The sequence below is a fragment of the Carcharodon carcharias genome, chromosome 14 (assembly GCF_017639515.1).
Source record: "Carcharodon carcharias isolate sCarCar2 chromosome 14, sCarCar2.pri, whole genome shotgun sequence".
Lineage (NCBI taxonomy): Eukaryota > Metazoa > Chordata > Chondrichthyes > Lamniformes > Lamnidae > Carcharodon > Carcharodon carcharias.
The window spans coordinates 138,890,493-138,962,581 of NC_054480.1; the positions used below are offsets into that span (position 1 = coordinate 138,890,493).

General features: G+C 41.4%; 1 protein-coding gene and 1 long non-coding RNA gene across 2 annotated transcripts in view; both read left to right on the plus strand.

The window, feature by feature from the left end:
- LOC121287092 overlaps positions 1-16,332 on the plus strand; it is a 26,993-nt gene extending 10,661 nt beyond the window's left edge. The window contains exon 2 of the long non-coding RNA XR_005945147.1: positions 15,851-16,332. This is a non-coding gene — a long non-coding RNA (uncharacterized LOC121287092). The remainder of the gene's footprint in view (positions 1-15,850) is intronic.
- Positions 16,333-27,363: 11,031 nt separating this feature from the next.
- fstl3 (follistatin-like 3 (secreted glycoprotein)) lies at positions 27,364-52,387 on the plus strand. The gene is made up of 5 exons (XM_041204614.1): positions 27,364-27,508; positions 35,479-35,664; positions 42,496-42,714; positions 45,452-45,679; positions 46,623-52,387. Exons 1-5 carry the CDS (start codon positions 27,424-27,426, stop codon positions 46,697-46,699), a joined length of 795 nt encoding a protein of 264 aa, XP_041060548.1. The 5' UTR covers positions 27,364-27,423; the 3' UTR covers positions 46,700-52,387.
- The last annotated feature ends 19,702 nt before the right edge of the window (positions 52,388-72,089 follow it).

Sequence of the window (72,089 nt, forward strand, 5' to 3'; positions counted from 1 at the left end):
GTGTCTTCAACTTACGTCTGCGGGTGCTGCATCTTGGTAACCCCCCCGCCCCTCGCTGACAGTGGCGTTGGAGGCAGCCTGCTGACTCTGCTGGCCTGGTGGTCTCGGTGCCCTTCTGAGGTCACTGTCTGTGTGAGGGCTTGCAGGTACAAGTGCAACCCCAGGGAACCTCTGAGTCTGCTCCTGAAGCTGCCTCTCCATGAGAGTCGCCACACTCTCAATGGAGGAGGTTGTGCCGCTCGGTGTTAATGGTCAACACACCGCTTGGACTCCTCCATGATGGAGACCATGGCATGCAGACCCTCATGGATCTGCATCAGTTCTCCCCGCATATCCCTTTGGACACCCAGCATCTGCCGCCTGATGTACAACTCCAGAGGCTCATCATCACCTCGGATGTAGCAGGGCCCTGGTCTCCAGCTCCCACTGTCGGCCCCCTAGGACCTCTCTGCTTCTGCCAGCTCCTCATGCGAGTGTGATGTGCCCTCACCGCTGTGCATTACCCATGGAGCTGAATACCTAATGCCCAGCAACATCTGAGTATCTGCGCTGGTGCCTGGTTCAGAGAGACAGTGTGACACTGGTGTAGGAGTGCTGCTTTCCTCGATGGTATGTCCTCAAGGTCACCAGTGGCTCCTATGGAGGAAGGCAAAAGATCAGTACATTCAATCATCAAGGTCACTATGCATGCTAGGTGGGCTAAGAAGACAGTGGAGAGCTGCTGCATTGTGCCATCTGCACTGGAGCTTCAATGGGATCTCTGGCTACGACAGTTCAGTTTCTGATGAAAGGAGCCCTTTATGTTTCCAGTACCCACCGCACATGCATCTGTCACCTGCACTCTTACCTTCATCCGAGACCCCCATCTTACTGCAACCGGAGGAGCAAACTGGCCGGTGAATTCCCAGCTCCAGTGCATTGCTCTCGTGCTTTGTGAGGAAACACAGATTTGGCACTCCTCCACCCGTTCTGCGGTGCTCCGCAGCATTATGTATCGTCTTCTCCTGACAGGGAAAGATAGCCTCATCATTGCTCCGTCTCCCTGAAGGTCCTTTCCTGGTTCCCACCTGCCCTCTCACCTGGGCATTTGGCAGGCCATGTCACTATGGCACATCTCACCCTGCAATGCACTGAGGCCAGTTGTGCTGACATCCCAGCCTTGGCAGAGGCTTCAGTGCCAGTTGGCATACACACTCTTAGACCCCTGAATGTTCTGAGCAATGGGCACCTGACTAAAGTTCTCTGCACAGGTCCATGCCATTTCTGCACTTATCCTTGTTGACCGCAGCACATCATTGAACCTTTTGCTGACCTCCTCGACCAGAACTCCCAGGCACTCATCTGAGAAACGGGGAGGGGGTGGGGGCAGAATGCCCACCCAACTTGCCCTCCTACCATCCATGATCACCAGGTGCTGAGACCATGTTTGCACACCAGGACACTTCTTGAAAAGCTTCCAGACAGCCCCTCAGCCTCTTCCAAATTCCTGGAGGCCTTCAGGGAGCTGCCTCTTCTGTTTTTCATCTTCATCCAGCTGTCGCGTTTCACGCTGGGGGGGGGGGGGCCTTAATTGGCTACCCAGTGTAAGATTGCGTTCACAGCATGAACTCAGCCGGAAGCGAGTTTTACATCTGCTTCCAGCTGCGCCAACTTAGGGCACACCCCGAGGGTAAAATTCAGGGCCATATCTTTTGGGGATCCTTCAGCTCTTCTGCTGTTAATCGTGATGTGTTCAGCCTGTGTAGACCTTCATTTCCAATTGATAGGCAAATCTTTATAGCTTGCTTGTCTGTTTCAGACACACCTGAATCAAGCAACCATAGCTCTGTACACTGTTCAAAAACTTTGAATTCAGATAGTAGGTCAGCTGCATCCCAATTCAAACTAGGGAATTTTGTGGACATTCTGACAATATCCCTTTGACCTTCCTCTGTAGTACCTGAGATGTATATCACTGTAGCTGCTTTTGTAAAGCTCCAACCAATATAATCATAATCTTCTCTGGCCTGATTTTTCAAAGGGTCTTTTTTTGCTGTTTTTTTTTTGTTGGACTCTCCCTCACTCACTATCAATCCAGCCCACACCCTGGTCACTTGTCTTTCCCAACTGAGCAATCCCCTTTTTGGTCCTCCCAATGTGCTGTTCCACTCACTGAACTTTTTTTCATTTATTCATAGGCATCACTGGCTGGGCCAGCATTTATTGCCCATCCCTAATTGCCCCTGAGAACTGACTTGGCTTGCTAGACCATTTTGAAAAGCCAACCACAGTGCTGTGGGTCTGGAGTCACATGCAGGCCAGATCAGGTAAGGACAGCAGATTTCCTTCCCTAAAGGGCATTAGTGAACCCCACAATCAACAATGGCTTCATGGTCATCATTAGACTTTTAATTCCAGATTTCCTTTTTAAATTGAATTCAAATTCACCATTTGCCGTGACAGGATTTGAACCCAGGTCCCCAGAGCATTACCCTGAGTATCTGGAGTAATAGTCTGGTGACAATACCACTACACCATCACCTCCCTATAAACACTGACAGACTATGTGCTGCAATCTCACCACAAAAGATCCACCTGCTTATCAGTTCTTTAGTTGAGCACTGTCTCTACACTGTGTCTTCAAATCTTTTCTGTGCAGTCACCATGCTGCGATTTCAACACTCTCTGACGCTGCAACTCCGTTGTAGTCTGACCAGAGCATTGAGGGTCGACTCATGCCATGTAGCATGAGCTAAGGCTGTTCACCATGTCGTTAGTATCTGTCTTAATCTTGCTGCCAGATTGTTTGACCACTGCTGAGCACCATGTTATGGTGTTATAATGATATAAGTACCAATCGATCATAAAGAAATGTGCAAACACATTGTGGGTTCATTTGTTTAGACTAGGCACATGGGAACATTCATACAAGGGTAGAAAGCTTGAAGACATCAGCAGCAGAGCTGTGTGTGTGTGCGTGTGTGTGTGTGTGTGTGTGTGCGTGTGTGTGCGTGTGTGTGTGTGCGCGTGTGCGTGTGCGCGTGTGCGTGTGTGTGTGTGTGCTCTGCTCAAAAGCAAAAGTGAATTTGCATGACACACTCCCCTTCTAGTGATGTCATGCTGCTATTCCTTAAAGGCATGTTACAACAGAGATTGTTTTAAATTGCTGTTAGCCTTAGATTAACAGGGATGTCGTTTTTCCATTAAATAATTTTATTTCAAATTTGAAATCTATTGTTAGAATAGCTGAATATTTAGAATATCGCAGACATTGAAATAAATTAGAGCATTGACAATTTACACAAGATAACAAGATAAAAGATAAATAATTCCCATAAATACAGCAAGTAAATTGTTGCTGAAATGTATTTTGGCTGTATTTATTTGGTGTACAAAGAAGTTTCTGTAATTGCATTTATTAACTTACCCATAGAGGGTGCTTTAAGCACATAGAATAACATCTCTGTGAGCGAGCTTATCAGTTGAATCAAAAATAATTCCACAAGCATGGCATCACAATGGCAAAGTGACTGCACAAAGCATTTGTATTAACTAAAAACCATAATATATACTCATTCAAATTAATCATCCAATCAAAAATATACAAATATTTTCAATATAGCAGGTCACGTGGTTCAGTTGGTAGAACTTTTCTCTCTGAGTCAGAAGGCTGTAGGTTCAAGTCTCTAGGGGTGGAATTTAATTACTGTCCCTCAAGGCGAGTTTGGAGGTAGGGTGCATTTTACCAGGCGGGAGAGTGGTGCATGGGGACCCTGCCACCTTCCCACCTCTGCACCGATTCCATGGCTGGAAGGCTCATGTACGGCCTTCGTGCCTGCTGCCAATTGAGGCCATCCTGCTACCATTGGTATTCAACCAGCGGCAGGCGGGGTCTTACCAAAAAACCAAACCCTGTCAGGTTTGCTTGCAGGCTCCCAGGGACTGTCACCCATCAGGCAGTCAGTACCTGATTGAGGAATCCGACATTGGAAGGGGGTTCCACTGAGAGCCACCCTGCCTTGATGCTGGCCCTCGGTCCCCCACAACCCCATGACCTCCATCCTTTTTTTTGCAAAAATATACTTTATTCATAAAATATCTTCAAGAACATTCCAAACCATTTCAAAATCACTATCACAAAAGTACAATCAGATTCAACTTTTACAACATGTATCACAAAATGCATCAATACAAACAATGAATATTGCAGTCATTTGCAGACATTCATTTTGAGCTGTACAGCCCGAGGGGCTCAGCAGTTCCCAGCCCCTCGGTGCACTGTGGCAGAAAGATCTTAGACAGCGATCTTTCCCCATTGCGCCTTTGCAGCGGCTGCCCCAAGCTTTAGTGCGTCCCTCAGCACGTAGTCCTGGATTTTGGAATGTGCCAGTCTGCAACACTCGGTCAGGACAACTCTTTGCGCTGGAAGACCAACAAGTTTCGGGCAGACCAAAGAGCTTCTTTCACCGAGTTGATGATCCTCCAGCTGCAGTTGATGTTTGTCTCGGTGTGTGTCCCTCGGAACAGCCCGTAGAGCACAGAGTCCTGTGTCCACGGAACTGCTCGGGATGAACCTCGACAGGAACCACTGCATCTCTCTCCAGACCTTCTTTGCAAAGGCACAATCTACCAGGAGGTGAATAACGGTCTCTTCCCCACCACAGCCACCTCGAGGGCAACGTGCAGAGGGGGTGAGACTCCTGGCGTGTAGGAAGGATCTGACGGGGAGGGCCTTTCTCACCACCAGCCAAGCTACATCTTGGTGCTTGTTGGAAAGTTCTGGCGATGAGGCATTCTACCAAATGACTTTGACAGTCTGCTCGGGGAACCATCCCACAGGATCCACCCTCTCCTTTTCCCTCAGGGCCTCTAAGATGTTACGTGCTGATCACTGCCTGATGGACTTGTGGTCAAAGGTGTTTCTCTGCATAATTTTTTCCACGAGGGACAGGTAGTATGGCACGGTCCAACTACTTGGAGCATTCCGTGGCAGTGTGACCAGACCCATCCTTCGCAACACCGGGGACAGGTAGAACCTCAGCACATAGTGACACTTGGTGTTTGCGTACTGAGGGTCTACACACCGCTTGATGCAGCCACACACAAAGGTGGCCATCAGTATGAGGGCGATGTTGGGCACGTTTTCTCCCCCTTTATCTAGAGGCTTGTACATCGCGTCCCTGCGGACACGATCCATTTTTGACCTCCAGATAAAGTGGAAGATGGCTCGGGTGATTGCCACCACGCAGGAGTGTGGAATGGGCCAGACCTGCGCCATGTACAGCAACAGCGAGAGTGCCTCACACCTGATGACCAGGTTCTTGCCCGCAATGGAGAGGGAGCGTCGCTCCCACATACCCAGTTTCCTTTTCACCATAGACACTCGCTCCTTCCAGTTTCTGATGCATGCCCTGGTTCCTCCGAACCATAACCCCAGCACCTTCAGGCCGTCAGCCCTGACAGTGAAGGGGACAAAGGATCGGTCAGCCCAGTTTGCATTGTTCTGTTTCGTGAGTGGCACTCTGAAGCCCACAATCTTTACTCACTTCAAGGCAGCCCTTTACAATAAATGTAAGCTTTCGGGTTTAGTATTATGCTTGCAATAAATGCTTGGGTGTGCCACATTGTAATACTGAACTGAATACTGAGAGCTGATAGTGACCATGTTGCATAGGAAACAAGTTATCTCTTTTGGTGTGCTATTGGGCACTTCAGATTATAAATTTTACTCCACGGGTAACATTTGGAGCAAACATCAAACCAACGTATATCCTGTTTTTGTCAACGATGTAAGCGCATCCCCCTTCACACACTTCTGCTTTATTTGGCTGCAAAAAAACTTGCATTTGAAGGCACTTTTCACTCAGTCAGAAACTGTATTTTTCAATGTTGATTCAATCTGAAACCTGGAAAATTCAAATAGACGTTCATATGCGGTTTACAATAAACAAGTTTGATACTTACTCACTTAATTAGAAAGGAATTTCTGTGAGAACACCTTTTGTTCAAATTGCTCCCTGTGTTATATATAGACAAATAATTTCAAGAAAAAGTTAACAATTTTTAAAATAATTAATTTGAAATAAAAGCAAAATACTGGAAACATTTAGCAAGTCAAGAGAGAAAAATACAGTTGTAACTGTCATATAAGGGTCTGACACATAAAGGGTTAACATGGGGCTGAGTACAGTACCGCCCACACAGTGATGTAAGAGAGCACATGACTCGCACTTGGAGGGTCAGTGTAGTGCTGGACAGAGTCATGTGTAGAAGCAAGGATGGAGTCAGCTCTTATCTTGAACCTTGACTGTACCTATGTATATAGTTTCTAGTAGTTAATAAATACTTACTGTTGAACTACCTTAGACTACAAATACATTAATAAGACCTACCAAACCACGAACAATACCTTACAACATGGTAGGAGCGAATGGAACAACTCAAAACCTCGCAGAGACGGCAGAAGAAAATTAAATTCCTGAGAAACTGAAGGAAAATCAAAGAAGCATTCTGACCAGAAGAAAAGCTCAAGAAGCGAAGGAGCAGAAGGAAATCACCATAGAAAAGCTCCAAAGAAAGGCAAAAATTAAATTACTCATTCGGCAGTGCCAGCTTCCATTTTCGTAAACCTCTTACAGCTGAACCTGCAATTTAAAAACTTTAGACATTGGTCAGAGATCCAGATCAATTTGGACTTATGTAAGGACCAGATCAATCGCAAAATTGGGCACTCCAGAGAAAGAGATTCCTTAGATTCAAGATAACACACTGCTTTATTTGGTAGGCCAATTTAATAAGCGTGTCCAGCAGCCAGAAGAACCTGTTGACTCCTTCATTAATGAGCTATACAGAATGTCTCAAGGCTGTGATTATGGTGGCCTGAAATCTGAACTAATCAGGGATGGAATAGTTGTCGGAGTGGCGGATGACACACTCCATACATGCTTCAAGCGAAGGAAAACTAACCCTTGAGAAAGCCATCCAGATTGTCAGGCAATCTGAAATCTGCAGCACAGATACGTATTAAGGGAAGTTGGAAAACCGTGATACAAAGTAAATCCCACTGTCCAGTTAGTCAAAAGCACAGAAAGAGGGACACTGCAGGCCAAGGGAAGTAATACCCTAATCAACCAGTAAAGCGAACATGCCAGCACTGTAGAGCAAAGCACCCCAAGAGGTGTGATCAATGTCTGGCAATTTCAGCCTGGTGCTTTCAATGTAACTGATTAGGACACTTCAGGTAGCTATGCAAATGCCAAAACGCACAGGAGATCCCAAGAAGATACACAACCTTGCTTCTTGGGTGAGGTCAAAGATCCTGGATTTTCGTTCTGGAATGTGGACACCTCTGTTAATGGCCATCTCACAAACTTTAAGTTGGACACAGGGGCCACTGTTACAATCCTATTGGGCAAAGACCTCTAGCTACGAATAACAGATACAATACTTTATGGGCACGGAGGAATCTGATTTCTAACCTAAGACATAGTTCTGCAACCATTAAGATTTGGTGGCAAACAAATCTTCAGGCTGATGTACATCATCTGTAACTAGTCTTTTTCTCTCTTGAGTAGAGATGCCTGTGTAGCCCTGAATCTCCTCAAAATGGTAAAAGATGTCAAGGCAACCACTGTCGTAAATTATAGAGAACTGCAAGTTCCAGCGAGCTCCAACAAGAAAGATTCTCTCGACTGGGACTTCAGCTCTGAATTTGCAGTGCAGGTTTGTCCACTTTCGTTATAGGTGCCAGAAGCCCCTCATTGGCCAGACCAGCCAGATGACTATCATGACACCTTGAGTAGATGAAAATCAGGAGAGGAAATAGCAACGAAAAGATCCTCAACCTCCTGCTCCAACGCCAGTTGGAGAGATAAATCCTAAGACCACAGAGCAGATGCTGTAATCACACAGCCAGCATGACAAAGCTGCAAACGATGCTGGAACTGAGTAACAGCTATCTGAGTAGCATACTGTACAGCTGAACACAAAGGTGAGTTTACTACCAGGTCACACCCCCACAATAGGAAGAGCCATCATGGCGAGCCGCACAAAGGAAGAAGAGAATAAAACACTACAGAGACGAGTCCAGAATGTGTCCACCCCGTAAAGAGTGGGATAAACTAACAACCATCTATCACTACAGTTGGGGAATCGACTAAGAGCAAATCAATGGAAGGAATGGAAAAAGAGGATGAAAAGACACGCTGATATCAGAACAACCTCCAATTCAACCAAATTTATCTGCAGCAACAGAGCCTATCACTCCTCTGACAGTAGTGAGAGCAAAACATGGAAGGCCTCCAGACTGCCTGAACCTATGAACTCATGGACCTGAGAAAGGAGATGGGTAATAGTAATGATGCAATGCACAGGGTAAACTGGGATAACTTGTAAATGCATTGGATAAAGACTTGGCCGGAAATGTAGTATAAGGGTCTGGCACGTAAAGGGTTAATGTAGGACTGAGTACAGTACTGCCCACACAATGATGTAAGAGAACACATGACCTGCACTGAGAGGTCAGTATAGTTTTGGACACAGCAAGCAAGTAGAAGTGAGCATGGAGGAAGCTCCTAGCTTGGATCTTTACTGTACCTATGTATATAATTTCTAGTCGTTAATAAACACTTTCTGTTGAACTACCAAAAACTATGAATACCTTAAAAAGACCTACCGAACTATGCCCAACACCTTTCAGCAGTAATGTTTCAGGTCAAAAAAATGTGTTTCTCCCAAGATTAAATAAGTTATGGAAAGCTGACGGCAGTCCGACCTGTGTGTAGTCAAAGAGTATTCCTACACCTTCACTTTGATCAAACTATATAGCATATTTATGACGATAAATGGTGGATGTTTGAATAAAATAGGGATAACCTTGAAAATTTTACAACAATCTAAAGAGAAAGAAATAAAAACAGAAAATGCTGGAAAACCTTAACAAGTCTGGCAGCATCTGTGGAGAGAGAAACAGAATTAACGTTTCGAGTTCATATGACTCTTCTTCGAAACTCTTCTGCTCTGAAGGAGAATCATACGGACTCGAAACATTAACTCCATTTCTCTCTCCATAGATGCTTTCAGACCTGCTATGTATTTCCAGCATTTTCTATTTTTATTTCAGATTTCTAGCATCCGAAGTATTTTACTTTTATAATGAGAAACAAACTTAGGGTGATGAAAGTTGTAGGTTACCAAGAGATATAACAGATTGATTTCCTTGAATTAACTTCTTTTTACTGACTTGATGATTGTAATTTAAACAAATTAATACAGGTCTTGGTGCTCATGATGCAGTTTCCTGTATATGGGGGAGGTTAAACACAGAATGGGTGTTCACCTCCACTCAGTCCTTAAGTGTGACCCTGCGCATCCGATCACTTGTCATTTTTGCTCCCCCCCCTATTCTGGCTTCTCTGTCCTTGGTCTACTGCACTGTTCCAATGAAGCCCAATGGAAGCTATTGGTCTCCTTATTTAAAGAAGAACTTAAATCAATCTGGAGGGAGGCGGTGACATAGTGGTATTGTTACTGGATTGGTATTCTAGAGACCCAAGGTAATGCTCTGGGGATCAGAGTTCAAATCCCACCATGGCAGATAGTGAAATCTGAATTCACTAAAAATCTAAAATTAAAAAGTCTGATGATGACCACGAAACTATTGCCGATTGTCATAAAAACCCATCTGATTCACTCATGTCCTGTAGGGAAGGAAATCTGCTGTCCCTACCTGGTCTGGCCTACATGTGACTCCAGACCCACAGCAATGCGGTCGATTCTTAAATGCAATTAGGGATGGGCAATAAATGCTGGCCTAGCCAGTGATGTCCACACCCCACGAACGAATAAATTTAAGAAAATACGTTGGAAGCTGTTCAAAGAAGGTATACAAAACTAAATACCTGGATTCAGCAGCAACAGTTGGCTTGAATCCACTGGAGTTTAGAAGAGTAAGAGGCGATTTGATTGAAACATATAAGACCCTGAGGGATCTTGACCAGATCTATGTGGATAAGATGTTTTCTCTTGTGGGAAAATCTAGTACCAGGGATTACTGTTTAAAAATAAGGGGTTGCCCATTCAGAACAGAGATGAGGACAATTTTTTTCTCTCAGAGGATTGAGAGTCTTTGGAACTCTCTTCCTCAAAAGGCGGTAGAAGCAGAATCTTTGAATATTTCTAAGGCTGAGGTGGATAGATCTTTGATAAGCCAGGGAGTGAATGGTTATCAGGGATGGATAGGAACCTGGAGTTGATTGAACAGCGGAGTAGGCTCAAGGGGACGAGTAGCCTACTCCTGCCCTTAATTTGTATGTTATGTCTGTAAGCTTAAGGAGCAGTGCCCCATTCTTAGCGTAAATACCTTACAGCCTTCCAGGCCTAACATTTAGTTCAGCAATTTCAGGTCATAACCACTGCTCCCACTTTTTTGAACAATAGCTGTCAGTAATGATTCTGCTATCTCCATTTACACTTCTTAATTGGTTCCTGCCCCCTTCTTATGGGCTAACACCCCATTTTGCTTTGCACCATCACCCTTCTTGTCATCTCTCCTGCATTCCACCCTATCACAGATCTTCCCTTTTGGTCTTTCAACCCATTCCTCCTTTCCCTGCCTCTGTGCTTGCTTAAAACCTCTAACTTTTTTTGCATTCTGATATAAGGTCATTAATCTGAAACATTAGCCATGTTTCTCTCTACACAGATGCTACCTACAATGTATTTCTGGCATTTTCTGTGTTTTATTTCAGGTTTCCCATTTTTGCAGTATTTTGCTTTTGTAATACAGGTTTTATTTGGTTGAAATATTTGGGGATCTGATTCCATTTTTGAATCAGTTAATTTACCTAGAATTGAATTTTTAACCACGTCATATTATCCAGTTGATTATCCATTTTTTTTTTCTCTCTGTTCATTAAAGCGTGTGATGTAAATGCTGGCAAATGGTGCACTTTTCCATTTTGATACCCAGTGTTCAAGGTGGTTTACAAATAATGATTTTGATATTGCAAAATGAATAGTAAAACTCCTTTTGCTGCTAGTGTCTTGACCTGGTGAAATAAAAAGAATTTTAAAAAATAATATAGGTATACAGTTCCCATAGGAAGGGGGCATGAATCTAACATATCTGGTGACAAACCAGATAAAGTGTTTAGGAGGAATTTCTCTACAAGGAGTCTGAAGAGAATGTGGACTCTACTACCACCCAGCGTAGTTAATTTGTTGACAGATTTAATGGGAGGTGGGATGCATATATGAGGGAGAAGGGCATAGAGGGAAATTGGGGCAGGGTGGGAAGAATTAATAGCGTGGGAGGAGGCTTATGTGGAGTATAATCATGGAACTGCTAAACCAAACAGCCTAACTCTCTCCTGCAAATTCCACGTAGTTTGAGGCAATGTGGGGATTTCATTTGAGGTGAAAGGAAGTAGTGAAACCAGTAAGCTAATATTTGAAGAGCTAATATATGAATCATCAAAACTTAAGAGTTGATATATTCTGGTTAGGCAGACAAAGCTGAAGTTTTGTAGAAATGGAAGAAACAAAAACCTTTTGTTGTCTTAAGAGCAGTGGGGAGATTAAGATGCTTCGCAATGCAAGAAGGTTTGGTGCACTGGGGGTGTGCAAGCTGAAGGAAGTTGATTCACTGTTAGTAATTTGTTTTTGTTTTGTCTTGGAGTCTTTATAAAAGTAACATTATTTTTTTAAAGCTTGGCTGAACTTTACAATTTTAGTAATGAGGCCCTTTCATGTGTATCATTTAAACAATTTGAAACAAACATTAAACTATTGGAGTTTAATAGTTCAAATTCAAAGCTGAAAATTTAATAGCAAAATACTGCAGATGCTGGAAATCTGAACTATAAACAGAAACTGCTGGAAATACTCAGCAGGTCATGTCAAATATGACTTCTTCTGAACTGGAGAACTTCAGTTATAATTGACTTGAAACGTTAACTCTGTCTCTTTCTCTCTCTCTCCCTCTCTCTCTCTCCACAGATGCTGCCAGACCTGCTGAGTATATCCAGCACTGCCTGGTTTTAGTTCAAAATTTAATAACATTGTACGTATGTTTATGTGTTAAATGGTAAAATATATGAAAACATTGCTTGTTATTTACTTCATAGAAGTTGGCTTTATTTTAGAAAGTGTATGCTTAAGGCAAAATTGCTTAATTCAAATTACCTGACCTTTCAGTTTGTTCCGCAGCTAAATTCCAAAGGCCATGTGTCATTGACATTGCTTAATTTGAATTACTGGATCATTCTGAAATGGTTGAACTTTCAATAGTAGGCTGTAGTTTTTAACTTTTTAGAAAGAGATGATTCATATAACGTAAAGTAGTGTTTATTATTTTCCAATCTATTTAATTTAAAGTAATTTTATTGGTTATAAATCTAGAAAATTATTCACTATTTATCATGTAACATTTTCTTAGCTTTATCTGTTTTTCTCTGCGGGTCAAGCAGTGTTATACAAAAATGGTTCTTATTGTAGCTGGGTGGTCCAGTAGATTCAAATATCTCAAACTTTGTATACACCGAGCACTTTTTACCTCTCTTCAGCTTTTCAAGAGCTATTTAATTGTAGGTTTCTCCTTGTAAAAGCAGTTAGTGTATTATTGAATATCCAATTACTGTGGCTTCTGAGAATTTGTAATCCTTTTTCCTGAATTGTTCTTCGGTTTTCCTCTTTTCAAATTTTCTAATCCTGATAGAACTTAGTGTTTCTGAAATTCAAATGTCAGATAACTTGAATTGAGCAACGTTGCATTAAGAGTACAGTACACTCTTTAAAATAAAAATAACTCCTGTGATGTAAATAACAGGGAACTTTTACATATGATGTGAGAAACACATGTTCTGGCCAAAGTATTATGGCCAGCTCATGCATGCACTTCCCGCTTTGTTGCTGACTCATAGGGAGATTGGCAAAATAGTTTAGAATTCAGGAGAAGAGCACCCTCAGTCTGCCCTCCCAAGTTTCGGCTTTTAATGGAAAAATTGCTCTAAGGACACGTGGGGCTGTAACCTCCGAGCTCCAGGGCTGTGTAAGTGGGGTACCCCAAAGATGGGCTGAGGAACCCCCTGCTTCCCCCCTTGGCCCTTCCAGAAGTTCCCAGATAAAGTTGGCACAACAATTGCCTGGGAAGCCCAAATTTCCCATGGGAATTGCCCTGCACTGGGAACCATCCGAAAATGTAATTTAAATCGCAAACTTTGGATGGTTCTGACTGTTTGACATCAATAGTTATCCAGAAAAAGTTAGAAGAATTAAAACCACTTCTAACTTCTGGCTAACTACTGTAGAGACCCACACCAAACCCCCACGGGACTCCTTTGAACCCTCAGGGGATACCCCCAACCTTCCAACTACCATCTCATGGGGACTCCCAAACCCCAAGGGATTCCCCCCCCCCATGGAACTCCCCGCTCCCTCTGACTACTCTCCCCTCATGGGACTCTTCCTCTTCACCAGCACAATGGAGACTCCCCCCCAACCCGACTCCCGAATCTCACCTCTAACCCCCACCCCTAAGGCCTGACTCCCGACTCTCATCCCCAACCGCGACCCCTCCCCCAAGGCCCAACTCTCACCCCCAACCCCCGCCAAGGTTCGGCCCAACCGCGCCCCTTTCTCCCACCCCCACCCCAAAGTCTGACCTAACCCCCCCCCACCCAAATCCTACCCACTTACCTTCTCCCTGGCTTCTCAAAGACCTTTAAACCTGGCTGCACCTTTAAACTCACCTGATATACCTCAGCTAGTGCCTTAAAAAAGGGGGCGTGGCCTCCTTCCCTCCAATGCAGCAGCGTTCGACTGAAGGCTTCAGGAACGAGCTGCCGTATACAGTTCTCACCTAGACAGTGTCAAAAGGTCAGGCAAGACAGGATCAAAAAAGTTAAAGGTAACAAATTAGGAGCGGAGTGGTAATATGACTCTGATTGCCACTCCACCAAAGTTCAGAGGATCTTCACCTTCTCCTACCCATTTTCTGTTTTATTTCAGATCTCCAGCTTTCACAATTTGTTGTACTTTTATCTCTGGTGTTTGTGTTTGAATAAAGCCCAGAAAGACAGAATAGAGGTCTCCCCTCTCTAATTTCCTTGTTGGTGATAAAGCTGTTAAATTTGTTAGATAAGGTTATCTTTACAGAATTGGTAATTCCTTGACACTAAAAGAATATTTTGCTCATGTGATATGAAGAATCTACAGACACAATAGTGGCTCCCTCTGAGCTGCCCTCTGAAACCCGCTATTCATGAAATCTAGCAAAGCAGTCATTGTTCAGCTATGATAATCATGTTTCAACAGTTTCACAGTCAATGAATGAGCTTTATGACCCACATGTGTTAACCACTAACTTCATAGCTTTGACCTACAAATCTCAGATGAGAAGAGCCATTCGATCCACCTTACTTCATCCACCCAGAAGAACCCTACAGGCTCCTTATACATCATTTAGTTGTTTCTATAATGAGTTCACGTTTTTTTCCTCCATTAGCCTATCTTAAAGTTCATTTCCTATGTAAAGAACTTATTAAGTCCTAAACTTTCCTCTGGCTAATTTGAATCCGTGTCTCCTTGCTGTACACCCGCAATTTAATTTACCTTTTTGATACCATTTACAATCTTGCATATGTCTTTAACAGCACCTATTAAATGCTTCTTTTCCGGGCTTAATGGTCCAAATTTCTGCAGTCTTCCTAACTCCTTTACACTAAGGATCAGCAGTATAGCTCTTTTCTGTACTACTTCCAAGACCTGAATGTCTCCCTTGTTTCTTGGCAACCAGAACTGACACAGTATTCAAGATATGCAACTTCCTCTGATTTCTGTTTTACTGTTTTAGCTCAGAGGTTCAACATCCTATTGGATTTATTGATTGTTCTTTACATTGGTTGGACATATTGCGTGTTGATCTACATAGGTTCATCAATCTCTTTCAACTTCATCCTTAGATATTTCAGCACAATTTACAGAGTACATAGCTCATCCATTGTTTTCACTTATTTCATCTGCCTTGTACTTCCAACCTTGACCATACTTTTTCCAACTTATTCTGTAATCATCCTCCAATTTCACTACCACTCATAGCACAGTAGCACTGGTAAATTCAACCAATTTGTTTCTGAATCCTTGTCATTGATGTAAATCTGAAACTGTAATCATTCCAACAATGAGTGCTGGGTCACCCCAATCGATACATTCCCCAAATCTGACAAAGCTACATTGGGAAGTACCTACTGTTTTCTACCCTTCAGCTAATTTCTTAGTCATTCCCAGATTTAACCTGAATCCCTACAACTTTTAGTTAACTAAAAACAGAAAATAGTGGAAATACTCAACAGGTCTGGTAGCATCTTTGAAAACTAATAGTTTATCACGCAAAACTTTATTGAAAGTCTTTGGAAGTCCAGATATACTATGTCATAGGGTTCTTACAGTCCAGTTAAATTGTCAATTCCTTAAGAATTTGGGAAGGTTAGTCAGCAAGCATCTTCCCTTTCTGAATTTGTCTTGACTGTTTCCTCCAAACCCTCTGCTGCCCCTAGTTTGGTGGCATTATATTTGTAATGTTATGAGGATGTGCTTTCTAAAGATACAATTAAAAAAAAACTGGAACCCTCTAAGAGGCAATGACAAAACTGCTCAAACTGCCACAATGCACACAATTTCACATTCCACCAAGTGGGATGAAAGAAGCAGAAACTCAACCCCCTAAGGAGCACGAAAGACTCCATCCTCTGTTGGCATCACACCATCCTGAGACTTTTCAAATGTTTCTGAGATGAGACATCAAAATGCAATTACCTGTTCTGAAACAATAACTATAGCAGATGTGAACTAAAAGAATTTTTCTGGAATTTAGAGTCAGAAATGTACTTTTAAGGACTCCTTACCAAGTAGGAGAGAGAGAACAAAAGACAATGCTGTACTGAACACATGGTGTATGAGGCTGTGTGCCCTGTCTACCTAACACTGTTGGAAGTGGTGCCCGGATTTTCAAAGTAACCATCCTGAGAAGAAAAATCTACTGTGAACTGAGACCTTTTGGGAATAAAACATGGAAATCTGCTCCATACAACTTCAGCTGGGAAGACAACTGAACAAAACAGCCGCAACGTGGAATCACCGCACTGAGACCAGCTAACCGTGTACTCCTCTGTTTTAGTTTTCATGAACTGCAAAAATCTGAGAAGCCAATCCTCTTATTCTGCCATTGGTACTGGTGTGTGTGTGAGCCCAGACGAATGCGTGCGGTGTATGAATGGTGGTTGCGATTTGCCTAGAATTTTTTTTTAGTTTGGTAGGTAGTTTCAATAAACTTATCTTGTTCTTTGTTTAACCTAAGGAAAGCTGTCTGAATAATTCTTTAGAACCTAAATGCGTAAATAGTGGGACTCTTATGGAATTGGAAAAGCACATCCTCTCTGAATTCACAAACTCCCTGTTACCGTCACACTTGAAGTGGGTGAATAGGGGAGTCATTTCACCCCTCCTCACATGGTTGGAACAATGTAACATTATTATTGTAGAGCTAATCCTAAAGTTTATTCCTGATAATTAATTCTATTATTCTACATCGCCCAGATAAATTACACTTTCAAATGTAATACAAATGAACTGTGGCTGACCCATCAGATTCTTTTATTGTTTATGTAATATGCAAGCTTACAAGAATTTATGACAACTGCAGCCAAACTTTCGAGGAGTGGCAACCGCAGTCAGGGGAAGTCGGCGGGGGCATTCCCATGGAGGATAGTGGGGGACAGGGGTAGTCGGGAGGTCAGTACAGTAGTAACCCAAGAGTTAGGAGTGATTTTAATTCGTCTAATTTTTCCTGGGTAACTTCTACTAAGTCGTCAGAACCATCTGAACACCCCAATTTAAATCGGAGTACCGGATGGTTCCTAGTGCAGGGTAATTGCCAATCAGAAGTTTAAACTTCCCAGGCAATTGCCATGCAGTCCTTGCATGGGGACCTCCGTGGGGGTTCTCCAGCACATCTTTTGAGGTACCTCCTGTTACAATCCTCTGAAGATCAAAACTCATGGGCCACAATGTCTGCTTGCTCATCTTTGTCTAGAAATACTTCTATGCTCCTATAAAGTTTGTCTTGTAGTAGTTTTGTTCCTTCCCCTTAGATTCCTCCAAGCAATACCCAATTTCCCAGCCAAACATTCTTAATCAGCTGAGAATGTATGAGGGTGTCTCAAGTGAACATAGAAAATAGGAGCCGGAGTGGGCCATTCAGCCCCTCGAGCCTGCTTTGCCCTTCAACTAGATCATGGCTGATCTTCTGTCCTAACGCCATTTTCCCACACTATCCCCAGATCCCTTTAATATCTAGAAATATGTTGATCTCTGTCTTGAACATACTCAATGACTGAGCATCCACAGCCCTTTGGGTTAGAGAATTCCAAAGATTCACCACCCTCTGAATGAAGAAATTCCTCCTCAACAGCCTACCTCTTATACTAAGACTGTGTCCCCTGGTTCTAGACCACCCCACTTACCCCGCTGCCAGGGGAAACATACTTTTTGTGTCTACCCTGTTAAGGTCGGTAAGAGTTTTGTATGTTTCAATGAAATCATTTCTCATTCTTCTAAGCTCTACAGAATACTGGCCCATTCTCCTCAATCACTTCTCATAGGACAACCCTGCCATCCCATGGCAAATATATCTTTTCTTAGGTAAGATGACCAAAACCGTACACAATTTTGCAGGTGCATTCTCACCAAGGCTCTATTCAATTGCAGCAAAACTTCTTTATTCCTGTACTTAAATCCTCTTGCAATAAAGGCCAACGTACCATTTGCCTTCCTAATTGTTTGCTGCACCTGCACTTTAGCTTTCAGTAGCTTATCAACAATCTAACCCACTACTGTTTGGTGACCTGTAAACTACTACCAATGTTCGCTGCCTCTTGCTACTTCTTAGCTCCACCCAAACTGATTCTACATTTTGATCTTTTGATCTAAGATCCTCTCTCACTAATGTACTGATCTTATCCTTCATTAACAGTGCTTCTCCACCTCCTTTTTCTTTTTTCCTATGCTATCTAAATGTTGAATACCCTTGAACATTCAATTCCCATCTTTGGTTACCCAGCAGCCACATTGCTGTAATGGCAATTAGATCATACTTGTTTACTTCTGTTTGTGCTGTCAATTCATCTACCTTGTTGTGAATGCTGTGCGCATTCAGATAGAGTGCCTCTAATTCTTTCTTTTTATTTTTTTTCACAACCTCTAGCCTTATCTTCTGGTGTACTCTTATATTGTACACTCTTTCCCTTCCTGCTACACTCTGATTATCCTTGTTGCTATCTTGCTCTCTTGCCTTATCCTGTTTCTTTTGCTTCCCTCACTTGACTTGCCACCCCCACTATTTAGTTTAAAACCTTCTCTATCACCCTAGTTATATGACTAGGTCCCAGCACAGTTCAGGTGAAGACCATTCCGATGGTAGAGCTCTCACTTTCCCTAGTACTGATGCCAGTGCTCCATTAATCAAAACCCATTTCTCCCACATCAATCTTTGAGCCATGTGTTTAACTCTCTAATCTTATTTACCCTATGCCAATTTGCTCATGGCTCATGTGATCCAGAGATTATTACCTTTGAGGTTCTGCTTTTTAATTTAGCCCCTAGCTGTTCATACTCCTTAAGCAGAACATCTTTCCTAGTCTTACCTGTGTCACTGGTGCCTACATGGACCATGAAAACTGGATCTTCCACTGCAAGCTCCTCTCCAGCCCAGAGCAGCTATCTGGACTCAGACTCTTGAATGCATAGAACTGTGTCAACCCCCCCAACTATACTGTGCCCAACTACAACTACATTCCTATAAATTCCCCCTCACCCTGCTTGAATGGTGTCATGACCACGGATCATAGCCCCCGAAATACTTACGGACATATTGAACTTTTAAGTAAGACGTGTTTTTTTTTAAAGGACATACAAGCAAAGATTGTAAAGTGACCACTTACTGGAAAATTTCACTTAACCAACGAGTTCAGAAAATGCAGTGTCACACCTAAAAAAATGTCAAGGCCTACTTCAAAGGAAAAGAGGCAATGCAAAAACTGAACTGTAATCTCCTGTGGTTGTAGAGATAATGAAGGCTGATTACCATTTTAGCAGAAACCATCTCCTGTGAGTTATATTCCAGACTGTGGATATGATGTGAATTGAAAAGAAAGCAGATCAGGACGAAAGACATGGTTCTTTATTCCCTTGTAGGAATGTACAAGAAAAGGATTAAAAGCCTATTGCAACCCTGGTCTCTCTGTGTGCTAATTTTGGTGTTCCACGCCTGGTATGTCAGTGTGTGCTGTGAAGGTCACAGCTGAAGAACATCAACTAGGCATCCCTGCACTTGCAGGTAAAAAGTCTATCTCTGATTGCTGGAGGCAAGTCACAAGTCATCAAAACCACAATTGAATAGGAAACAGGACAACTCCTTTCAGCTAACCTGCAGAACCAAGAATCTCCAAACCAAATGCTTAACTGCCCAAAGTCAGCTCTACTGGAACCACCCAACTTAAAGGTCGTAATGTTTCATCATTTACTCCTCATGGACCAGCCAAAGGCTGATTCGTATATCTTTTTAACTTTTACTTCTGAACTCACTTCTCATTTCTAATCTCTGTGTATGTGTGTTGCATTTGCATTTTAGTAACAAATAAGCTCACTCTTTCTTTAACTCAAGGAAACCTTGGTAAATTGGTTCCTTTTAAAACATAAATACATTTGGACTGGGAAAAGATATCCACAAGGGAAGGGATCCTTTTTAAATTAACCCTGTTGTGGCCAGCCAAGGGGATTGAATAAAGAAGGGGAGCCAGTTCATTCCTCCTCACCTGGGAGCATAACAATTTGGGCTATCTCGTCTGGGATCATAACAAATTGGGGAAACCTCCCCCGGGGACCGGTCGTAACAATGGTTTCCTGTACCACGGTGCCATGATCAGTTTGCTCATCCACCCTGCAGACCCTGCTTTCATCTGAACAAGCTAGAAAAACCTCAGACCTGTTGAAAAATTGCAAAGGCTGAGGGCCCTCCCTTCTCGATCCCCATACCTGCCTCAGTCACAGGCACAACCTCCTGTCCCTGACCATGGACCAAATCATATGACCCTATCCTAAGGAACAAACTGTCCAGGTAACTTTCCTTTTCCCTGATGTGTCGCAGTGTCTGCAACTCAGCTCCAGCTCATTAGCTCTGAGCCAAAGTTCCTTCAGCCACAGGCACTTACTGCAGATATGTTTGCCTTGGATCACACAGGTGCCCACAAGCTCCCGCGTTCTGCACACATCATCTGCCCTGCCATCTTTATAGCGTTTAATTAATTAATTATTTTATTGGTTAAATTTTAATTAATATCTCTCGTCCTGCCTGTGATTGTTTTCTTATTATTTCAATAAATGTTCTACTTCCTCTGATTAAAATTCTCTACTTAAGATGAAAACAAAATACTCACCAGCCAATCTAATAAGCTTTGCTACTTTAGTAAGCCTCAGTACTACTAAAAAACCTTACAATTACTAAAATTACCCAAGTTTTGAAGATCAATGAGAAAAATACCCACCAACTAATCAACTACTTGTTTTCCTGTGATGTCATACTTTGATTTTTTTTTCTCTCTCTCAGAACTCGGCTGGTCTGCTCTGGAGCCACAGACTGGACTGGATGGCTCTTTTAGATGCTGCTGTCTGCCTCTGGGACTCTTTTAGGTGACACTACCTGTCTCCAGGTCTTCCACTCTCCCGCTGTTTTAGATGCTCTTGCCTGTCACCGGGTCCTCCTCTCTCCCACTCTTTTAGATGCTGCTGCCTGTCTCCGGGTCCTCTTCTCTCCCGCTCTTTTGGATGCTGCTGCATGTCTCCGGCCCTCCTCTCTCCTGCTCTTTTAGATGCTGCTGCATGTCTCCGGCCCTCCCCTCTCCTGCTCTTATAGATGCTGCTTCCTGTCTCCGGTCCTCCTCTCTCCCACTCTTTTAGATGCTGCTGCCTGTATCTGGGTCCGCCTCTCTCCCGCTCTTTTAGATGCTGCTGCCTGTATACAGTCCTCCTGTCTCTCACTCTTTCAGACGCTGCTGCCTGTATCCAGTCCTCCTGTCTGTCACGCTTTTAGATGCTGCTACCTGTCTCTGGGTCCTCCTCTCTCCTGCTCCTCCTGGTCGTGTTTTGTTTCTTTTCTTCCTCCCCTCATCAATATAATCAAGATAAGGAATTCACATCACGGTGAAATATACCCTGTGGTGTAGTGTAGATTCATCAGTGTGCTGCAATGTTATGCGCTTTTTTTAAAATGCTGATTTATGCATCAGGGCAAATTAATGTGCTGTAATAATTGCTAAAAGTTTTTTGCTGATACTGTTTCAATTACCAGCATTACTGAGGGCAGTTAAGAACGTTCTTAATCCCACAATGTGGTCAGCATAACATATTGCAATATGCTTAGTGGGAAAGGAGAAATCAGGCAGTTAAATTATCAAGGATTTTCCTACAACCAAAAGCTGTGGTACAGGTGGTTGTGAAGACTGAACAGTTCTTCAAATGATTCCTGTATTTTGCCGTCATATTGTTTCATTTGGGTGATTCTGTTTAGATAGAAAATAGGAACTTGTTCAGACTCAATAAAAAAAAAATCACTGTTTTGGAAATATTAAGGGTATAATAGCATACTGATTTTATTACAGTGCTAATAATCTAGAGACCCGGACTAACGAGTGGGTGCTTTGAGTTCATATCCCACCATGGCAGATGGGAATTTACATTCACTAATACTGACCATGAAACTACTGGATTATTGTAAAGCCCATTTGGTTCATCAAGATGGTTGGGCCTAGGAGATTACTGTGAGAAACCCCTCCAGCAACGTCCCCCTTGGGGCTGAGACGATTGGCCTCCAATGACCACAACCATCTTTACGCTTGGTATGACACCAACAAGTGAAGAGTATATAGCTCATCACCCCCTCCCCCACCCCAATTCCCAATGACCTCAATTTTGCTAGGGCTCCTTGATGCTGCATTCGGTCAAATGCTGCTTTTATGTGAAGAGCAGTCACTGTCAACTCGCCTTTTGTTTATGTTTGGACCAAGGTTGTAATGACCGGTTCTGGCGGAACCCAAACTAAGCATCAATGAGCAGGTCATTACTGAGTAACTGCATTGTTGGGTGGCTGCCAGAATTGTAGCTGCACTGGAACAGCTTGGTGGTTAGTTCTGGAGCACAAGTCTTCGGTACTGCAGCCAGGATATTGTCAGAGCCCATAGCATTCGCTGTATCCAGACCCTTCAGCTACTTCTTGATATCACATGGAGTGGACCAAACTATATTGCTGTTCCTTCGCTGCCATGGGTCAGACTTCTGGAACTCCCTTCCTAACAACACCGTGAGTGTACCTTCACCAAATGGACTCCTGTGCTTCAAGGAGGCTCATAACTACCTTTTCAAGGGCAATTAGGAATGGGTAACGAATGGTGGTCTTGCCAGCAATGCTTAGATCCCACGAATGAAGGAAAAAAAAGATTATTTCAAAAGGATCGGTTGAAAATAAATTTCTGTCAGGCAGTAAATAACCTGATATGATTTGCTACCATGAAACATTTTGATTAGAGGCGAACAATGGAGCAGACACTCAGATGATGGAGCGATGTTCAGATATTTCCTATGTTCCTGTGAATGTCAGGTAAGCAGTTGGATAACACATTCATCAAACAACACCAAAAACCCAATTCACTAGTTGGTTATTGCTTGTGCCACCCTACTGTGCACAATTTATCTGTGGTTTTTTTCCTACGTAACAACATGAATATCTATACACTTCAAAAGTAATTAGCTTTGAATTGCTTTGGGATATCCCGATGAAATGAAAAGCATTATATAAAAGCTGTCCCTTAGTTACAAGATTTTAAGTCTGTCTCAGATTCTGCTGCTGTCTTTCTGGATCCTTTTGTTTCAGCCTTTATGTTGAATCATAGAATGATTACACCACAGAAGGTGGCCATTTGGCTTGTCACATCCGTGTCAGTTCTCTGCAAGAGCAGCTCAGTTAGTCCTATGCCCGGTCCCCCTAGTCTTTCAAATTCTTTCTCCTCAGGAGCTTATCCAATTCTCTTTTGAAAGCCATGAATGAATGTGTCTCCACCACGTTGCAGTGCATTCCAGATCCTAACCACTCACTGTGTTTAAAAAAAGGGTTTTCTTATGCCGCCATTGGTTCTTTTGCCAGTCACCTTAAATCAATGTCCTCGGCTAACAGGAATAGTTTCTCTCTGTCTACTTTGTCAAGGCCCCTCATCATTTTGAGCACTTCTTTCAAATCTCTCAACCTTTTTTTATAAGGAGAAGAATTTCAGCTTCTCCAATCTATCCACGTAACTGAAGTCCCTCATCCTTGGAACCATTCTCATAAATATTTTCTGCATCCGTCTAAAGCCGTCACATGCTTTCTAAAGTGTGTTGCCCAGCATCAGACACAATCTCCACTTGAGGCTGAACCATTGTTTTGTGAAGGTACATCACAACTTCTTTGCTTTTGTATTGTATGCCAATATTTATAAAGTCCAGGATCCCATTTGCCTTTTTAACTAAATACGAAACCAAAATACTGCAGATGCTAGAAATCTGAAACAAGAGAAAATGCTGTAAACGCTTGACAGGTCAGGCTGCATCTGTGGAGAGAGAAACAAAATTAATGTTGCAGGTCAATGACTTTTCATCAGACAGATAAGAACAGTGTCTTTTTAACCACTTTCTCAACCTGCCCTGCCACCTTCAATAATGTGTGCACAAATAACCCCAGGTCTCTCTGTTTCTGCCCCACCATCCTCTGCCCGCCTGTAGAATTGTACCCTTGATTTTATATTGCCTCACCTTGTCCTTCCCCCCAAAATGTGTAACTTCACATTTCTTTGCATTAAAGTTTTTCTGCCATGTATCCATCCATTCCACCAGCCTATGACCTCTTGAAGCCTATCACTATCCTCCTCAATACAGTTCACAATACTTCCAAGTTTAATGTATTCCAAAAATTTTGAAATTGTGCCCTGTCCACCCTTATCTGAGTCATTAATATATATCAAGCGAAACAGAGAACCCTTGGGGATCCCCACTGCATACCTTCCTTCAGTCTGAAAAACCGTTCATCACTCCTCTCTTTCCTGACCGTCAGCCAACTTAGTATCCATGCTGCCACTTTCCCTTTTATTCCTTGGGCTTTAACTTTTCTGGCAAGTCCATTGTGTGACACTTTATGAAATACCCTTTGGAAATCTACATCACCAACTGCATTACCCTCATCAACCCTCTCTATTACCTCATCAAAAAATTTAATCAAGTTCCCCTTAACAAATCCATGATGGATTTGCTTAATTAACTCACTTTTTTTTCCCCAGGTTATCATTTCTAAAAGCTCTCTCACCACTGAAGTTAAAGTGAATGGCCTGTATTTGCTGGATTTAACCTTACAACCCTGTTTAAACAAGGGTGTAACGTTTGCAATTTTCTTTTTCACCTTTTTCAAAATTGTGATTCATCTTGTGAATTGTAAACAGCATTTTGCAGGAATTATGTTTTCTCCTTTATCAATTTATACTTTATTTCAAAAGACTCCTTGCGAGTCAACCCAGCATGATTTAAAGCGGCATCATACTGGAGAGGTAGACTGGTAAAGGTTTGTGACTATAGTCCGTTTGCTATTTTGTTTTATCCCACCCAGTGCTTTTCACCATAGTTTTGCAGACATCCGAAAGATGGTCTTAATTAAGATGGGCCAGCTTTAGAAACATAGGCCCCAGACTGAGTTGATGGCAGTTCTTTAGAAGTTTGGTATTAAAAACATAACACTACCATTGGAAACAGAATACTTGCCAATTCATTTTCCTTCTCCTGTAATTGCTTTCATATGTGGTAATTTGTTTCAGAACAAACTGCATAAACTTGACCTTAACCTAAAATAACAGGTTGAATAGCAGACCTTCCTCTGGTGTACACAGTTGCTTACAATGTAAAGCTGCGACTGATTCCGGGAGAATTTTGTGCCTCACTGACCAATCTAAGAATGAACTTGTTTTGTTCAATTTTCTTTCACAAACAGCATCTGTTCCAACACATTTACTTAACATCTTTATTGACACAAGTTACATAATGAGAAAAATGACTGTGTGCCAACATACACTGTCTGTTACACAGTAACCATGTCCATTTACTGACCCCACAAAGTTATAGCAATTGTGCATGAATTATATAAATGAAATAGGCAGAGGAAACCAAATGAGCTCCAACACAGAAATTTAATGGCAAGGTTCAGATGAAGTTGTGAACTGTTGAAGTCCACGCAGTTAGTGATCTGAATGCCCATATTGAATGATTATTTCTGATTCATTCACAATATTTTCTTTTTATAATATTACATGGATATTTTTATAACTCCTGGGGCTGTTTTTTCTTTTCTGATATTGCCACTGATCTGTGGAAAAAAAATTAGTACAAAATATCATGACGGAGTAGCGACTCACTGAAAATCCAATTTTACAGATGGTGTTCAGAGGATTCAACTGGGTGCAGGCAATTACCAGAATATCAGTTTAATGAGGAGGGTCCATAATACCAGGTTAATGAGGGAAGCTCATTCTATATGGTAAGGATAGGTAGGGGCTTGGTAGAGTATTCATTAGGTAAAGAGATGTTCATAAGATATCAGGTTGTGAAGTACGATGAATGTACATAACATATTCACTAACCGTGAATTTGCCTGTTAACACAACGCCGTGAAAGGCATGAATAATAAGGGCATTGCAGAGAAATAATTTTTGCTTTTTTTTGTATTGGGGTTGCTTAGAACTGTTCCAAATTGATACAGTTGAAGTGCCATTAAATTTAGGAAGAACTGGTAAAATATATGCATTTATGAGCATTGTTCTTAAATAAGTACACGGAGATACAATGGACTACGTTATAAAGATTCTAAAATTGAACACTTATGACTATAAACCTTTGCAGATGTGTGCGCGGCCGTGTTCTTCCTAGACTATTTTATGGTTAATCTTCGTCATTTACATTAACTACATATGTTTGAAAACACGTGTATTTGAAGTATCCATATATCGCCTGGACTGTTCCCGTGATGGTAGCTAAGGACGCTCAATTTCTGACTTATTTTAAAGCTTTTTACTGTGTAAATTCGGACATTCCTGGTCCAAGATGACTAGCAGTGCATTCAGCACGACAGTAATCATTTCGGAGGTCTGACCTCATTATCCAGATTCAGTAACTGCAACAAGTAAATTTAAGGCAGTTTGCTATTTTTACAATTTCCCTCGAGATTAATACAACGCAGATGATTTATATATTCCGTGGTTTTCAATGTTTTTTTTTTCATTGTTCCAGCAGATAGCTGTCATGTAATCTTTCCAATTTTGTTTAGAAGCTTTAAAAAAAAGTTAAGTTCTGATTTGTTTTTATCATGACCTTGGACAAATGTGGAATATAAGTTATCAGTTAGATTACTATAGATACTTTATCTGAAGCCAGTCAGCGGCCGAGAATCTCAATGACTTATTTGGGTGGGACTGCATCTGAAAATTGCCGGCAGGGGAGCAAAGATAGGAATCACGTTAAAGCAATTGTAATATTAAATTCTACAGAATCAAAGAATCTTTACAGGAGGCCATTCGGCCTATCGAGTCTGCACTGGCTCTCCGAAAGAGCATTCTACCTAGCCCCACTCCCCTGCCGCATCCCCGTAACCTACAGAATCCTTGTCACAATGAACCATGAAGCCAAAACAGTCGGAGCTTCCTGTCTGAGCGCAAGATCTGCAACTTATTATCGTGGCTCCTAACCTTGTCCGCTGCTTGAAATTGCAGTACGTAAATTTTAAAGATATCCTCTCACTATACAGAGCCACACGAAGAGCGAAATCTGCTTTTATAGATTCCTCAAATACAGCCAAAGAGAGAATCGGGAAATCATGTATGAGCATCGGAAAATAATAGGGGTAGGCATGAGTGAGTAGCAGTCAACGTTTGTCCCTCGGAGTTTGATTTATAGGAAATAATGACTAATAGTCAGAGCATAGTAAAAGTGGCCTCGTTACTTGGATGCTGGCAGGAGACTGGGCTTGTTTTGGTTGAAATCCAAGGCAGGATCAGTTGCTGGGCGCGGTTTGTGATAAGATGAAAGTTTACAGACAGGGAAAAAAAACATTGCTTTGCCTCTCACCTCACTGGCTGCTGTTAACCCGCCCACCCGAAGACGCGTCTGCTCTATCCGCCCACCAAGTCGAATTATTTAAGGATCAGTTGTGAAATCGCAGCCCACATTCATTGTGTGAAGTGAGATCCAATCGTGTACAAAAAAAGTTCCAGGCTTGCGATTTGATTTTTTTTGTTTGTTTTGCTTTTTCCGCTCTCTCTCTCTGTCACCATGCGTTTGTTAACTAAGAACGTGTTCACGACACCATTCATATTTGCAATCCTGTGTCATTTCATCGGCGGCAATCCCTCTTATGGTAAGAAGCGAAATTGTTTACTTAAATAAATCGTTTGCTTCAGAGCTCGTTCAACTGCAGGTTGATCATAAACGCGTCTTAATTCTTAAACGGTCGCGCAAAGTTAACTTATCGCTTTCTGAAATAAGCAAAGCTTGTTGGAAGTAGAGTTGGGATCGCGGTGGGCGGTAGGTGACATGGACAAATGATAATGTCAGATGCAACAGAAAGTGCAAAATTGTTAACAAAAGTTCGATCAAGTTGACGGGTTAAAATAAGTTCACGGTGTATTTCAAAGCGTTCAGTGACAACTTGTGCTGCGGAGTGATTAAATCTACATTAACCAGCAGCTGCACAAGTGTAAAAACATTTTTCAATGAAATGAATAGTAAATTGTTACATCGAACCAACAGAAGGCCAGCAGGATGTGCAGCATCTAAGGGAAAATTTTATGATGGGCTCTCTCCATGCTCATTAAGCAACTCCGCCTCGGTTAAACCTGCCCCATTTTCAGATGCTGTCTGATCTGCTGTGTATTTCTAGGGTGATTTTAAAAAATTCACTTACAGGATGTGGGCGTCGCTGGCTGGGCCAGCATTTATTGCCCATCCCTAATTGCCCTTGAGAAGATAGTGGTGAGCTACCTTCTTGAACCGCTGCAGCCCCTGTGCTGCAAACACACCCATAGTGTTGTTAGGAAGGGAGTTCCAGGACTTTGACCCAGTGACAGTGAAGGAATAGATAAAAAAATTTCCAAGTCAGGATGGTGAGTGACTTGGAGGGGAACTTCCAGGTGGTTGTGTTCCCATCTATCTGCTGCCCTTGTCCTTCTATATGATCGTGGGTTTGGAAGGTGCTGTCTAAGGAGCCTTGGTGAGTTTCTGTAGTACATCTTGTAGATGGTACACACTGCTGCTACTGTTCATCGGTGGTGGAGGAGGGAGTGAATGTTTGCGGATGGGATGCCAATCTTGCGGCTGCTATGTCCTGGATGGTGTCAAGTTTCATGAGTGTTGTGGGAGCTGCACTCATCCAGGCAATTGGAGAGTATTCCATCACACTCCTGGCTTGTGCCTTGTAGATTGCGGACAGGCTTTGGGGAGTCAGGAGGTGAGTCACTCGCCACAGGATTCATAGCCTCTGACCTGCTCTTGGTAGCCACAGTATTTATATGGCTAGTCCAGTTCAGTTTCTGGTCAATGGTGACCCACAGGATGTTGATAGTGGTGGATTCAACGTTGGTAATGCCATTGAATGTCAAGGGACGAGGGTTAGATTCTCTCTTGTTGGAGATGGTCATTGTCTGGCACTTGTGTGGTGCAAATGTTTCTTGCCACTTGTCAGCCCAAGCCAGGATATTGTCCAGGTCTTGCTGCATTTGGACATGGACTGCAAAATCATCTGAGTTTTAAAACTTATCATATTGGTAGTATTTTTTTTAATCCCCAATAATACTCATCAATCAAACGCTAAAGCAGGGTTATAGAACTATTAAAAAGAACAAAAAAAAACTTCGTACATTACCCAACTCATGGAGGAAAGTGCATGTTGATGGGCGTCTGAAGAAAGTCCAGACCGTTGTTATGTGTTTTTGGAGGGGGTGGTGACGGTGGGAGGTTGAAGGCTATTGATTAATGGTTTAGGAAGTGATGATTTAGTGGAACCAGGCTCGCTCGCTCGCTGGTTTTGTTTCCTCTGTTGAGGTTGGATGAAAGTGCAGATGAAGCCCAGGGTGTAAAAGTGATAGGAATCCTTGGAAGAACCGGGAGAGATTTTACAAGGATACGGAGATATATATTTTCTTTTGAAAAGCGAGTACCCCTGGGCGAAATAAAGCGCTGTGCTACTGAAGATAGTGAAAGCTGAGAGTTAGATGGCAAAAGTAACATTAAGTGACAGAACTGGGACAGATCTGCAGTTCTCTCTCACCTCTTCACATTCGTCTCTTTAAAACGCAACGACTCTTAAAAGGGAGCCAGTAATATTTGAGAAAATACAGGGGCTGGAACCGGAAGGGATGGTAAAGGCTTGTGGCTGGGGGTGGGTGACCGTCTATGTGAACCCCAGGCACCCTCCAAGCTTTGTTAACAATGTTGACGTGACATGAAAGGTGCTGTACAGACAGGGCGGGTCACAGCAAGCGTACAGCCTCCCACTGTTGACTCTTCAGGTCACGAGTCTCCGGGACCTCAATAAGCAGCCTTAGGCTAAGAAGGCAGGAAATAGGAATTAGACACTCAGGGGTATTCCTCTCCCAGAAAAGGAGAAACCGCTATCTATCACGAAAGCGGATTAACTGAAGTTTCCTAGTAATTTTAAAGGATACACATTTGTGTGTTTTTTTTTTATTAAGTAAACACACTGAGAGGAAAGGACATAAGTGGAGTCCGACACTCTCCGTAAACTGGGTGTCGAGGCAATGAGGTATAAAATAAGATGCGGTTGGTTTTGCAACACGTTTAGACTCCTTGGGGACTCGGTTTCACACTAAAGTTTCCGGCTGCGTCAATCCCGTCAGCAAGGATGCACATTTTTTAGCTGGTTTTTGGGGGGTGGGGGGTGTTGTCGCTGGGATTTGATAGAGTCAGGGGTTTTTTGGTGTGAATGAGGGGCGGCGTTGGTCCGAAGGTGGAAAAGCAAGTCAGTGACTCCAAGCGCAACGTGAATCCGCTTCTACAATTGTTTCACCAGAAAAGTCCTCAAAATGCAAGTTGGCAGCGCCGAATGCATAGCGAGCATTTCCCGCAAACGCACAAAAGCATTCTTTGATTGTACCACTACCCCCGATATAAAACATTTTGTGGATCATCCTCCCACAGATGGAACATACAATTTGATCTTTTGTGCTCTATAATTCCACTCCTACGGAGCTGTGCATTTAGAAGCACCAATTCTAAATGCCAATACTCTGGGCGATTTCAATAGCAGGGAGAATAAAAACATGGCTGTGCCAAGAGAAATGGTCACCTCACAAATGTATTTACAAGTGCACCTGAAAGAGTAAGGGCAGCAGACACATGGGGGACAGCATCACCTGCAAGCTTCCCTCCAAGCTCGCCATCCTAACTTGGAACTATATCGCAGTTCATCCACCATCCTTGGATCAAAATCTTGGAACTCCCCCTTCAACAGCAGTGTGGGTGCACCTACACCACATGGACTGCAGCGGTTCAAGGTGGTGGCTACCACCGCTCAGGGTGATTAGGGATGGTCAATAAATGCTGGCCTTGGCAGTGCTGCCCACATCCCCTGAAAGAATTTTTTTTTTTGGCGTTTGCTTTTTGGTACAGTCTAAAAAAGAGGAAGTTGAATATGTTTAAATTTGACACTGACTTTTGTTCATTCATGGGTGACCAACTCTTGTGCAGAAAATTAAGGGACAGCTTGCAATGTGCAGGTGGTGGTGGTGGTGGTGGAGCGTGTGCTGCCCGAGCTGTAAGAACGGGGTTGGAGGGGTGTCCTGCTTGGTATTTTACAGCACAAAAGGGGGTGGGTGGTGGGAAGCAGGTACTGCGCATGGGAGAAATTTAAAGGTCCAAATTACAGGACAAACAGCGTCCCGGCAGAATGCTGCAACCCAGGACAGTGGACTCAGAAGCAGGACGATCGCGTAAAAGAAGGGATGGTTGGTCACCCTATTCATTGGTTGTGGATGCTACTGGTAAGGTCTGCATTTATTGTCCTTGGGAAGGTGTTGGGTGACCACCATCTTGAATTGCTGCAGTCCATGTGGTGAAGGTACCCCTACAGTGCTGTTAGGCAGGGAGTTCCAGGATTTTAACCCAGCGACAATGAAGTAACATTTTTTTTTCCAGGTTATGATGTGTGACTTGGATGGGAACTTGCAGACGGTCATGTTCCCAAGCAGCTCCCCACTTTGTTCTTCTAAGGCAGTAGAGTTTGCAAAGTGCTGCCGAAGAAGCCTTGTCGAGTTACTGCAGTGTATTTTGTGGCTACGTTGCAGTCATAGTGCGCTGATTATGTCACAGTCAATGAACAGAATTTAGTGTATATGCTTAAATGCTCCTGCACAGAACCTGGCCAGGGAGCAGTATTATTGGGGCAGTATAACTGGGTTCAGGCTCTTCACACTGTTCTCAGTGTAGCTATTAGTATTACAAATTGAGCACAGGTCCTACCTTCAACATATTAAAGTAAAAAAACTGCATAATCTTAGAAGTTGGAAGCATTTGTTTCAGAATAACTGCTGACACTGAAAGGCTGAGAGAGTTTTATTTCTAATCACCTTTGTCACAGTGGCGTTCAGTGATGTTGAGCACCACTATGTTTAATTCAAATGCATTCACTTTTGAAGGGAATATTCTGTAGTTCAATGACTCAGTATCAGCTGGAAGTAATAATATATAGGCTGAAGCGACATCATCCTACACTGACCAGTGAGCAATGGGTAGGAGTATTTGACCAAAATTGGATGAGATGATCAAAAGGTAAAGTGTTTGGAATTGCAATCATGTTGAAGTTGTAACGTGCCATTTTTCTTAGTTTTTTTAATAGAAAAAAGAAATGAAAAATGAAATAAAGTTAAATCTCCTGTGTGTTTTTTCACATGATATTATTTTCTTCTAGGAAATAAAAATGTACTATTTAAATATTTGATATTTTTTGACACAGTAACTAGAAGAGCCACATCAAAAAATCTATGAACCAATTCAAAGAAAATGCAAATAATTTGTAACCAACTCTATGATCTTTAAAGTAACAGTTGGGACAGTTGCAGTACCAATTACTTTACAATGCCATCAGTGCAATCTTCTAAAGAATCTTCAAGTGTCAAAGCTTCACTTTGAAGCGCTGTGTCCTTTTGATTCATTCAGTGTCAAGTCACCAGCTACAAGAATAGGTTTTTTTTTAGTTAAGGACCAGGCGTGGGATCAGAACTCAGTCTTTTGCAACCCTTGCAAAGTTAGTAAAAATGACTATCAGGTCTTAGAATATTAGGAGGAAGTAGGAGACTGCGAGGAATTTGCTGTGCTTATAGTAGCTCCTAGCTGTTCAAAAAATGAATTAATGCAGCACCCAATGAATATTCTGTGTCAATGAAAGGCTATTTTCTGCAGTTGACCTCTCTTCCATCTCATGTTGTAGGATTCTAAGTTCATATTTGATTTAGAGATTGAATTGAAGGGGACAGGATAGCTTTCTGTACTCCATGGAAGTATTTGCCTAAACATAATGCTTTCATCAGTGCAGTTAGAAGATTATTTGCATTTATCACCTTCACTGATTTTCATCCTTGTGCAGCTGATGAAGGGGATTTCACTGGTTATTCTTTCTTCCAACACTTTTTTTATCTGTGTTCATGGCTGGTTAGCACTTTTCATAAGCAGCCCAATTCTCTTGTACACTAATAACCCCTGCTTTTTTAATCATAGTGCATATGGGCTGGCATGTCCAGTTTTAACATATAAGTCACAATCATTGTACGTTATTAAGGGATACACGGTATGCTTCCACATTCTCCATTTTTTCCAAAGGTGAAAAATAATCTATTTCCAGACAAGTGCATCTAGACTAAAACTACTTGGTAACATTCACTTAAAGTTGTAATAATACAGAGAAGCAGAAATGTACTGGAAAATACCATTACCAAACTTAGACAACACACTATAAACTGTTGCAAAGCAAAAGAAACATCTGAAATCCAGTTGTTCTTTCTAGTAATTTTTGAGCAACAGTCTCTGATAGTGGGTTATGTGGCAGGTGAATGCTCACAACACCCCATTAACTCATTTGCTATGGCAAAGTAGGACACTAATGGCTCAGAAAATGCCAATGGGTCTTAATACATCTTTTTTTAGTGAAAGAGTCCTATGCCAGCAAACCACTTGTTAATGGTCCCGAAGTTACTATCAATGGGGCAATCAAGCTTGCCTGGTATAATGATTCAGATAACAAGTGTCATCTCAGTGATAGTCACATCTTTCCAATATACTGGTTCAATAAAGTCATCCCTGCCGCTATCCATTAATCCACAAAAGTTAATTGTTCTGAGAATGCAGTCCCAGCCATTAGAGGTATTTTTATTTCATTCATTTCTGAATCCAGACATTTGCTACTATTCCATAGCCATATCATTTCTCACCTTCCATTTTCAATCTTGGTGAGAGAAAACACTTTCTGCATTTTAACTAAAATATATTTAAAAATTGAAGTAAAGGCACAGCACCTTACAAAACATATGTTTTGAAAAGTGTGACCTATTCAGTTATAGAATTTTATTTAAGGGAGATGAATAAAATACATTCTTTTTAGGAGTAAGTTAGTGACATATATAATAGGAATATTTTCAGAGAGAGATAATTTTCTATTTAGTTTGGGAGCAAGAGTGAATTTCATAGGTAAAGGAGTTAAAGATGCATTTAAATCTTAAGTTGGTATTTTTAAAAAAAACATATCAAACTGTAATGCTTTCCCTGTATTAGTCACCTTTTTTAATGAAATCCAGCTGAAAACCTTTATCAAAAGCTCTGTTACTACAGTCATGTACAATCTGCATTTTTCTTCAGAAGATTGTTGTGCATTCAGGAATTGTGCTAATAATGATTTCCGTGTCTCAGAAAATCACAAATTAAGAAGATTAGCAGTGCTGTGTCACTTATTTGCTGCAATTTTTACACATTAAGAGATGAGTTACATTTCAGCAGCAGCAGCAGATTTTGCCAGGGACGGTCAGCTCCAGACCTCATTGCAGCCTTGGTCCAAACATGGACAAACATGTTCAGTACCAGTCGCAACACCTCAGATATTGAAGCAGTCCATGCTCACATGCAGCAAGACTTGGACAATATTTGGACATGAGTTGATAGGTGGAAAGTAACACTCACACCACACAAATGCCATGCAACGACCATCTTCAACAAGAGCAAGAATCTAACCATCTCCTACTGACATTCAACAGCATCACCGAGTCCACCACCATCAACAACCTGGAAACTGAACTGGACCAGCCGTATAAATACTGTAGCTATAAAAGCAGTTCAGAGCCTGGGAACTCTGTGTCAAGTAGCTTATCTACTGACTCCCCAAAGCCTGTTCACGATCTACAAGGCACAAGTCAGGAGTGTGATGGAATACTCTCCATTTGCCTGAATAAGTCCAGCACCAACTACATTCACGAAGCTCAAAGCCATCTAGGACAAAGCAGCCCGCTTGATCGGCACCCCGTCCACCGCTTTAAATACTTACACCCTCCCTCATTAATGCACAGTGACTGGAGTGTGTACTATTTACAAGATGCACTGCAGCAACTCGCCAAGGCTCCTTCGACTTTCCAAACCTGCAACCACTACCACCTAGAAGCACAATGGCAGCAGGTGTACAGCAACACCGCCATCTGCAAGCTCCCCTCCAAGTCACAAACCATTCTGACTTGGAACCATTTTGTTGTGCCTTCAATGTCACTGGGTGAAAATCTTGGAACTCCCTTCCCAACAGCACTGTGGGTGTGCATACACTAGATGGACTGCCATGGTTCAAAAAGGCAGCTGCACCACCATCTTCTCAGGGGAATTAAGAATGAACAATAAATGCTGACCTTTTCAGCGATGCTGAGATCCCATGAATGAATAAATAAAAATTCAAAAACTTTGAAAAATGTAGAAGCTCAATTTTTCTACCATGATTAATGACATATTCATAATATGCTACTCAACTTGAAATATTTCAGAATGAAAAAGGACTTGTAATATTTTCTATCACTAAAATATTTCTTTAAACGGGCTACACAGCAGCACAGCACATTGGTGCTCTGGTATGCAATGTAAAGGAAGTGTTGTGGTGCAGCTTCATAACTGCTGTTGTTGATTTTTAGAATTGTTAATTAAGGAGGAGAGAGCTTCAATGTAATGGCAGAGGCAAGATGCAATATTACAAATTGTAAGAAATGTAATTATATGTAAAAAAAAACATCAGTGAAAGCAGATGTTTTTGATGTTTCTTATCCATGTCCTCTCCATTTATGATTCCTTCAGCTGGGGTGTGTTGGCTACAGCAAGGAAAAAGTGGCAAATGCCAGGCTTTATCCATGACCCGGATTGATCGAGAGGAGTGCTGCAGTAGCGGAAGTGCTCAAGCTGCATGGACAAGTCAGGATATACCAGAGAGTGACATTTTAAAACTTATAATTCTTGGCGGAATCAATTGCTACCCATGCCACAGTAAGTATAGAACAACAGCAACTTACGTTAAAGGTGATATATAGATACAATAAAACAGCCCAAGGTGCTGCACAGGAGCATTATAAAACAAAGTATGACACCAAGCCACATTAGGAGATATTGGGTCAGATGACCAAAAGCTTGATCAAAGATGTAGATTTTAAGGAGTGTCTTAAAGGAGGAATGGGAGGTAGCGAGGTGAAGTGGTGTAGGAAGGTTATTCCAGAGCCTGGGGCCAAGGCAACTGCAGGCAAAGCCACCAATTGAGGAGTAATTATAAACGGGGATGCACAAGAGGCCAGAATTGGACAACCCCAGATACCTTGAAGGGTTGCAGGGCCATAGGAAATGAGATGTAGGAAAGGTGATGTCATGGAGGGATTTGAAAACAAGGATGAGTAGTAGCACCTGTGATAGATCAGGGATAGCTGTAATAGCATGTTGGGGTACAATATTTAGAAATGGATTGATATTAAAATCTAATATGACTATCAATTTATAATGGCTCCTTAGCCCCACCCATGTTTATTGGGACGTACCTGACTACAATGGCCATTGCCATGGAGTCATATGACATTCCCTCTAATTTCCTTTTGTTGTGTGTGGCCTGTACACTTTTTTTTCACAGCCATGCATGCACGTTACCTTTTAAGTGGGTTAACTTGTGAGCAGCTTGTACAGTACCTTCCGAGTGACTGTGTATGCATGCACCTTAGAGGAAACCTTGGAGGTACATCTGGTTCTGGCCAACCTTGCTGACTTGAGGTCAGTTATAAGGGGTGACCCATGCCTGGGGCTGAAATTTAGATGCAGCAAGCCTCGGAGATCTGCCACAGCATGGTGTTGCGGGCAGCCTTTGGCTGGAAATGTCTTTTTGCTTAAATACTGCTGCCTTCTCAGGCTATTCAAGGATGTGATTGCTTACGTTGACACCAATTGCCAGATAAAAAATAGGGTCCTTACTCCCATAAGAGACTGCTGAATACTTGGCCTAACCAGTATTAAAAGTTACAAAAGGTGGAAAATACATTTGAGGACCTATTTTCTAAATTAGCATCACACTTTTATGTTCTCCTCCAAAAAAGGGCAGGTGTGCTCTCCATCAACCATCAAAAAATGCGAAGAACCACAAGGACGCACTTTAAAAAAATGTGGTGAAGAGCAGGCCACCAACTTGAGAGACAAACAGGCAGATAAATATTATTTTATAAAAATAATCAACTTATACTAGCAGCTAATTTGATTTTGAAAATGGTTTCCCTCTAATTGACAGTAAGTGTAGAAAATTGTCTCAGAAGGTATTGGAGTCTAGTTCCAAGTTCTTGCCTGGGTCTGAATCACCATTTAATGAAGAAATGTATACATAAGAATATATGTTTTTGAGTTAGTGGCATGAGATTTGGGAGAATCTTCTGCGAATAGCCAAACTATAAGATACATTTACGATGATATCAGCATTCTAAAAGTTAAAAAGCCACTTTCATTCCAGTGTATATCTTAAGTAGAACTGGGTGTAATAACATGAGATAAAGCGGCAGGAATAAGAATTTTTTTTTGCCAAGTTTTAAAACATGGTACAGTAGTATATCACGTTTCATGACAACAAATCATCTATCAAAAGTCTTCACTTTTGTCTTCTAATGTAGCACTAATTTATTTTGTCCTTTTGGTATCATTTTTGGGTGGAATATTAATCATAAAAATGCTGCCCTTGGAGCCGATTCACAGATTCCACAGATGAAATTGCCTCATCTCTGTATTGCGCTGCAGGGGCCAGAATCTTCTGAAACCTTGACAGATCCCTCATTTCTACAATTTTCTCTGTGTAAACTTTATTTTCCTAGAAATTTGTCTTAGGATACTGAGGGCATATCCCATCCTTTACAAAATTCTTTGCAAATAACTTCATCAGCACATTGCTTACCTTGGCACATCACTAACCATTTACCATTTTTATCACTTCAAGAACTGCCTGCTGACAAAATGAGACTATAGTTTGTTTTTATAGTGAGGTGTGCAAATGGTGTATTTGCCTCAATGGGTATGTCATCAGGAGTGCTGTTACAATATTTTTACTTTAGCGAAGTTGTTTTTCTTAAAGCGCAGTGAAGTTGAGTAAATATTAGAACCAAATACTGTTTGATCAGAACTCCAGGGCAAGTTGTTTGATCTAAGGGTTGCTTGGAGGCTGCATCTGTAGTGAGTTAAGTTCTGTGCACACTGCTATTGTCATATGGTTCTTGTAAAATATAGTAATAGGGGTTTTATTGAGAAGATTTCATCCTTCCTTTTAAAAGTACCAGCATCAAACCACTAGGCCACCAGAGAATTTTCCCACACATTTTTAACAATTAATTTCAAAGGCAAAGTTTAATAAACTCTCTGTGAGCTTAAATAACACTTACCCAAAGAAGTAGGCAAGTACACTATATCATAACATAAGTTATATTGTAGTAACATGAAAGGCCCTCATTTACCCCCAGCAAGTACCATACTAGTGATCTGACCTGTGAATACTGACCTAACACCCAGTACGGTACTTGTGAGTGGAATTGTGACCTTTCCCCCCACCCCACCCCCCATACTGTCCCCAACCACATCAGATCTAGCTGATCCCAACTGGTCAGGCTAATGGCCTGGCTACATATAAAGGGCCCTTCATTACGTAAGCAACCCAGAACACAATCTGCTGGCTGTAAAAAGCAATGGAAGAAGTGGGTTGCCTTAGCCAATGAAAAGAAGAATAGAATATGAAAGACATCTGAAGCTTTCGCAATTTACTGTTGTTTCAAATAATGAGAACGACCGGCTTAATATAAGTCATTGCAAGATGGTTTATACAATTACAACCCAATGTCTTCAAAGAAGTAGTAATACCCTAGGTTCACATTTACTGTAGGAATCTTGACACAAATGACGTTCCTATACCTTAGGTTTTTCAGGGATATGTAATCTTTATTGGTTACTTTGGTGTATTACAAAAGATAAGAAATTAGAACCCCTGTACCACAATACTGCTGGAAACAGAATAAAATCTGTTACTCCTCATAAATTCCAAATATGCATAACAAATAAGGAAACACAGATGGAAAAAAAGATTATTTTGGGCCCCCCTCAAAACCTTTTCTTGCAAATTCTATACAATTTTCCCTATCATGTAGTTCACTGAAAGTATTTGATCTCCAAAAGGAAGGTTCTCCCAAGGTTTTGAATTCCTCTAGAGGTACTTGTGTAGATTTCTAGAGTAGCTCACTACCTTACAACCTGCATAACTCGTCTTCAATAGATTGTTTTCCATAATATTACAGTTCTGCAGTCCCAGCTGCTCAGGAACCATTAGGGTTCATAGATCATTTAGTGATCTCTTATTTTCTTATAAGAGCTTTAGTCTTGTCCTTAAACAAGTATATATCTCACTTTTTAAAAAAAAAAGAGATCTGATCAGTATATTAGCTCCATATGCTGGTGGGAGGGGATATCATTTTTAAGTTGAAAATGCTAATTTTGTACTCGTATCTTTTCATTCGCTGTTGATAATCCTTATTTACAGCTTGCTTACTCTTGCTTAAAGCTCATGACTCGGCATTTTTAAAATGTTCCATCAAACTTGACAACAAAGATAACTATCTTAAAGACTTCTGACTTTTTGAATTATCCTCCTTACTTATCTCTAAATCCCAGTCAATGCATCAATGCTCTTTGAACGTAGCAGAGCTGAAATTGCAAAGGTTCCTCTCCTATCTTGGACCATCACTGGCAACAAGTGCAGATCAGAGAATCAGGGCCATGATAATCCTCTGTCCCATCTGTACTCAAGTCTAATGAGTATTTTGCGCTGTGAAAACATTTCGGCTCTAGACTGCCCAAAAAGTGTACTGTTAATTTATAGTTTAATGACCTTGGACTCCATACCAGGTGATTAATTACTCTTTTAAAAAATAGCTTCACGATGATTAGATACTTCCAGTGAATCAGTAATGATTATACCTTCATGAGTTCCCCTGAAACTTTACCAGTTAATGACCCACATACAGATCTTTTTCCATGTATCACCATATTTTCTATTGTCAAATCAGCTTTCAGTTCAACTAATTAATTCTATGAACTTTAATTTTCTTCAAAGAACCAAATATTAAGTTTTATAGATTTCTTTTCAAAATTCCAAGCAAATTACAACCAAAAGGCTTGCCCTACTGTATAATATAGTTAATTTCCTCAGTAAATTCATGAATACCCCATATTGATTACTTACAAATTCTTCAGGTGTATATTAATACCAGCCCAGAACATCTCTTTGAGTCATCTTTGTTAAATGAACCTATTTATAATGCTCAACTCTTTGTACGATGTCACCCATCTGGTTTTGAACAGTCTAGTTCAGGAGGTGAGTGCCTCTGATTTTTTTTTTCTTTTAATTTTATTATTTCTGAAACCCTGACAGCAAAAGTTTGATTTTCAGATGCCGCATTTTGAAAATGCTCTCCTTGAACATGAGCAGTTCCATTCATGCCTCTATCCATTTGTAGCTGGCATCAGGTATAAGCCCCAAATTCCCTCCAGTTTTGGACTGAGCAAATAGTTATAGTCCTTGACAAAAACAGAATTACCTGGAAAAACTCAGCAGGTCTGGCAGCATTGGCGGAGAAGAAAAGAGTTGACGTTTCGAGTCCTCATGACCCTTCAACAGAACTTCTTCTCCGCCGATGCTGCCAGTTATAGTCCTTGATTCATTTCTTGCTCTGTTGTTTTAATACAAACGACACCTGCTACAGTTTCAATAGCAGGATCTTCCAAACATTTTCGCCTTATTATTTAAGATGCGATGATAAATTACTGATGTATATTTTTTAAAGAGTTGGATCAGTATGGTCATTTATTATTAATTATATTAATTGATGTGAATAGATAGTTCATACTGAAAACTTTTGTGAGTTGCACCCACCTTTGTTGAATAGTGGCTGCCATGTGTTTTTCTGATTGCTGAGTGCAGTGGCACATTCATTTCTGTCAAAGTGCATTTTAGCTTTGGTAGTGCATTACATATCTTAAACAACAACTCACATTTATGTAGCACTTTTAACATAGGAAAAGCAATCCAAGGTTCTTCACAGATGCAATGGGGGAAGCGATGGCATAGTGGTATTGCCACTGGACTAGTATTCCAGAAGACCCAGGTAATTCTGTGGGGACCTGGGTGAAATGCCCACTCAGATGGTGAAATTTGAATTCAATAAAAATCTGGAATTAAAAGTCTGATGACCACGAAACCATAAAAACCTGTCTGGTTCACTAATGCCCTATAGGGAAGGAGATCTGCTGCCCTTACCTGGCCTGGCCTACATGTGCCTCCAGACCACAGCAATGTGGTTGACTCTTAAATGCCCTCTGAGCAGGGCAATTAGGAATAAATGCAGACATGAATGAGTAAAATTAACAGGCAAAATTTGACAAGGAACCACATAAAGGGATATTAGGAAAAGTGACCAAAAGCTTGGTCATACAAGGAGTGACTTAAAGGAGGAAAGGTTTAGGGAGGGAATTCCAGAACCTAGGTCCCGGGTAGTTGAAGACATGACTGGCAATGGTGGAGTGATGAAAATTAGGGATGCTCGAGAGGCTAGAATTGGAGGAGCACAGTGATCTTGGAGGTGTTTGTAGGGCTGGAGGAATTTGCAGAGATAGGGAGGGGCATGACCACAGATGAAGTTGAGCACTAGGATGAGAAATTTTAAATTGGGATCTTAGCAAACCAGGAACCAGTGTAGGTCAGTGAGCACAGGGATGATGGTGAATGTTTGTATGAGTTAGGATAAAGGCAGCAGAGATTTGGATGAGCTCAAGTTTACAGAGGGTGGAATGTGGGAGGCCAGCCAAGACAGCATTGGAATAAACATAAAATCCTTTCAGCTATTGCTGTACTATAGTACAGAAAATGAGTGACATTTGTAGTGTTCTCAATTGCCAGAACAAACTGTATCGGAAAATGAGCTACACTGGGAACAAAGTTATGTCATTATGTTCAGGCTGCCAGTATTGGCAGTAACTTCAAGGTAATATTTTGTTTCAGAATTCACAGCTTCAAAGTCCAGTTGTAGCATAAGCACTTTTATTTCAATTTCACTAATAATTGCTTCCAAAGGTTCTGCCAATGTCAACACAAGTTACTCCGAACAACAGTGTGCATTTGTGATGAAGCTAAGGCTGCTTCCTTATAAAGGAATGTACATGTTGAATTATATTAATTTTTCAAGACATAAATTTGTGAGCAATTGTGCAAAAATGGCTTGTGGTATTAGAATTATATGGCATCATATTGATTGGGGTAACAGTCACCTTTTGTTAAGTATATATACACCATTAAATACATGATTACATAATAAAATGCAGAACTTTCATTTATTTTTGTGTTTTTCTGAAATCTGAAGAGAAAGCTGTGGCAGCAGCAGAGTGATTGTGCCCTCTCAGATATCTTGTTGAAAACAGTTCTGTAAAAAGATCGGTCTTACTATACCAATTATATCATACTACCCCGGGGCCCAAAACTATTGCATAAATGTGCAGGTAATCAACCAGCCATTCATGCACAGACGCTATCACCTGATAAAACCGGCAATGTTTTCAAAATATCATGATTGGCCAGTTTTATGCAAGAGAAAAAGATATAATCCATATTTATCAACTTGGATCTCTGGAAGAAGAAACACCATTGGGCTATTTTTGTTCATGAAATGACAGGTAGTTGAAAATGGGCAGTGTTGCTGTTCAATATTCTACACCATTGTTAAGTTGACACACCAGTATTATTACTTTTTTTTTTGTCTGTCACTCCAGAAACTTGTGAGGGTGTGGACTGTGGACCTGGGAAGATTTGCAAAATGAATAAGCAAAATAAACCAATGTGCATCTGTGCGCCTGACTGTTCAAATGTCACAAAGAAGGTACCTGTGTGTGGAACTGATGGTAAAGTCTACAAAGATGAATGTGGTCTCCTTTTGGCAAAGTGCAGAGGACTGCCAGAGTTAGAAGTACAGTATCAAGGAGAATGCAAAAGTAGGTTTTTTATTTCATTTTTCCTCCAAATTTTAGCTGTTTTCTCTCACTATTTTAGGTCATTTCCTCAGCTCCTGCCCTGTTTCTGTTGATGGTATTCCCTAATCACCTCGGTATAATGACATGATTTTTTTTTGCATTTAGTGCACAGAGAAAAGTTTTGCTATGTTGTTTAAGAAAAGAGCTGTATCAAATGATAAGAGGAAAACTGTGGCAGCAGCGGAGTGATTGTGTCCTCTGAGAAATCTTTTTTTCAATTTATGTTCTTGCAATAACTGGGCATAAGGCTGGCACACAGAGCCCTACATTTTTTTGACAGAAGATCACTTCTTATCAAGCAACACAACATATCAGACACAGACACATGAATTGTTGTAATCATTAATATTATGGGCATATATCTACAGATAAAAATAACTCCTGTCAAAATACCATTTTTTAAAATTCATTCTCGGGATGTGGGCTGCGCTGGCTGGGTCAGCATTTATTGCCCATCCCTAGAAGCACTTAAGAAGGTGGTGGTGAGCTGCCTTCTTGAACCGCTGCAGCCATGTGGTGTAGGTACACCTACAGTGCTATTAGGGAGGGAGTTCCAGGATTTTGACCCAGCGACAATGAAGGAACCGCAATATGTTTTCAAGTCAGGATGGTGAGTGACTTGGAGGGGAACTTCCAGTGATAGTGTTCCCAACTATCTGCTGCCCTTGTCCTTCTAGATGGTAGTGATCGTGAGTTTGGAAGGTGCTGTCTAAGGAGCCTTGGTGAGTTCCTGCAGTGCATCTAAATTCTGGGTTTTTATTCTTTTTCTGAACTGTTGACTTAAGGTTCTGGATATTGTTCATAAAAGGCAATAAAATGATTATAGTTTTATTATTTGAAAAATAACATGCTTTTGCAGTGGTGACATCCGATGGTCTGTCAAACAGGAGCATTTTAAAATGCAATATGGTACAAATATATATATCACTGTGATCTCTCCAGTCTGAAAATATATTGTTTGGAAACAAAGTTGTCTGTAAATTTTTCGAGCAGTCCCAAGAACATATGATATCATTTTAGTGTAGTACTTTGGAAGCAGTAACATAGAAGATACATTATTTGGATCAATAAAACAATTTTTATTACTACTTTATAATGTTTTATCATTGTTCTATGTTTCAGGTAAATATTTATATCTATGGTGTTTTCTGCTTCTTGCACTTTGGTTAGGCATTCTAATGTCATTATATAATCCAGAAAATTCTGAAATTTAGAAATGACTTGGTTCCAAACAGAGCTTAGAGTGTAATACAAACTTTTGTTTACAGTTCAATTCAGCTCAAAAACAATGTGCTCATATGCACAGGTTTCTGACATAACAGTTGAATAAAGTAATATTGCTGGGTGTATGAGATTTGGGGTCACGCTGCAACATGTGCATCTAATGTGATTTTTGTACCTGAGACTTCATTACGACCATGCTGCCACTTTTTGCAAATAAGTGATGGAATTATGTTTGGTAATAAATAGAATAACAATTAACTGAAAGTCACTTAATTTGATAACCTAAACTTGATTTTTTTACACTAATTTATGATTTTCCTATTAAGTTAATTAATAACTTAATTAGTTATTTAAGTTAATTAATTTGTGCGACTAGATAATACTATTTTGCAACACAAATTATGTTGAGTTATCAGGCGTCGACTGGGTTGTTTAATTTATGATACAGATTTGTAGCGAAATAGACTAGCCAGTCAAGCATTAAAAAAGCAGTTTTTTTGCTGTAAAAGCTAAATAAATATAAGTGTCATTGTAATATGAAACTTTTGTAAATGCAGAGTAAATCATTGACTGAGTTCTTTATTGATGAGTAACATTTGGATCGGTTTATCTACAGCATTGCGAATGGAAAGCATATTTTAGTAAGTTGGTTAATAAATCAATTAAAATTGAATGAAATACTAAACAATAAAAATTGTTCATAAATTTATGTTACTGTCATTTTAACATCTCTCCCCCAGCTGCTAATGTAATGAAAAGCTGTTGCTGTAACATGTCATAATCTATATCTGAAATTCATAGAAGTGAACTGACCTTTCCCATATAGAATGAACACTGAAGTGATGCCAATTCTTTTTGTTAACAGTATATATATTTTATGATGTTACTGTTATGGATTCTCTTGTCTTTTCGACAGATAAGTAAGTGTTCTGCAAATTTAAAACAAAAGAAAAAAGATCAGTTTACAGTCTAGGTTTGTATCAGCTCATGTGTAACGTTAGGCCAAGTTTTGATTTGCATAACCAATTGACTTCATATGCAGCATTTGCAATGTTGGAGGGATGGATGGAGGCATTGGTTTTGCGCCATACTTTCTTGTCCTGAAGGCACTTGACTCTGTTGTCTTCAAAAGTTAAAATCACTTAATGACAGAGATGTCTCCATTTGTGGCTGTCCAAGGATGTTGGTTTTTTCCCATGTATTGGGATCCAGCTTGCTAGCCCTGAAATTGGCTTTCAAATTCTAATTTTTATGCTACTGTTAACATAATTGGAAAAAAAAAATACTTTAAGGCATTATCAGCCTTTTATGGTAATATTGATATTCAGTGAGCAATGCAAATTATAATTTACCAAGATACACCTTATTCTGAGCTGTATCCATTATAAGTTCTAATTCAGTGAAGCAGAATGTAGCATTTTTGTTAGTTTTTTGCTTGCAGTACTTAACATCACATATTACATATGTCTTCCAGAGTCTTGCACACAGGTTTTATGCCCTGGTACCTCCATGTGTGTAATAGACCAAACTCACAGCGCACACTGCGTGATGTGTAGAGTGATGCCATGTCCAGAACCGTTGTCATCTGAGCAAGCACTTTGTGGGAACAATGGTATTACCTATCATAGTGTGTGCCACTTGAGACGTGCTACGTGTTTATTGGGAAAATCCATTGGTGTTGCCCACTATGGTAGATGCAACTGTAAGTTAAACATATTTAGTAATTGTCTTGGCTTATAAGCATAAATTTGAAAATTGTGCTGCAGTTTTGTACATGAAAAATTTGACATTTCATATGTATTTGGAGATATTGTGGTATAGCAGCTGGTGTGCTATGCTCCCATTTGTCAGATGTGAAATGGGTACAAAGCAGATTCTTTTAGCAGTAGGCTGGCCTCTACCTAATCTGTGCAGCCATTGCACCCACAGCCAAATTCATCGTGCATATTTTTAATCATCTCAAACCCCTTGGTCAACGTGGACACCTCATGAGAGAGGCAGGCATCAAAGATGAAAAAATCTCAGCTAATTTCTATCCCCATGGAATGCTTAAATGTTCCTTAGCTTATAGAAAACTATCTCTTGCAGATAGATACTAATGAAAATAAAGAAACTTTGACTTAAGTATTCCCAAATCCATATTTGATATTTTAAGATACTATAGTGCAGCAATCATTAGTGGAAAAGAATAAAAACAGAAAATGCTGAATATACTCAGCAGGTCTGGCAGAATCAGTGGAGAGAAAACCAGGGTCCATGTTTCAGGTTGGCGAATTTTTATCCGTGCTTACGGAAAAGAATTGCTCTGGTTGCTATCAATGGTATATTGAAAATGCAAATGATATGCTGTGGTGAACCTCCAATTATAGATCTTTCATGATGTATTTAAGTTGGATATGAAAATCAAGGGAGATGTATACAGGACAGCTGATCAATATTGGCTGATTTATTCTAATGTCAAAATTGCCCCTCCTTCATTTTACCTTCTGCCTGAATACCTGCAGTGAACTGTACTCCATATTAACTCATGGCTGTACTCTTCCATGTTACGTAGTATTGTGTTTAAGAAACTTTGATAGCTTTGTGTTCATTTATTTTTATTTATGCAATTCAGCATTGAAATATTTTTATGCTTTTGTTTGCAGCTTCAGAAGAAGGTGCCAAACAAAAAGGAGACAATCAAGATAATACAGTGTTTTCGAAACTTCTCCTCGGATGGTAGTTTATAATGAATAATGAAGTTATAAGCAGAGAAGAACAAGACATTGGGGCAAAAATTCCTCTGGGCATTATAGTGCCTTTGCCATGTGAGCGCTAATGCAGTCATTTGATGCTTTAGTGCTAACAAAACATCCATTCACTTCTTCCTCTTACTCATGTCTGATTTGTTGTCATGTGTTAATGCACAGATCTGGGGCTCAAAATCTTTCACTTCCAAGGGCTCATTAAGGCATAATTAAAGGGGCTTGTTTCAGGTTGGACATCATGTGCACAACCTTTTAATTATACCCAGTAAAAGCTGGTGTTAAAACAGCAGAGTGCCAGTAGACTTTCAGCAGGGTACAGAACAGGAGATATCATAAAGAACTAGTGAAGGAGGAGTGTTTCTGTGCACAATGCAGCATCCAGTGTGACATTGATAGGCATGTTGGAGGACGATCAGGAGAGAATGCCCTTGGAGGTTAGAGGGCATGGGGTGCAGGGCACCACAACTTTGTATTGCAGTGTCAGTACTGCAAACAAGCCAGTTACCTGCACCTGTTGAAGATTACTAGTGGTTAAGTTCAATAGATACACTATATAGCCTGTGTCATCTCATAGAATTAGGCCTCCAATCACGGAACAAGATCCACAATTCAATACCAGTGAAAGTTACACAGCCCTAATCGTCTATATTACAAAATTCTTTCAGTTACCCACTAGATTAGCCAGTTTTGCAGTTCACCAGTGAATTAAAGAGGTCCAAGGTAGCCTGTTTCACCATGTAAATGCACTCAGCAGGATGCAGCATCAGCAGCTAACCTATTCTTAACAAACATGGAGCATCTCCTACCACAAGGTTCCATTGGCTATGCTCATATCTCCATTTGTGCCCCTGTATCAAATAATATTGGGCTAATGAGCAGAAAGGGGTAAAAATGTGATCACAGGCAATCAATCTAGGGAGTACTCGTGATGCCTTCGTTTTAAGGCAGCCTTGTCCAAGTTTTGGCTGTGATTCTTAAAATATTTTCGTTTAAATATGTTACATTGCAGACGTAAAAATGATGGTGTGCCATTTTGCTACGATTTTGTATTTCATGTGCACTGTGACCTCTGCTACCTCTGTGAAAGTGACCCAAAGACTCCTACATTTGTTCCAGCAATGTCCTGCTATATGTTTTCAGGGATTTCCACCACTGGTCTATGGGCACATGATGCTAAACGACCAACAACAACATGAAAATCATCCATCTAAACCTGTGCTACTGGGTATGTGTCACTGTTTGGGGACCAAGTCCTGACGGTATCCATAGCTCTGTGTGAGAATACACCATTGAATTGTGCAAGATCTCAGAATCCCTTCAATATGGTTGTGCTGATTGTGGCTGTAAGTGTATTGAAGGCAACCTTGTGGACACACCTCTCAACAACAGCATTCATGTGGGGTGATCTTAAAGTGCTTGGCGGTTTCCCAGCAGATGCCATTAATGTTGCTTGCTGTTGATGGCACTCTTTACATTTCACAGTGTAGACTTACCATTTATACCCTGACCAGCTTCCATGGTGTTTTGCAAAGAGGCAAGAGTCAAGGATACACATCCCTACTCATGCAGTATCCTTTATTTCATAGCTAGCTCCATGAGATCAGAATCCCAAAGCAACACTGTAGTACCATTTGTCCTGTTGGATCTCCACCCAGTAACAAACAACCTTGTTTTTGGAGCCATCAACATACATTCATGATTAACCCTGCCCCATGCTGAAGTTCACTGTTCCTAGTTTTGTTGGTGATGGAGAGTTCAATAGGGAAGTTTGTAGAGGTTTGTCCTCCAGGGATTGGTATTTCTGTGTAAAGTGGTGACATAAGGGTAAATGCACAAGTCCTGAACACCCTATGGGATACCACACTTCAAAGGAATGTGCTTCACAGAATTAATTTTTCTGCTTTATCTCAAACCCTATATTCTTGCATAGCACCCAATTGGGCAATGTTAGTAGGTGCTATGTTTCACAGTGGAACTTCTATTGTTTTTAACAGCTAAGTGTCAAACTTATTGCTGGAGTTTAAGTAATCAAACATAATTGTATAAACTGAAATTGCTTCCTTTAGTTTGTACATTGTTCAGATCATCAGTGGTTTTCCAGCCTGCAATCCCCATGATGGTTTCCTTAAAGTGGAGTAACCAATCTGCAGGCCTGGTACTCATTCACCTGTTTTCTTTTGCAAGGAGAATCACGGTATTTATTGAATGCTAGGTCCTTGTGTAATCAAATGGTGCACTACACCACAGTCTGGATACTGCACATAGCATTATACAGGTTGTTACCTAGATGGCATAGCTAACTGTATTTGCGCTGTCAGTTCTTGGTGTATATAGTGGTATCAGTCATTCTCATTTGTGGCACAGCAGATGGTGCTCTTGCCTCTGAGGGTTCCAGTCCCGCTCCAGAAACTTGAGCGCATTGTCCAAGCTGACACTCTAGTGCTGTGCTTGAGGATTGCTGCGCTGTTGGAGTTGCCATCTTTCAGATAAGATGTTAAACTAATGTCTGCCCTCTCAGGTGGACCTAAAAGATCCTATGGAAGAAGAACGGGGGAGTTCTCGCAAATATCTTCCCCATAATCCTTGATTTATCCCTCAACCAGAATCACAGAAACAAATTCTAGTCCTTATCATTTTTATTCTGAGGTGCAATTTCAAACATTTCTTTCATATTGCCTGTTGTAATACTAGTGGTTGTTGGTTTTATTAGCTTTCTAATTTCATGGCATTAATTGATAAATGTAGGTTTGCAGTACTCTTTGCAAAACTAATTTAGCATACAGTTGCAAAGTCATTTCATATCCATTGAGCCTGAATTGGGTAATTCACATTAAGAGTTGTTTGCATATCTTGCATTTATCCTTCCATGTGCAGTGGGCCGGGGGTTGATAGACCCTGTGGGCCAGAACTTCACTACCAAGGCAGACGACTCAGCTGATCCACCTTGGTTTAAAGGGCCCAGTTACATGCAATTTTTTCACTGGGGAGGCAAGGATGGGATAGAGTTGAGCCCACCAACCCAGAAGCAGATCGTAGTTATCTACGGGGGTGGACGAGTGCCGAGGCAGGCTGTTTAGAAGGCCCACTTTGGTTCTCTGGGAATTCATCCCAGTTGTTTTAGAAGCAGTTAGGCTCTCCAGCCCTCATCCCTCAAACCCCCCCACTCACGCTCCCCATGCCCACTCCATGTCAACTCATGCCCCCATGCCAACTCATATCCCTATGCACCCGCCTAACTCATGCTCCCACCCACCCTCCATGCCACAGCTTGCTCCCATGCCACCTCCATAGCCACTCAGCCCATATCCAGAGACTTCAGCCATGTGGTGGATGAATAAAAATTAAACTTCTAAGAATCTAATAGAACCCTCACCCACTCACACTTGATGTGGGGAAAAAACTCTCATTCACAAAACCCATTCAAAGATTTTAAAGCCCCTCAAGTTTTCAATCTGTTATAAAAACAAACTTCTATTCATTAACCACATCAAGTCATCTAATCCTTTAATAGCTTCTTTTAAACTATTAATCAATATGTGAACTCAGTGCCTCCATCCATCTCCTCTCTCCTGCCCAACACTCCCCGCCACCCCCCAAACCCCCCGCCGCTGCAACTGTCCCCTGGTTGAGATAAACAAGCATTTTTAATGACCTCAGCTGTAATAATAGCTCTTGGGAAGTATCAACAATTATTGAAACTGCAGGAGCAGATGGTATTTTTTTTTCTAATCTACACCAGATAGTCTGTCAATCAAAGCTTTTTTTAATTAACTGACAGCTTCAATCTTTTTTTATTTTTAAAGATCTGGTGATTTTAATAACTTCAGGCCATGACACTTAAATAGACCCTACCCACCCTTAAAGTGTTTACATCTCCTTAAATTTGTGACTCTCACACTGTGGATTAAGGCACTTGGAACAGGGAAAATGAGATATGTTTGAACTCGGCACTAATTTCGCATGGCCCTGCTGACTTTGGGTATTCCACCTATGTGATTCATGCCCCACCCCCTTACCCCTATCGGCAAAAATGGGATCCATTGAAAAGGGGGGTGGAACGTCCACATCTGGGCCCTGTATGCGATTTCTAATTGTCTATGGAGTCGGCTTGATTCTGTGAAAGTCTAGTCCTGTCTGGTTGCCTTCCATGCTTGCTCTGCACTGTTTATTTGTAAGTTATTGTTATGGCCAGGAGATGGTGCTTTGCTGTACCCTCTAACAATCTATAATAATCTCCAGGGCGTCTTAAGTAAACAGGACTTCAAGACCTCATCTTCTCTGGATGAATGCTGCAAATCGTATACTGCACAGTTGGATTGCCACTGTGTGCTATTTAAGCCCCTTAAGTGCCTATTTAGATGATTCACAAATGCCTCAGCATCATTATTGCAAATTTCCTCTGATGGGCTTTTCCATTGTGCATTAACAGTAATCCATTCTTCCATAACCCTGACTGACTAAGATTGTGTTCTCCTATGAATCCATGGTAACAAATAGAGGACTTAACTCTTACTTAACACATTCTCAGTATACTAAGAGGAATTTCAACCCTGTTGTGTTTATATTGTACATACTCATACCATATATTTATTGTAAGAAAAACAATGAAGAAGATACTCCATTTTATTTATACCTTATTATTGTTTGTCATATCCATCTGATGTAATTATAATTATTTTTCACAAAGTTTGCTACTTTTCAGACATACTTCCAACTGTAAAAATAGATGTATTTCGTATTTTATCACAACATTCTTCAATCCTACAACTAGCTACATCTGGAATATATTATCAATCATGTAAGGTGAAAGATGTATATACTAATAAACACTTGGGAATTGAAATTGCATTGTGTGGTATTAGCAACGAATGGTTGATATGAAAATTGTCTCATAAACTGAGCAATGTGATCATTAAAATAGCAAGCATAAGGCTTTCACATAAATGACTTTGTTGCTCATAACGCACAGTGCATTATTAATCCACTTAAAGTAGCCATTTCCAAATCAACTTAAGTATTTGCTGTTACAATGAATTTTATATTTTAACATGCTTATTTTATCTTTGTTTTATAAAAGATCAGATTTTGGTTTGTGAGAATTGCTGTTTAAAATTTATTGCTACAGGGCAAACATTGGAATGAAATCATGCTGTGTGATCACAAAATTCCTTTGATCACTAATTTGTTAAGTATTATTAGTCTGTTCAAAATGACATCTTAATGCTTCCACTAAAATATTGGAAAGAGATTTTTCTGCAAAAATGTAAATGCACTAATATCATAATGGGAGAATTGCCCTCACATCATCAAAATGAAAGTCCAAGTACATAAATTATTTCATAAAATGAAGCATAGCTTTTTAATGAAGATTCTCACAATTGTAGATGTAACTTTACATCTATTAGGATGTAAAGCTTGTCACAAGGAAGAGTATAATCTAGGTTTTCAATTGTACCTTCTTACCCCTTTTTTGGACTTTGAATTCTGACCAATGAGTATTTATGCTTAACAATATTTTTTCAAAGAAATTAATAATGGATATTGTAGGTCATAATGAATGCAAAGTATTATCATATGGAATAGATCTCTGTTTATGAAACTATCTGAGGAGAATGGATGCTTCCTACCATGTATTATTTTTGATCATCACAAATAAATACATTCTGTACTGCTGTTGTCATTGTGAAACTCTCTAAACCCTTGGTCCTTCCTATACCCTGTGATATACTAACTTTTAAAAAGCTTTCCAAATGCATTGATCTAACAGGAAAGCTTGCCCACTGGGAGCATAGAGTCAAAAAGTGCACTGTTTTTAATGGCCACTCTCATGTATGAGGAAGGCTTCCATCAGCATCCAGCTAATTCACTCCACATCCTATGAAATTACTGTACACTAGTCACAGAAAAGGCTTTGAGCCCTGACAATATTTCTAGTAGCTGTGTTAAAAAACATGTGTATCAGAGTGTGCTGTCATGCTAGCCAAGTTGTTCAGATACAACTGTGATAGTGGCATTATCCTTACAACATGGAAGACTTTCCAGGTATGTCCCATTCACAAAAAAGTGCAGGATAATTCTAAATCTGGCCAATTGACACCCCACTCATTTCTGTCCAATTATCAGTGAAGTGACGGAAGGATTCATTAATTGGTAATTACTTACCAATTATGTACTCAATAAAGCTAAATTTTGTTTAAGTCAGAACCATTGGGCTTCTAACAGCCTTGATCCAGACATGGATGAAAGACCTGAATGTCAAAAGAAAGATCGGAGCAGATGTCCTCAGCACCAAAACATCACCTGACAATATGACACCAATGTGTTCTGTCAGAACTGAGGTCAAAGGGAAACTATCCAGAGGCTGACACAAACCAAAATGGTTCTGGCTGTTGGAGGCCAGTCATCACACCCTGAGGATATCACTGCTGAAGTTCCTCAGAAAAGCAATCTCAGCCAAGGCATCTTTGTAAATGACCTTCTCGCCATTATAAAGTTATGAGTGGGCTGTTCATTAAAAATCACGATATTAAGCTCCATTTATAATTTGTCTGATAATGGAACAATCCATACCAGCTTACAACAGGATCTGGGGAACATCCAGGTTTGAGCTGACAAGTAGCAGCTAACATTCATTCCAGTCAATGACTACCTCAAACAAGGGAAACTCCCATTTCTCCAAAACCCTCAATGGCATCAACATCCCCAAGTCTCCCACCATCTTAAGATTGTAAGATCATGGGTTACTTTCAACCAGAAACTTCACAGGGCAAGCCATATAAACACTGAGGTTAGAATAGCAGAGCAGAGACTGGATACTCTACCATGGTACAGAACCATCGGAGATGCAAAAAGTAATTTCTTCATGGTTGTCCGAGAAATTGTGATTAGCATTAGTGTCATATTAGAAAACATTTAAACATGGAGTGGTGCTTGTTTAAGTAAGGGACCAGAATCCTTTAGGCTTGCAGCATTAAAAATAGTACCTGTTACTGTTGGGAGAGAAATATTATTTTATAATGTGCAAATACAATATGCAAAATTTTAACTCACCCAAAACCCATTCACTTGCACCGAATTAAAATTGGGCCCTGTATCTGTGTAATGTTACTTGCAACACATGTTTTGCTCAATCCCAAAATTCCTGGCTCTGATCTAGATTACCATTCTGTAGGATTAAATCAACTCACAAGAACTTTTGACTACTGGCTGAAATCATAACTTGTTTCTCCTAGTTTTGCAATAATTATTCGAACACTCAATAAAGTCGCTGTTCTATGAAGGTAAAATAAGTAGGATATGTGAATCTTAAAACATTGATTACCTTAAAAATTAAAGTCCACAGTAAATAAAACAGATAAATAACAAGCTGAAAAATACAGAAGCTCGTTAAAGGAGTGAGAAATCCACCTCGGGTGGTGGAGCTAAACATGTGGTTTCAGATCAGCTGCCCATTATACACAGCACCTGATATCTTGCTCTATTGCAGCCAAGGAATTAAATATCTAATGCTGTGTATAACAGATGGCCAATCCAATAGTGCTTATTTTCTGCCACCCTCTGACCCACAATATTCAAAACATATCAAATATTTCCAACAGTAGACTTTTAAAAATGTAGACCATCTTTCAGGGTTTCTCTCTGCATAAAAATATATATAACCACAAATGCTTCTTAATTGGGACTAACTGATTATGCAGTGTAAGGTACTGTACAAATACTGTAGGGCACAATCCAAAATAAAATTGCAAACACTCTGGTTGTATGAATTTCAAGATACATTCTTCCATGTATCACTTTGTAATGGGCAAATTATATAATTATCAAATAATTATTTTATTTTTATTCATTTATTCATTGTTTTATCTCTTTTTATCCCCCTTTCTATCCTTTCTTCCCCAAACACTGCCCCCTCCCACCACCCCACCCCCAAAAGGATCACCCGTGACTTGGTCTATGTTGTTCTATCACAAGTGCTGACCCTTCTTCTGCTGTTCACACATTCTGCTTTCTTATCTTTATGCCACTATCAGCACCTTCTTCAGCCCTTACCTCTACCATTAACACTCCCTTTGTGTTGTGCCCATGACATTTTTGTCAATCTCTCCTTGGCCCCCATGTATCACTGACCTTCTATCCTGCTTTACCTGCTCCACCACCCCCCTTAAACAGTATAAATTCTATCACATTTCTACTTCTCATTGGCTCTGAGCAAGAGTCATACTGACTCAAAACATTAGCTCTTTTTCTCTCTTCCCAGATGCTGTCAGACCTGCTGAGTTTTTCTAGCATTTTCTGTTTTTATTATATTGTTTAAGTCAAATAATTGCATTGATACACTATGAAATATTATACTATGGAACGTTCAAAGAGATACTGTACCTTTTGTTTCTTAAGTCTTTTAGAAGCCTGTCCCCTATATAAAGAAAACATGATAAGACTTTATGTTTTCAATAAAATTGCTCCATTGCGGTACTAGCTAATCCATTGCTGGCCAAATTAGTTTGTCTGAAGTGCTTGAACTGGTGTGTTTGAAGTGTAATTCACTGGTGTCTTATTTTGCCATAAACAACCAATGGTCGTTTGATACTTAGGTACCATCTTTTACATACCTCATTTTGACTTGTTACCCAGGTTTGTTTAATTCACCGTCTTATCATTATTTTGGGGGAATTACCAAGTTAGAAAGATTTTGCGTGCGTAAGCGATATTTAAAATCGATTCTTACCAATTCTTACTGTCAAATTCATTGAATTTCTTCCTGAATGAGAAAAAAAATCATATTTCCCATTATTTTTTTTTCCAGAAAAAAGGTCTAGACGTACACACGATGTGGTCAGCAGCTGGCTACATGCTGAACAGGCCGTACTGAGACCTCCCAGTGTGATGCACCTGCATCCCTGGGCCTGATTCTCGGCAGGAAAAGGAATGAAGACTGTGCAATCTGAATTCCTTTGAAGGGACATGGATTAATTTTCGTCGATGCTGTGAGGAGTATTTTCCTTACCCTACAGCACAATAGAGTCTTTCCCACCTGGTTAGCTATGGAACAAGGAGAACTGTGAAATAGCATAGTTAATGCTGATAGTCCCCTGTAAATTATCCCCTCCTCATCCTTTTTGACCCATCTGCAACCCTTGACTCAGTTGACCACAATATCCCTTTTCTCTAATGTTGTGGGACTGCCCACAACCGATTCCAATCCTTTCTGACCAGTTGCAGCCAGCGAATCTCCTTTAGAGAATCTCCTAGATTTTTGTGCTCCTCCCATTCTGGCTTCTTGCGCATCCCTGATTTCCATTGCCCCCACCCCCCACCAACCTACAATTGGCAGCTGTGATTTCAATTGCCTAGACCATCTGGGTCCTCTCTGCCTCCCTAAATCTCCTTCTTTCTTTAAGAAGGGGCTGCAGAAGATGCCACTATCCTGCTGCCAGGGTATACAGGCGGCGAAGCAGCTACCTCAATATGGGCAATATCTGCTGGCCCACCCAGCGAAGGACACATGCCATCAATGATTCAATGCAGTCACTACACTCAGAGTTGGGGGCGTGTGCAGCCAGAGGGGTAAGCCGACCTGCTGCGTTAAGTGTCCAATGCCAACATGGTACACACCCTTCCTGAGTGCAAGAGGTCATTGAATCGCTTGCGGTACTAGATCCAGGTGCATCGCACCACATCGCGGGAGCTCACCACTAATAAGAATACCCGTTGATGGATTAAGTAGTTCTAGAGGTCCTGACTATCTTAATCAAAACCAGTCAGTTGTATACAATGTAAGCAATAGTCAAAATGATTCACCAAAATCTGAAAGACGTGTAATCCCCTACAGCGTACTTGAACGGAATGGTCCACAGCATCTGAACCTTGCATTCGGACTTCAAGTATAATTGAGCCACAGCAAGGGCTGACACAAGTAATATTAATGGAGAAGTTGCTGGATCAATCAAAGTCCTAAGGAGGGCAGCTGGGAACATCAGAAATTTCAGGAGGGGCTTTGAAACACTCAATGCTTTCCACAACTTTGACAAAACACACTGAAGCTTTGAGGGATCAAGAGAGATAGCGTGTTTCATTTGTAGGTATTCGGGTTTAACAAAAACATTTGAAAGAATTGCAGCAACAGCTACATAGACAGAGAGAGGACCTTATTGCAACACTCGGGTTACAAGAGGAATATTCATCCACAGGCAATGCCATCTGAAGGAACCAATGCAACAACAGTGCAATGCCCTGGAGAAGAATTTTATTGAAAATCAGTTTGCATTAAAAAATCAGCGGAAGAAATCAGGAAGCAAGTAGAGGAGTATCAGTTAAAAAAAAGGATGGTCTCCTGTTTCTACTCTAGCAAAGCACTGATCTGAGCACCACTCGGTACCTCAGGTAAGCCATTATGATAAATGTACTGGACCTGAACTCAATGTTAATGCACCCATTAATAAGCCTGAACAGACTTTTGTCCCATTTGCTCAACATCTGGATTTTGTGAATCATTCTTGAATTCTCGATCAGAGGCAACCCATGACTGTGCCATTTGTTCACTTGCAACTACCGGAATTACCATATGCGAACACTGGTCAATCACTAGTTAATGCAGTGATACAAGTACCAGTTCACGCCATATGCTTGCCCAAAAATGCCTTTATCTTTTTACCAAGGCACCGTCTTCAAACAAGACTAAGCCTGATATCTCCCAATTTGATGGGGAAGGTGGAGAAAAGTCAAGGGAACAAAAAGCGAGTTATGATTTGCATAGTCATGAGCGACAATTTACTGTTGGAGAAGCAGTATATGTAAAGAATTTCAGTGGAGGATGGAAGTGGTTACCTTGTAAAGTAAGCTCTGCGACCATGTCGTACCATGTGGAAGTGGAGGGCCAGATCACCAGTAAGCGTGTGAATCATTTAAGGAGAAGGGAGATACCCCAACAAAATGATGTTCTACCTGTAACCATTGCTGAACCTGTGGTTCCTGTTGAAGTTGCTCAGCCAAAGACAGACATGCCCGATGTCTCTGTCAGAGCGGAAGACACTGAACTGCCTGTGCCTAATGAGGTACCTGATGTTAATGTGGTTCCAGAGAATGTGGGTCCTGCAAAAGAATCTGAAGTCGTGGAGCTACAACATTCCACATGAATCCGGAAACCACCTGAAAGACTGAACTTGTAATTTCATGACCTGTGTAAATATTGTAATGTCATGAGATAAATATCCTTGTAAATATAAAATGTACAGAAAAATTAAAGGGGGAGGAATGTAGTAATTATCGTTTTGGGAAACGTTGGACTGTAGCTTTAGGAATAATCCTGTGTGGTAAGATCACATGATTTGTGTAAACCAATGGCTTTACAGCAGGGGAGAACCTCTAGGGGAGAGTTCTTCTTCATTAGTTATAGAGTTTGATGCACATATGTGGCTGCTGCTGCTGTCTTATAAATAAAGTTAACTGTGTTGACTAAGAAAAGTCCCTGGAAAATCAACTCTATAACACTGCTCCTCACTGCAGGCAGCCAATCAGGGAAATGGGATCTCACCAGCTGTGCAGAGCACAGAACGTCTATCACTGCCAGAGGTCCACCATTGCCCAACAACAGAAATGGAACAACAACAAAATGTTACCAAGGCAACAACGGGTGCCACGGGAATGACACTCCTGGAGAGGGAACATCACCCAGACAAACACACGAACAAGGGGCATGGAATAGATCATCCAGCCCCTCGAGCCTGCTCCACCATTTAATAAGATCATGGCTGATCTGATAGTGACCTCAAATTTGCATCCTACCTACCACTGATTACCTACGCTTGCTTACCAAGAATCTAACCATCTCTGCCTTAAAAGTATTCAAAGACACTGCTTCCATCATCTTTTCAGGAAGGGAGTTCCAAAGACTCACAACCTTCTGAGTAAAAAAATTTCACCTCACCTCTGTTTTAAATGGGTGACCCCTTATTTTTAAACAGTGACCCCTAGTTCTAGACTCTCCCACAAGAAGAAACATCCTTTCCACATCTACCCTGTCAAGGCCCCTCAGGATCTTATTTGTTTCAATCAAGTCACCTCTTACTCTTCTAAACTCCAGCAGATACAAGCCTAGTCTGACCATCTTTCCTCAATAGATAACCCACCCATTCCAGGTATTAATCAGGTAAACCTTCTTAAAACCAGCTGAACAGCCAATGACAACATGCACACCTGCACAATTTAACGAATATGCAATGCATGTGCAGAGACTGACAAGAATAAGGAACAGTTTCTTAATGCATGAGAACAGTGGGTATATAGTGGGTAACTTGAATAACTCACAGTTACACATGATAGTGCATGGAAATTTATATTTTTTCATTTTGAATAGGGGGTGTTTGGGATTGAAATGCAATCCTATACTAAAGGTCCTACCTGGTTTGCTGTAATCATGTGACCTCTGCCATGAGACTCAAGCTGGGGACAATCATGTTACATTGAATTCTAATAAAGACATTGTACTAAAAACACTGTACTCTTAGAGTTCGTAACAAGCATATCAAAACTGCTGGAAACTCTCAGTGGGTCAGGAAGTATCTGTGGAGAGAAGAAGGTAGGTTAGTGTTTATAATCAATGACTTTGGATTGGAACCCATTCTCCACACAGATATTGCCCAGTGTGCTGAGTGTTCATATTTCCAGCGCATGTTGTATGTTGCTTTTTGACAATACCTGAGTCCTGAGAGTGCATATTGAGAATTTGGGCAAAGAATCTAGTTGGTCCTGCGGAACAATTTGCCCATTAAAAAATCCAAATTCCTCTGTCTGGCAGGCAAATTGGTAAATTAATTCTACAATGGGACAAGCAAATGTAAAAGATGGCCAGCAAAAACTGGTAGCAGATTAATTGAATATAAAATAGACTGCAGTGAAAATCCATCACTTACTCCTGAACTAAAACCATATAATCTAATGAACTTCATCAGGTTAGCCTGTTCCATCTGTAGCTCATTTACAACATCAGTTGATGTGCCCATTGTTGACCATGGATGATGCAGCCGTCACACATACCACAATAATTGCTAGAACTTTGTTTCTCAGTGTTTTGCAAGGAAAATCTTTTTAAGCTACTCAATGTACAGGAATAACGTAACATCCCCAAGCTCATATCTCAGCATGACTGTCACACTTATAACTGAAGGCAGATGTCAGTTTTATAATGGAATGTTTCACGAATCAACAAGAAACACAAATGCCATAAACTGTTACAGGTCAACCAGCAGCGCCTATAAACTACTTCATCATTTTTGGAATCACAGGAAACAATGAAGGTCTAAGAACTCAGAGCATGCACACCACAACAAAACTGAAACAGCACACACTACTATTTGTCAAAAAGGGATGACTATTCTTTTAAATAACTTCTAATAGTCATTGCACCAAATAGCTCAAGGCTTGAAAGCCTTTTTTGACTATTTTTCTCATACATTATGATTAGAAGCTTTAATCGTAGAAATGACCACATTTTAGTTGAACGCATTCGTACAACATTCCCTTGACCTCTTTTTTTTTATTAAGTTCATCAAGATGGGGGAGGTTAGTGTTGACGAATGGAATTTTTCACATATCAGGAATTTAGGGGAGGATTTTTAGCCCCTGGTGGGTGTGGTACAGAGGCAGAACGGTGTAAAAATTCAAGCCTTTGGCCTGCATGCCAGTTCCCCAGCTCCAGTCCATCCCAGGGTCTTATCCCTAAGGCAAGATGAGGGCCAGCAGTTCCACCCACCCACAGGCAACCAGTAGCTGATTCAATGAATCAATAGCCTGTTCAGAGCTATTTTTGGAGGCCAATTGGAAGTTTTTAGTTTGCCTCCAGGACTCTGGAGGTGAGAGAAAAACAGAACAGCTGCCTGGAGATGGCCTCTCGACAGTAAACTGACTCATTAATAACAATGTTTAGTGGGCCTTACAGGATTGATAAGAAACTGAGTGAAGTAAATTATTTAATAAATACTCCAGATAGAAGAAAGAAGCCAAGGGTGTGTCATGTAAATATGCTTAAAAAGCACTTTGACAGGGAAGATGACCAGATGGAAGTGTTAGTGGTGGTAAATAAAGAGAAAGAGGTAGAAATGCAGGATTCTGAAATTGATTTTCCTCTAATCAAATTGGATAATGAGGGGGTACTTGAAAATTTAAATGTAATATTGAGTTCCCTTCCAGTCAAGTGTCAAAGTGATTTGGAGAAGCTATTGCAGTCACATAAAGCCATTTGTGGAAATAAGCTGGGGAGGATAAATTTAGCGATACGTGTTATATATGTAGAAGTTTCATCTTCGATAAGGCAACATCCGTATAAATTAAATTGGCAAAGTTATCATGAGTAGAGAAAGAAATAAATTCATGCTTCAAAACGATATCATTGAGCCTGGTTGTAGTGACTGGAGTTCACCTGTTGTGTGCTGACACTGAAACTGGACGGAACACAAAGACTGTGTGTGGACTATTGAAAGGTGAATGTGATAACAAAAGTGGATTCATATCCTATACCAAGGTTAGAATATTGTATTGAGAAAGTGGGACAATCAAAGTTTATCACAAAGATTGACTTACTAAGACGGTATTGGCAGGTACTGTCATTGGAGAAATGAACAGCGGTATCAGCTTTTGTGATGCCAGATGGACTATATCAGTTTAAAATCACGCCAATTGATATGATAAATGCACCTGCAACGTTTCAAAGATGACAAACAAAGTAATTGCAGGTCTGAGCAATTGTGCTGTTTACATTGATGACTTGATAGTTTTCAGTCAGACATGGGAAGAGCACTTACAGCGTCTGGAAGAATTATTTAATTGATTACAAGAAGCTAATTTGGCGGTGAGCTTGGCTAAAAGTGAATTTGCAAAAGTGCAAGTTACATATCTAGGCCATATCATTGGACAAGGGAAGGTGGCTCTGAGAGATGTGAAAATCAAGGCTATCAATGATTTCCCCGTGCCTTTTACAAAATGAGAAGTTTTGAGATTTCTGGGCATGAGTGGGTTTTATCAGAAATTTGTAACAAATTTTAGCCAAGTTGTTGCTCCGTTGACCTAACTATTAAAAAAGAACAAGAAGCTTCAATGGATACAGGAGAGTCAGAAGGCATTTAGCAATTTGAAAACTGTAATGATTACAACACCAGTTTTGGCAGTACTCAATTATGCCAAGCAAATTAAGTTGGCCATTGACGCAAGTAATATAGGCATTGGGGCTGTACTGTTACAAAAAGGTGAAATTGGAACTGAAAAACCGATAGGGCATTTTTCTCAAAAGCTGAATGCACAACAGAGAAGATATTCAATGATTGAAAAGGAAACTTTGGGTCTGGTGTCAGCATTGCAGCATTTTGAAATTTACATTGTGAACAATTTGTCAGAAACAATTGTTTATACAGACCAAAATCCTTAAAGTTTCTGAACAAATTTTGAGATCTAAATGCAAGACTATTCAAATTGAGTTTATTACTGCAATCATTTAATCTACAGATTGTATATGTGGCTGGATGAGAAAATCTGACTGCAGATGCATTGTCAAGAGTTTGAAACTTAAAGGGAAGTTAGACATTTAAAACCTAGACACTGGACTGGAATGCTTTCTGTTGATACCAAGGATTTGTATGTCTATTATGTTAATGTATGTAAGTGGTAATGTAATAGTGTAACAAGTATAGGAGGTAATGTAAGATAGGTTCAGAAATGAAGCTATCTTTTTAAATTATGACAGTTCATTTTTTAATAAGGAGGGGGATGTCAGGAAGATATAATAATTTTCATAATGACAATGGAATTTGTTGTAAAGTAGAGTAATAGTGGGGTCTGTGTCAATGTATGTCTGTGTGTCTAGGACTTAACTGAATTAAAGACAGCTGGTCTGAGGGCTTGGATGTAAGAAGGGAAGCTAGGTTTGAAATGATAAATAGGTAAACATGGGTGAAGTTTTAGAATATAAAGTGTAAAGGGAACATTTGCATTTTGAAATAACCCAGAGTAGCTTGAATTCGAAAGAGGGGGTGAAATGTTACTCACAGCCAAAAGAAGTTAAGAAACGGCGGGCAGAATTTTTCACTTGGCGGGCAGGCACGCGCCCGACTCGTTCGAGTGTGACATAATGCGTGTTGACTTCGGCCGAGCGTGCTGATGTTAACGTGCACTCTCGCGATGTTTATCTCGGTGGGCGGGTAAGGGAGATGAAGGCGCACCCGCCATTAATTAAGAGGCCAGTTAAGGCCCTTGACACACTAATTGTCTCCGAGTTTACACACCCTGTGCGAATTTTTGGCCGCCGCACGGGCAGGCGGGCAGACCACAATTTGCAAAGGCTCATCCACAGGCAGGATAAGAAGGGTCAGCAGCATTGTCAATGTGAGTAGTGAGGAGTTTTGGAGATCGTATGTTGCTGGTTGCTTATATGAACTGGGCAGCTTGATTTCACTTCAGAGCTGCATCCTGAGCATTTCTAGCCTACATTTCAAGACTCATTGGTGTCTTCCAGGCCCCCGGAAGATTCAGACCATATGGGCCTTTCCAGGTATCAGGCAGCCTCCCATAACCTTGCTAATGGGGATTGTGGTCTCTGCTGGTGGCGCTACCTCTGAGGAGGAAGAGAGGGGCAGAAGGGAGAGGAGGCCACATGTCCCATTGCAGCTTCCAGGGGAGTGACCTGTGGGAGGAGAGGCGCAGGCACAAGGGACACAGGGTCAGCAGGAAGTCCAAGGCGGAAGGGGCCGCAGAAGACAGCACCATCCCGCTGCCAGGGTTTACAGGCGGCGATGCAGCTGCCTCAGTATGTCCAAGGTGCAATGTCGAAGGAAGCTCTGCCTCTCCAGAGAGACAGTGACCTCCATTTGTCAGATGATTGGGCCTGAGATCAGCTCCGACTGAACACTCCATACCAGTGGCTCTGAAGGTCACCTTAGCCATCAACTTCTATGCCTCCGGCTCTTTCCATGGGTCAGTGGAGGATCTGTGAGGAGACTCCCAATCAGTTGCCCACAGTTGTGTCAAACTGGTGACCGAAGCTCTGTTCAGGCCTGCATTGACTTTCATTCATTATCATACAGATGAGGCCAGCCAGGCAGGGCAAGCCAGAAGCTTTGCAGCGATTGCTTGGTTCCCTTGCGTCCAGGCTACAATAGACTGTACACATGTGGCCATCAAGGCGCCAGCAGGTGAGCCCGGTGCCTACATCAACAGGAAGGGCTTCCACTCCATGAACGTGCAGATAGTGTGTGATCACAGGATGCTGATTCTACAAGTCTGTGCAAGGTACCCAGGCAGCTCCCACGACATCTACATCCTCAGACACTCCCAGGTGCCGGGGCTCTTCAGTGCTCCAGCCCGACTGGATGGATGGCTGCTGGGTGACAAGGGCTATCCCCTCAGAAGGTGGCTCATGACGCCTCTCCGCCAACCAAGAACAGAGGCAGAACAGCAGTACAACAGGAGCCATGAGTCCACAAGGGCGATGATAGAGTGATGCGTTTCTGATGCTTGGACTGTTCAGAGGGTGCACTGCAATACCCCCCAGAGCAGGTGTGACTGAAACTGGTTGTATGCTGTGCTCCAGCAAGGGGGAAGAAGATATTTTCACAGCTGCCAGGTGCTCCCCCCTCGCTGGCACAGGCATTGGAGACAGCCTGTGAAGGCTGCGCCTGGGAGGGAGCGGCCAGTCCCACGGCTGCCATCTCCCCAGTCATCACAGCCTCATCAGAATCCACAGTCACAGGCAGAGGGATGGAGGAGCTGCTGCCACCTTCCAGAGTGCCCTGAGAGGAGCCCGCAGAGACGACAAGCAGCTTGTGCCTTGGACCTCCCTGCTCACCATTGATGGATGGGCACAGAGCTGGGATACTGGGTGCCCAATCCATCTTCCACGCTGACAGTGACCACCTGAGGTCAGTGCTGGTGTGTGGGCTTGCAAGTCTGAGTGCATCCCCAGAGACTCCTGATTGTGTGCCTGGTGCAGCCTCTCCATGAGAATCGCCACTCTCTCCATTGAGAAGGCATTGTGCTCAGTCATGAGGGTCAACGCAGTGGGCATGCTCTACAGGGACTCCTCCCAAATGGAGACCATGGCACACATTCCCTCATGTACCTCCTTCCGCACACCCAGCTGGTCTTCCAGCATCTGCTGCTTAATGGACGGCTCCAGAGGCCCATCATCAGCCATCGACTGAACATTGCTCTGGTCCCCAGCAGTTGTCCCACTGCCGGCACCCTGAGTACTCTCTCCCTCTACCTGCTCCTCAAACAAATGTGAAATGCCCTCACCAATATGCACCGAGATACTAGGCGGCGATCTTAAGCCCACCAAGGTGTTGGTATCTGCGCTGGTTCCTGCTTGATGGAGAGGGTGTGACACAGGTGCGTGCTGAGCATACTGGTCCTCCGGGGTCAGGGGTCCTCATGGCGAGCGCCTCCTGGTGAGCCTAAAAAGACAAAGGACATGTCGTTAGTTTAAGTCATGACACTGTCACAGTGCATGCCAGGCACCCTGGTGAGACAACAGATATCTGCACCATGGTGTCCTCGTCTTCCAACTATCAATGGGGACTCCAGGTTTGAGGCTTACATCAATATAGAGACAACACTAGAATGGTTGCAATAACCAACATTCTCACCTCTGTGCCCTGCACTCTTACCTTCATCTGGCACCCCAGCTTCACCGATCGAAGTGCATGCCACCTCTCGCACTCCAGGGCCTCCTGCTCATAGTGGGTGAGGATGAGGAGCCGTGGGGGTCTCCCGCCAGTCCAAAACCTCCCAATATTGCTATGGGATGTCTTCTCCTGAAAGGACAGAGGAGCATTGATTGGTCCACTATGTACCTGCATCACCACTGCAGCCTGGCCAACCCCAGGAACAACTCGCAGGGCTCAGCCGATTCATGGCCCTCGAGCCGCCAGGCACTCGGTGCAAGCAGCCAGGGCTCACTCCCTTGGCCAGCTCCGGCATCATTGACAGTTGCCACTCATACCCTAACACCCGTGAGGCCCACGGGGGGAGTGGTCAGCCCTTAACTATTCTGCACACTGACCCATGCCAACATGGGTACTCACCCTTCCTGATCACAGCAAATTGTTGGAGCGCTTCCGGCACTGCACCCACGTGCACCTCACCGTGTTGTGGCTGCTCACCCTGGATGCCACCTCATCCCAGGCCTTCTTGGTGACGTGCGGGCGCCTCCTCCTCCCGTCTATGGAAACAAGGGTGTCCTTCTGGCTTCCACCCCCTGCCAGGGCTGCGAGGCACTCATCGGAGAAATGCAGGGCCGACCGCCTCACCGACTTCCCTTAATTGGCTCGCCAGCGTGAAATCGTGGTCCGTTCCCAATCGCAGGTGGCGGCCGGCTTCTTGACTGTTCCGCCTGCCCCCGCCAAGGGCAAAATTTGGCCCAGTGTGCTTATTTTTCCCAAAAATTACTGGTAAAATTAGTACCATGATAGATTTTTATTATTAGAGAGGTAAAGTCCAAAGACATAGCGAAACAATGGGAATTTGCATTCAAAGGGGAAAATATGTATAAAGGAGGGAAGGCTGTGTGTAAGGGCAGGCATGTTAAGATCTAACACAAGTGCGAAAAGCTTCCAGCATCTAAGCCTCAAGCTGCTGTCTGCAAGGAACCGAAGCTGAGAAAAACTCACTTTAAATTCAACTGTCCAGGGTGTGTGCTTTGCCTGGGTATGATTAAATCTATGTGTTTTTGCTATTGCCTTGACGGAGATATAACTGGGAGTTAGATTAATCAAGGGAACTAGGAGTTATCATATTAGTAATATGCTTAAAATCTTTTTCTTTTATTAATAAATGTTTAATTTAATTTTGTAAAAACCTGCTAAGACTCAGTGGACTTATTACTACTGAATTCAAGACACACATCTCGAAACAAATGTGCAAATTGCAAAACAGCTGCGGCAGTTGTTTCAAGTTTCCCTTTGGGATTTGAGCAGCTCAGCATTTACCATCGGCTGTGCCATAACACTGGTCAATTCAAGGAAATTCACAGGTGAGGCTCTGTTCTCTACACAGTGAGGGCTTCTGACCCCTATTTGAGCCCGTGAACAGGATCCTCAGGCCTAGCGGGGAAAATTCTGCCTTTCATGTCAGCCTCAAGCACTGCTAGGTCAGGTACAGCACAGCCATATGTAGGGTTAAGAATTATTTATAATGCCCAACAACCACCCTCAGCCTACATTTAGCACCCACTATTCCATCGTTACTACATGAAAACATAAGAAAGGGAGCAGAAGTAGAGGCCTATTAAGCCTGCTCCACCACTATGGTCTACTCCTGCTCGTATTCCTTGTGTTCTTGTATTCATATGATTATGGATGATCCTCTACTTCAAATTCCCCCGCCCACACTATCCCCATATCCTTGATTCCCTTAGTACCTGAAAACCTATTAATCTTTGTCTTGATATCCTCAACAACTAATCATCCACAACTCCCTGGGATAGACACTTCTGAAGAGTCGCACACTATGAATGAAGAAATTTCTCCCCACCTAAGTCCTAAGTAGCTAACCCCTTATTCTGAGACTTTGAACTCTAGATTCAAATGCCCCAGTCAAGTAAAATATCTTTCCAACACCAATCCTATCAAGCCCTTTAAAAAAAATTGTATATATTTTAATGAGATCACCTCTTATTCTTCCAGATTCTAGGAAATATAGGCTTTATCCATTCAATCTCTCCTCATTGGACAATCCCCTCATCTCAGGGATCAGTCTAGTGGACTTTCTTTGCTTACTCAATTCCCTCTGAAAACCAATATTTCCCAGTTACTCACCATTTTCCAAATTTTCCTACCAAGGTGGATAACTTCTCACCTCTCCACATTATATTCCACCTGCCATGTAAGCATTAAAATTAGTGTAAACTAGCCAGGAACATCAAACCAGATTTTAAAATCTTTTACAAGTGTATAAGAGGGAGGAGAGTAGTTAAAGTGAGTTGGTCCCCTAGAGGCAGAGGCAGGAAAAATTATCATGGGGAACGAGGAAATGGCAGAAGATGTTGAACAAATATTTTGAGTTGGATTTTTGAAGAAGAGGTGCGAATCAGAAGGCGGGTTTATTTCCAGGTTGTGAACCAATCCTCCTGACATGTACCGGGAATTGGTCAACGGTTGCATCGAGGCTGAAGCCTAAATAGAGGGGACCGGGCGTCTGCCAACCAATTAGTAGCTGATGGGGAGAGCAGGGGAGGGAACGGAGTTGGCACAGCAGGGAAGCAGATCACTTTAAGGCCTGGCTTGGCAGCCACACTGTGGCTGCTGTTAGTGAATTATTTTTTTAAAAAAAGGAAAGAGCCTGTTTCTTAAAATTATTCAAGGCAGATGGAGAGCTGGATCCAGGGAGAAGATAGGGAAATGTTACTGTGATAAAAATCTAATTGTTGCGCAATAGATTTTTGTCAAAGCTTCCAGTTCTTAAAGCCAGATAAAGCTTTTCAATGCCACCGCTCCTGTTCCAGATAGGCGGAGCAGGCTCAAGGGCCTGTATGGTCTATTTCTCCACCTATTTCTTATGCTCTTGACTGCAAAAATTATAACAGATTTGTCAAACATGATTTTTCTATTATGAATCCGTGTTGATTCCGCCCAATCATATTATTTGGGGAAAGAAAAGGAATGAAGAGGAGTATTGAGAGTAAGTGAAATTGTCATTCCTCAGTTAACACATCACAGTTTGTGACGATGTAATGAAACTGTATTAAAAAAATAAACACTTATTAACTCCTTAATTTGCAAAACACATTAAGACCTCCAATTAATCCAATCTTGCAGATTTTGGGTGTTGACAAACATCTTTTTGAGAAACATACCCTATTTTCACAGAAAGAAAGACTTTGATTTCCAGATATCCATTTTTTTCATGATTGATTATTTGCAAAGCAACTTAATAGTCATGCAATTCAAATGGTACAGCTCGCTGAAGATTTTCCCAACTTCTTTGACTCCTTATATTTTTTAAACTGCAGCCTGTGCCTACTTAACCATTCCAAATATTAAATGGAAACACTCTCAAGAAAAAAATTCTTTTCATTAGTAGACAGCAGTTGCACCATTTCTTTCCTTGTAGCAAAGCCAATCTTTTATTATTGCTGGTCTTCAAATTTCATATCCAAAATAATTGCCGTCATAACACATTCAACACATTCCTTGATGAAAATTTTATGGAGGCTGTCAGTTTAAACCTGCAGTGATTTTTGGTTTAAGATTAGTAGAAGGAAGAGAGAAACACAATACGGTGAAATATCTCTGATTTTTCATTTTTAAAGCTTGAAAGGTTGTTTGTTGAAAGGCTCCATTTTAAGAGCACTTCTGATTCAATCTGTACTATACGTGCAACAATTTAATTTAGTAACGTTGCTGACAGATGCCTTTAAATAATCCGAAAACAAGGGGGAAGGATCAAGATTTATAGTGCAAGATTAATATGAGTGAAAGAGAAGGCAGGGTCAACAAGGTAAAGCAGAATGCGTGATAGGCAACGCCAAGCTTGGGCTTTCAAAGTCGAAAACTGCGTCATGTCAGTACCAGTCCCCTATTCTGTGCAACCAGGGGCAGAATTTTCAGGTCGGTGGGCAGGCGGGCGTGATCGGTGGGTGCAGGAGCGGCTAAGGAACAGACCGCTGACCGTGATCGGCCCCCGCCCGCGATTTCACCCTGGCTGGCCTGAAGCGCGCGCTGAAATGCTCAGCGCTGCCGGGGTGGGTGGGGCGGGGGGAGGCGGTGGGGAGGGTGAGCTCTGATGTAAGCGGGGGGAGCGGAATGAAAGCTCCCTGAAAGCAGGGAGCTGCCTCAGGGAACGGGAGACTTCAAAAGTATTAAATAAAGATTTTAAAATCGGAACAAAAATGTCCAAGCATCACACACAGTCACCTGAGCATATACATTGTAAAAATAGATTTTTATTTTTTTAACTTAACAACGGAAACCTCATCCTGCCCCTGGATGAGGTTTCATGAGAAATGCAAAGGCCGCCTGGCCGATTTGCCCATCCACCAACTGCAAAGTTGGACAGACCACGAGAAACCCTGGGACAATTACAACTCTAACGGGCTTAATTGCCCTCTTAATTGTTGGCGGGCATGCTTCCGACTTTTCCGCATGTCCGCCGACCAAAATATCGCGTGAACGCGGGGTGACGACGGGACGCTCGCCTGACATTACCGTGTGCTATTTTATGCTCAAGCGGGTCGGACCCGTGCCCGAATGCCAACCTGAAAGTCCTGCCCCAGATCTCCAAGGCTACGATAGTAATGTTAATGCCATCTCCAGCATCTAGAAGAGTGGCCACAAAGAGGCATCCATGTGTGTTGAGCGCCTTGTCTCATATTCATACGAGTGCGTACACACTCACATTTAAGCTTTTGAAATGGCAAATTTATGAATTCACAGATTGGGAATTCAGGCAAGGGGGTCAGTGTCCCTGAAAGACATTCCCTCCAATGAGAGAAAATCCCATGGGACGTGCTGCCCAAATTCACAAGGCATAAATTCATAAAATTGCCCCCTCTGGAAGTTAATAGCGGTGCAACAGATCACCCAAGCTCTTAATTAAACTTAACCTTAAGTTTTAAGAAGATGATTTCCCATCCTCTCATCAGGTCACGCGAGGTCAGCCAATTTTCTGGTCACCGAGTGGGTTGCTAAAGGCGGGGTGGGTCAGGGGGCTGGTGCTGTTGATGCTGCTGCCCGTTGTCTAATGCCTGTCAGCTGTGCCTCAGTGGGTAGCAATTTCGCCTCTAAGCCACAAGATTTAGATCGCACTCCAAGGCTTGAGCACAATAAAACTACCCTGGCACTCACAATATCTAGTGCTTACTCTTGCCAGTCTCCCTGCTGCTTTCTGCCAGAGCCGTGGATGCTCTGCAATGATCCCCTCATCATTTTCTCTCTGCACCAATATGAATTGTGGTCAGCAGTGTGTGCAAGATGCTGGCACTCTGCTTCCCTTTGCTCCATCTTGTTAATGCGATCCAAGCCATTTGATGAAGTTGAAAACAAGACCCGGAGTTTTTCTTTATAGTGAGAATTTATTGACTTTGTTCAGTTTTACAGCTCTCCTTCCACACTTCCAGTGTGCCAGCTATCCCACATTTATATGTGCTCCAAGTACTTCATTAAACAATGTTCTTCAACTAACAATATAATTAACACACTATTAACACCTCCGGCTGCTTGGGGAGATGTAAAAGATCCCATGGCGCTATTTCAAAGAACAGCAGGGGAGCTATCCCTCGTGTCCCAGCCAATTCCTCAATCAACATTACAAAAAAAAAAGTGATGAGGCTTCCAATAAAGAAATGCAATTCTTTAACTGCCAACCTTTTATGTTAATTTCCATTTAGACATTTTAGGTGAAAAAACAACTCTAAGATCTTTCAATGGATCTCACTAGCCTATTTACGCCCAGTCCTTTGTCGTTCAAAGTAGCACATGGAGGAAAATATTTCCCTATATTTTTTGTGAACAATATAAAATACTACTCCTTTTCATGTCATTTTACTATAATCATGGGATGTTATAACGTAGAGGAGGTTATTGCTGTGCCAGGTCTCTGAAAGAGTTATCTGTTTAATCTCATTCTGTGCTCTCTCCATACTTATAAAACGTGCTATTTCAAATAGTTATATGGTTCCTTATTGTAATTTGATTCTTTTTAATCCCTAGAGTTTGTTATACATCAAAACCTAAAAATGAGGTATTTATGAGACATTATAAGACACCTTTAAGACACATTATAGCTATACGCCAGTAAAAGATTCTGTTACTTCTGATATGACAGGTGTTTTTTTTATAACGCTTTGAGGGTAGAAGATTCATAAAAAAACATTCTTGCTGCTCCACTAAAAATATTTTGTACAGTAACCAAAAACAGCAATGGAAAGAGTTTATTGCCTAATACATTGTTTATATTTCACTCAGAGCGCAACTATTTTTATCCAAATGCTGGAGTAGTTTTAGTTGATTGAGTGGAATCTTATAATCTGCATTTCTATTCTCTCATTATCGGCTGCAAAGTGATATAGACAGGTTAAACGAGTGGTCAACAATATGGCAGATGGAGTATAATGTGGGGTAGTCTTAGACTATTCACTTTGCTCATAAGAATAGAAAAGCAGAATATTTTTTAAAAGGCGCGAAACTTATAAATGTTACTGTTCAGAGACACTTTGATAAGGAACGTAAAAAAATTAGCAAGCAGATACAATAAACAATTAGGAAAGCAAATGGCATGTAGGCCTTTATTGCAAGGGGAGTGGAGTACAAGAATAAAGAAGTCTTGCTACAGTTGTATGGGGCTTGGTGAGACCACAGTTGAAATACTGTGTGCAATTTTGGTCTCCAT

Coding starts and splice junctions, on each gene's coding strand:
- fstl3 (XM_041204614.1), top strand. CDS start 27,424: ATGCGTTTGTTAACTAAGAACGTGTTCACGACACCATTCATATTTGCA. Junction 27,509..35,478: donor CGGCGGCAATCCCTCTTATG/GTAAGAAGCGAA, acceptor TGATTCCTTCAG/CTGGGGTGTGTTGGCTACAG. Junction 42,715..45,451: donor GTATCAAGGAGAATGCAAAA/GTAGGTTTTTTA, acceptor TATGTCTTCCAG/AGTCTTGCACACAGGTTTTA.